This window comes from Eschscholzia californica, unplaced genomic scaffold (genome assembly GCF_041429995.1).
Source record: "Eschscholzia californica isolate CP2 unplaced genomic scaffold, dmEscCali1.0.p SCAF_5, whole genome shotgun sequence".
Taxonomy (NCBI): Eukaryota; Viridiplantae; Streptophyta; class Magnoliopsida; order Ranunculales; family Papaveraceae; genus Eschscholzia; species Eschscholzia californica.
Window position 1 is genome coordinate 13388621 of NW_028238472.1, and position 70381 is coordinate 13459001.

Here is a 70381-nt window from a genome sequence, read left to right on the forward strand (position 1 = left end):
TGGAGGTGATGATCAAAATGGAAAACTTAACAGAAAAAGGAAGGAACAAAATGAGGAAGATGATGATGATGATTGTGATGAGAATGACAACGACGATCCATCAGCCCAAAAGAAGCCTCGGGTTGTTTGGTCTGTGGAACTTCACAGGAAATTTGTTGCGGCCGTAAATCAATTGGGAATTGACAGTATGTTCTTTTCTCCTCATAATTAAGACCAGAAATTTAGTTTATGTAGCTATTCATGTGTTAATTTTGAACTCTTCTTGTTCTTGGTTTTTTTGTTACAGAGGCCGTACCTAAGAAGATACTAGATATAATGAATGTCGACAGGCTTACACGAGAAAATGTAGCAAGTCATCTTCAGGCATGAATATTTACCTTCTCTTTCTTGGCTTCCATCAATTGCATTTGCTTTGTGAACCAAATACTTTTCATTGTTTTCGAAAACAGGAAATCCAGATATCCAGGAAAAATGTGCTTGAATATTTGTTTTCCAGCAGATATAATCCAAAAAGCGGATCCATATCTGCAAACAAGAGCCGTTGTCTGTATCATTAACTGAATATTCCTGTCTTCTCTTGGTTGCAGAAATATAGGCTTTATTTGAAAAGGATTAGCTGTGTGGCAAGCCAACAAGCAAACATGGTTGCTGCCTTAGGGGCCAAAGACCCGGCCTATCTACGGATGGGCTCATTGGATGGATTTGGTGATTTCCATAGTTTTGCGGGCTCCGGACAGCTACCAAATGCTTCCCTTGGCTCATATTCCCCAGTTGGAATGCTCGGCAGATTAAACACTCCGGTTGGTTTGGGCATACGCGGGCCTTCATCTGGAATGATGCAACTAGGTCGAACCCAAAACTCGAGCAACTCCGTCCTTGATCTAGGAAAGCTCCAGCAAATTGTTTTACCCGGAAACCAAAATGGAAATTTTCTTCAAGGATTGCCAACTTCACTTGAGCTCGACCAATTACAACAAAATAAAAGTGTTTCCCGGATCGGAGAGTTCTCCACAGCTATAGATCCAACTGTTTTTCCTGGTCCGAGTAGTTATTCAGATAATGGAGTAACCCTATGTAATTCTAACAACTCGTTTCTTAATGTTCAAAACAATTCCTTGATGTTACAAGGAGTACCACAACAAACACAAAGTCGGGTAGGGTTTGGAAATCAACCTTCTGTTCAGTTACCCTCCTCAATCAACTCCGACTCGTTCCAGTTTGGATTTGGTGTTTCTTCTCATTTACCTGAGCAGAGTAGATGCAATGACAATTGGCCAACTGCCGTTCCATTAAGTGGGTTTCAGTCAAGTCCATTCCAATTGGATGATCATTCTTATACTCATCCGGATTTGTCTTCCGGTAATTCAAGAGATAACATTTCTCCAGTTTCTACCTCGATGGGGATGAATTCACTTAATGTTCCTCCTAGCAGTTTGGTATCGGCAAATCTTCAAGAAACAAGAAGAGATCTACAAGCGGGTTCAATTGGGGTTAATGTTCAGAACAATAACCAGAAGTTCTCCAACTATGGAATTATGGGTGATAGCGTTGGTCATAGTATGCAACTTCCAAAACCAAAATGGGATAATCAGAAACAAGAATATAACCAGAACTCGAATCTTTACTTCAGTTCGTTAAATTCATCAGTGCCGGTCCAGGGTGGGTTGAGTTCTTTAGGCCAGAACAACACAATGAGCACCAGAAAGATGGGTCTGACATCAATCTCTCAACCGAATTCTGGTTCTTCATATTTGTTGCAGCATAATGGGGTTGAGAAGTCTGCCATTGACATGAGAATGAAGCTAAATGAAGAGTTTCTATTGGATGAAAATAAGCTTCAAGGTGGGATCAACTCTAATAGTTGTGGCTCCTTAGAAGATCTAATGAGTGCAATGATTAAACGGGTAAACACTCTTTTCCTCCCTAATGTGGGTTTATGTATTGTTTATTTTCGGCAATTTCTCCAATGTTTTAAACTGATAAATTTAGAAGCTAGTTTACAAAAACTATGCGGTTTTTGGACTCCATTATTCCAAATCTAGAGCTAGAAATGATTCTTCAATTAGAGATGATGATATTATGTCGATAAAGGAAATGGCCGACCCCTAGGCTGTTTAGATGGCCCAAATTAGTCAAATATACCTTGTTTGTAAGAATTTTTGCATGTTTATCACCAAACCATAGTTAGATAAAAAAAAAGTGAACTTAGGTTGAAAATTTTGTTCTAAGATCTAATTAGACAAATAAAAGCATGCAAGAACTAACAGTAGTTTTCTAAGTTTAGGTCTTCAACATTTCATTGATGATGTTTAATTCACGAATTGGGTCGTCAACTTTATTACGTGCATCTTTTTAATTCTGAGTTGGGTGTTTTGCAGGAGCGAGATGAGCTTACGTTAAGAGATGGAGATATCGGATCTGATATTTACCCAGTCAGAACATGTATGTGAAACTTCAGTTTTAATTTAACGATATCATTCGACAAAAAAGAAAAAAAGGTTGTGACAGAAAAGTCATGAACTTGCTCATCATCCCAAAGAGCTTTGTACCATCATCATCTTCAAGTTCTTTCCTGGCTTTTATCTAATGTTTCATCTCTGTAATTTAATTTCAGCTTGCTATTATTGGCTTGTACTTTTTTGCTTTTGCCCATTATTTTTTTTTTGGGTGTTTATCAGGGCTTGTCCTTTTCATTATCCTCATCTTGAAAATATGGGGATGCATCATTTATAGCAGTAGTTCATGTATGAATTGGTTCAATTATTTTAGCACAATTAGTTGTAAATCATGGTATTTGTTTTTGTTTATTCAGATCTTACTTGTGTGACTAGAACGTACGGTGTTATTTTTGTCAAACTCGTCTGAATGGTTAGCTCGACCGGATTTTAATTTGTTGATAGAACCACAAGATTTAACTCTTCATTTTTTATTTATGAATATAACTTAATATCTATTACATATATCAGCATAAATCTTGAAGAGGAAACCCCAACCCAAAGATCAAATAACTTAAACATCAATAATAAGTTCGCTTATCGGTTCATCTACAAAACTATGGCAGAGGAAGAAGGAAAGGAAGGAAAATTAAAATATACTAGCTATTTTGGTCCTTGGAAGAACCCCAAGCAGATCTTTTGACTGCTCCTAATACCAATAATTTTGTTTCAAAAATTCAAAATTACATCTTGAATTGCTAGAAACAAATAAAGAAGTAGCAAGAATTGTATGATAAGAGTATGATCTATGCTCCTTCCCACCCTAATGTACGAGCGCGTTGTTCCCACAAGGAAGTTACCTTTCTCTCTTTTATAAGTAATGCTTCGGCACGTTCTCTGGCTCCCTCGCAAATTTCTGTGGCAGCATTACATTTCTCAGCTTCCTTTTGGTACTGAGAAGCAACCCTTTTTGCTTCTCCATATGTTATGTTCATGTGATGAATGTGTTCTTGAGCAACTGCTTCCTGTAACTTTAACTCTTCGGTTAACAGATCCACAAATTGCTTTTCCATTTCCTTGTTTAATTCTGGATCGTTTTTCCCACAATCTGCTTCATTGTCGATCATAAAAGTGGTTTATTATAACAATCGAACGTAAAAGAAGAAAATAAAAAAGATAAAGAACACGCAAGATTTATATCATATGGTATTTAAACTAACTACGAAGTCTGTGAGCGGCCTTGAAAGATGGCAAATGACAGACATCAAATAAAATATATCCAACACTTCAGAATGTTTTTAGCCTTTTAGGAACCACAGGCAAGATAAAATATATCCAACACTTCAGAATGTTTTTAGCCTTTTAGCAACTATTTACAATGTTACTTGTACAGTTACATTCATTCTAGTCAATCATCATGGTTGCTTTCTAGCTAGTAGCTAGTTATGGATTGCTTCTAATTTGAGGATTAGACGGTAAGATTTAGTAAGTTTACCTTTCTGGATACTCATCGTTAATTAGGATTTTAGTAAGCGAGTTATGTTCTTGGTGATACATACGCAATCGATGTACTACACGCTTGTATTAGAACTTCAACACTTGTCAATAACCGAAAACCAAGGCATTCGAAGTCTTAGAGGTGGTGGTTCATCCAAATTAATACTAATAGTCGAATATTATTCATCTTCTATATATATATATATATATATATATATATATATATATATATATATGATATTTACATGGAATCCGAATCAATTAGAGGACTATGTCTCTAAGAACACTAACCTGCAACAGAGAGATTGGCTAGTCCTACAAGAAGCAACAACAACAAAAAGAACGACAAATGTTAGTATAGAAGTTAAAATAAGAGACTCTTTTCACTAGACACTAAGATAAACATTTAACAAATGACCTTTTTCTCATGGCAATGATCGAAAACAGATGAAGAAACTTGAATATAAGAAGCTAGTAACCAATGAAATATTGAACAAGCTGACCTTTCTTTTCTAAACAAATATATATATCGGAACCTAATGAGTCACAAGTTCAACAAAAGAGGTTTCATCTGGTTGTTAACGTACCCAAGTCTTGGGTTTCAGATTTGCAAAAATAGCAACAGGCCGTCGTTCCCAAGTGTTTGGGTTTCGTCACTAGGGTTAGCAAAAGGCCAACAGGCGTCGTCCCAAGTGTTTGGGACCATAACCTGAGATAAACAAAAGGCCAACCTGCTGATATTAGGGTTCTGTTGCTGAGATATGGAAGAGGCCACAGGGCGTCAGTCGGACTGAATTCGAGCAAGTTTCACCCAGTACTCATTAGGTCTCAATAGCATTATTGTCCTTCTTCTTGGCACCAGTAATCACAAATAGCATACCTTGATGGCCAATAAACCTAAATCAGCTAGGTGGAAATCAGATCGAAGGACGTCTGAAGCAGCAATTATCTTCATAAACACAATGTTACTTAACACAAATGTCAAATTTCCCCTACAGATATACCAGAAAGAGTCTCAAACCCTAAATTTTGCTTCTATTCCTTGTAAATGAATATTAAGATCATAATCATAAACCTAGAAAGAAAAAAGAAGCTGAATTGGGTATTTCCCAAGTTCACTTATCTATCCTTACAATCATAGAAATCAATAAAAATTGTATCAAAAAATCAGAATTGTGAAAGAACCCAACAAGGAAAAACCAACTAGAAAGCTGATCACAGAGATCAATTTCAACATGAATTACAAAAAAAACAGATCAAAAATGAAAAATATAGAAAGAATGAAGAAAACCCATACCAGGAGCAATTTCCATTAGAGATAAAGGAGGAGGACAATCACAGATACAAGGTGAACAAGAAACTCCATTAGTATCATCACCCAACCTAAATCCGTTCTTAAACCTCCAATATAAAGCTGGCCCAGATACATAAAGTGCTGAAGCAACTGCTAATAATACCAAACAACATCTCAAACATGCTCCTGAACGTCGAGAACCGTTTGACATCTCTCTCTCTACTTTCTCTCACTAAAAACTCATTCACTATTTGTTGAATTCTCTTGAAGCTCAATACATTCTTCCTCAGATCCGAGACTTCAAAAAAGCAAATATTTATTTCGAACAACTATTACCCACTAAATTTTAACCCGTTTAAATTGTAAAGATGTAATTTTTCTTCTGGAGTTGTAAGAAGATGATACAGTTCTGACATATGAAAAATACCCAAATCTGGATCTACCTCTGTTTTTTTTTTTCAACTCTTCAATAATGGATCTGTAATTTTCATATTCAAGGGAAAATGTTGTTGATTTGTGGATACACCCCTAATTCAAACTCTATTTTTCATCCCTAATCCCAGACATTTCCTATTTGTCATTTTTAACTGTCAAATTCTTCCCCATAGGGTATTATGAAGTGGGGCCGCAATGTTCTATGATCAAAGACATAGTACACCATTTCGTAAGACAATCGTAGGGGCGGGCCAATAGTGCATCGCTTTAGGTATCGTTGGCTCAGGGGGGTGGAACTCGCCCCTTTCCAATGCTGCTATTGTAAACGCAAAGGAGTAGGGTAAAGGTTTTCTTGTTTTTGGGTTATTTTCTGAAGAGGGGTTGGGTCATTGGTCCAAAAAGGGGGTCAAAATGAAAATCCCACCCAAAATTGCCTAAAAATGTAAAGGAGGTCCAATGTGTCAGTTTGGGGGGTCAAAATTACGTAAAGGGCCCTTAGAAAATAAAGTATTTACCGTTCATGCCATCGAAAATTACAAAATTGCCATAAAAAATTCTCGGGAAACGATTTTTTTTTCTGAAAAATAATCTGACAACCCGTCCATCAGAATGTGTACTGTTCAGAAAATTACGGAACAGCCACCGAAAAATTCCCGGGAAACGCAATTTTTTTTGGTAAATTATTTTATTTACTGGAATTTTTTTTCTGTACTAGACATTTTTGCTGGGCGGGAATTTGAAATTTCGTAAAAAATTTTGAAAATTTGGGCGGGAATTTGAAATTTCGTTTGAAAATTTCAAAACTTCGAAAAAGAAAATTTGTGACCGGGAAATTATTTTATTTACTGGAAATTTTTTTCTATACTAGACACTTTTGCTGGGCGGAAATTTTAAATTTTCAAAAAAATTTCAAAATTTGCCCGGGAATTTTCAAAAAAATTTGAAATTTTGGCCGGGAATTTGAAATTTCGTTTGAAAATTTCGAAAATTTTAAAATTTCAAAAATTTCGAAAAAAAGATTTCGTTTGAAAATTTCAAAAAAATTTGAAAATTGAAATTTTTTGTGTACAGGAAATTATTTTATTTACCGAGAAGAGATGGTTTGCTGGGCGGGAATTTGAAATTTCGTTTGAAAATTTTGAAACTTTGAATTTTTCGTGTACTGGTAAATTATTTTATTTACCAGACATTTTTTTTTTTCAGGAAAACGTCAGCATGTCCCCTCCAAGGCAAGAGGGGAATAAAAAAAAAACTGACATTTGGACCTGCAACTAATTTTTGGGCAAGAGTGGATTTTTTTTGGGTTTACCCCCCAGATTTTGGACTGTTGACTCAAAAATCCATTTTCTGAAAGCCCCCTTATTTTATAATTTTTGAGTCTATAGACCAAAAATAGGGTCCTAATAGGAGATTTAATCCTCTATAATCCTAAAAAGGATTTAAAAACCAAATTAATCATCATAAAAGAGATCTAGTCCATTTGTATTCATCTCGAGAGAAATATCAAATCTCTATAATATTTAATCCTAATTAATACCTATTATAACCTTTCCATATATTTTGTAACCGTTTTTGCCAAAATAATCATGTATATATCATTTCCTTAATTGTCTCCATCTTTCTCTCTCCAATCAGAATTATAATGAAAGAAATATTAACAAATCTAATATGTAACCGTAATATAGTATATCTCATTTTCAAGAACATTAACCTAGTTGTTTAACCACTATTAACATCAGAACTCTACATTCATCTCCATTAAACTTATCGAAGATCAATTCTTGAAGGTAATTATTTTTGCTAAAATCATAATGAGAACATTCATTTGTAAGATTTCGTTTTGTTTTCATGTATTTGATATTACTGTTTTGTATTTAGATTCATTTTTAAGATCTAATAATTAATTTTTTAAACTGTATCAAATTGTTATGTATTATTTCTGAAAAAACGATTCAATTGTAGATCTTTCTCATAATATATATTTCCATCTTTGATAGATCTGAAATTGAAGTCTAAACTTCTCTCTCTCTCTCTAAAATTTTAATATCAATAATGAAATCTTTGATCTTTATATCATATTTAATGTTTTATTGAATCTAGGTATGTTCTATATCTTTCAATTTTCGTGGTATGTATCTTAAGATTTTCGTTTAATCATTACTGAAGTTTTTTTCAGATCAGATTCATCTTCACTGACGGACTCAAACATACCTATATTCAGATTCATTGTTTTCTCTGGATATAAAGTACATGTACTTTACGCGTACTTTTTTCACAAAACAGTTGCCGTTTATAGTACAATAAATGTTCCAAAAATTATATGTAATTTATTGCACATTATACATATTTTTTCACATAACAGTGACCTTGTGATTCGAACTAACGTTATGTTTGTCTTCTAACACATTATGAAGTTTAACAAACAGTATGCATAATTTATTCCATTATACATGTCGTTTCTAGTAAATTGTTTGTTTTGTTAACAAATGTATATGTTTTCTTTTTGCAGTTTTGTTGTTACTTATGGAATTTGCTACTGAAGTTGGTCATTTGTTTCCTGGTGGAATGTAAATCATTTGGATATGCTCTTCGACAATATAGTGTAAATGTTGTTTGTCCTGCTCAAGACTACATATGCTCTTCGACAATATAGTGTAAACGATTTTTTGGTAACAGAATGTAAACGATGTGTAATGTAGAAGAAATTATGTGTTATGTAATAGAAAGTATGTGTAATTTACTGAACAAGACCCAAATACATTTGATAAATTACGTTGTATACTTGACTAATGATGGTTTATTCGTCATAAATAATACATAATTTACGTATTTGTTTCATAATTTGTATTCGATTTGTATTTATGTATGAGTAAAAACGAAAACAAATGCTGCTTTAATGTTCCCAGAGAAATATACTATTTCCAAAACTGAAAGTTAAGTGAGAGAAAGTGATATATATGTTTTGTATATTAACCCCCAAATCACGCTAAATTGATCATAGATTGATTCAGATAATAGGAAAGAGAAAATTTGATTTCCAAATCTGTTTAGAGGAGAGAGAAATTATGATTTGTTTCTATCTTTTTTTTTCTAATAAATCTCCATATTTTTGGCTAATAAATCTCCATATTAAATCTGTAAAGAAGAGAGAGAAAATTGATTTGGGAAAGTTTAGATTTTGTTTCTAAACAGATTATAGAAGAGAGAGAAATTTTCGTGAGAATCTAACCGTTTTTTCCTAAATTTATCCTAAAATCAAGGTACATTAAACCGATTGAAATCCCAAATGAAGTAGGTTTAGAGAGAGAAAGTGTCTTTATGAAGATTGGTATCCAATCTGTTTCGGCTGAATAAAGATCCCCCACAAATCACGCCCTCGGGTTTTGGGAAAGTTTCCTAAAACCCTCGTAAATTCAAAAAACCCGGGGTTTTTTTATTTGGGATACATTTGGTATTACCCAATAAATTAGCCATACTTTATACCCTTCTTGTAAAAGGACCAAAAATCCATAATCTAAGAAGAATGGTCTATAGACCTATTATCAAATTAATTTTGGTCTATATACCCATGGACTCTATTTATGAATAGCTTCCCGCGTAGCCCCTTATTTTATCAAAAATATCCAGAAGGTCTCTTTTTTCAGTTACCGTTAAATGTCCGTTAACTAGTCATCACCTCTCACTGCCACCTCATCCTCTTCACCGACAAATGTCGCCGGCCGGCGACCTTCAAACACAAAAAAGATATTCCCTCTCTCCTCGTCCTCCTCTCTCTCCTGTTCTCTCTCTCTCTCTAACTAATCTCTATCCAATCACTCTCTCTAACTAATCTCTCTCTATCTCTACAATCTCTTTCTCTCTCTCTCTCGCAATCTACCTTGAAGGTCTGGTTTGATACCAAACTCGGTCTGGTTTGAAACTAGGCCAGGATCTGGTTTCAACCAACCAGACCGAGTCTGGTATCAAACCAGACCTTGAAGGTAGATGTGAGAGATAGAGATATACATAAAAAGATTCAAAACATAACTATTGTAATTGTACTCTAATTTATATTGACTAATTTGCTAGTCCGTCCCATTTTACTGTAATAAATATAACAGGAAATTAGGTCGAAGACCCAATTTAAAAAAAAAATTGTTGAAAAGACAAGTTTTATTTTTCGTTAAAAATTTAAATTTTGTATTTTTTTTGTTAAAAACTAATGCATTTATTTTTTATTTGGTTAAAAACCTAATATTTTTTGTAAAAGTGTTGCAAGGTGTTGCAAAACTGTCGCACGGTGCTGCAAATTAAAAAGTACTCAAAATTCTCTAAATATAATACGAAATGGGCACATAAACCAAACAAATGACTAGATCACAAAATAACTAAATAATAAAAGTTGTGTTTTTACGTCACGAATATGGTGAATTTGTAACAACTTTATAAGTTAGAGCACCAATATTCTCAACAAAAAAAGTAAGAGCACTAATACGGCTACCAAGTCGAATTTAATAGGAGTATATTGGGTTCAGACTTATTATATAGATTTTGGTAAAAACAAATATATTGGGTCGTCATTATTTTTCCTTCACATACACAAAAAAACAAAAAAAAAAAAAAAAAAAAAAAAGGGACTATTTTTCCTTAAGAAACGGAATAATTCCTTAGACCAATTAAAACTACTCTTTAATTTGTTGCATGTGAGAGATGAATTTCATTGGTTGTTATTACAACTCCTATTTCTATGGTAGAAAGTTTTTAATTTTTTTTATAAAACTTCCTCCTTCTCTTCATCTATCTTTTCACCTCATTCATTCTCTTAAGGAGGTTTCTTCTTTTCTTTGAAAGAGACTAAAAAAGAGAATGTTTTGAGGGAATTTTAATGTAGTCTTCTTCTTCTCTTTTTCTGATTCATTTTAACCTCGAAATTCAACTAGTAAGCTTTTCTTGATTTGATTTATTTTGTTATGTTAATGTCTTCTTGTTAAATCAATTAAAATGATTTCTTTTGTTCGTTTGTTTGTAGGATTATGTTGGAATTGGCGAATATGAATCGATTTTTGTTCATTTTTCTTTTGTTTGTACAATCCACGCTAGCCAAAAAGCCCATCCCTCCTGTCGTTCCGGGGCAGCAATGGATGACACTTTCGGGTAATTTTTTGTATTCTATGGACCAAAGGGTTGATCTACATAAGTTTTGATTGTAGAAGTCATTTTAGAGCCAAAAGAATTCCGAACATTATTACATTTGTGTTGATTTTGATCTATATTTTTCGGTTTTGTAATATATTATACGTGTTCTGTTGTAGGCGAACGTCCGATTGTTATTGCAAGGGGTGGATACACGGGGATTTTTCCCGATTCTTGCAATTACGGGTACGAAATTGCAACATCGACAAGCTTGGATAATGTAGCTTTGTTATGTGATTTACAAGTAACAAAAGATGGTGTTGGTATATGCCAAACAGAATTAAGGCTTGATAATTCTACAAATATAGCAGAGGTTTTTCCTAAAGGTGAAAAAACTTACAATGTTAATGGCCAAAATCTTCGTGGTTGGTTCGCTCTAGACTTCACGGCCGACGATTTACTCAACAATGTCAGCTGTGAGCCTCTCTCCTTCTCACTCTCTCTGACAATTCAATATGTTTGTGTTTGATTCCTACTCCTAGACCATGTCAAACAACTGCTTGACGTAAAAAACGATAACGATTATGAATCTAGAAATTTTAGTTTATGAATTTGTCTGCTTATATACTTTATGTTCTTTGTTTGCTTACATTGTTTTTTTATGTAGCGATCCAAAGCATCTTCTCTAGACCAAGTTTATTCGATAACTCATTGCCATTGATGACATTTGATGATTTAAGAGGAATTAAGCCTCCCCAACTTTGGTTGAATGTGCAGGTAACTAAGTAGATGGTACTATTCAAATTCTCTGCTCTCAGTCGCGTAGTTATTCAATTGTCTCGTTCGTTCAGTAAAACATCAAGGAATGTAATGGGCTTGGGGTCACGAGTAGCCCGAGAATAACCCAAGTTTGCTTGCTTTATAAGTGATTAATTGTTTTTCCTCTATGTTTTGCAGTATGACATGTTCTACAAGCAACATAAAATAGACATGGGACTGTACATTCAAGAGGCAAGCAAATCTGCCCGTATAAACTTCATTTCATCTCCTGAAATCGATTTCTTGAAGAGTCTACGTCTAGTAGCACCTAAGGGAGCTAAGTTGATCTTCCGTTTCCTAGCGGAGGATGCCACCGAGCCCACAACTAAGCAAACTTATGGAACTATCTTGAAGAACTTGGCATCAATCAAGAACTTTGCTTCAGGGATCCTAGTACCCAAGACCTACATTTGGCCCGTGAACGAAAATCGGTACTTGGAACCTCACACTACTCTTGTAGCTGATGCTCATTCACAAGGATTACTAGTTTACGCTTACGATTTCGCGAATGACATGCCCGGAAGCTTCAACTATAGCTATGACCCAACAGCTGAATACTTACAGTTCATCGATAATGCAGAATTCTCAGTTGACGGCTTCCTTACAGACTTTCCTTCCACTGCATCCGAATCTATCGGTGAGTATATTTTAGCCCTCAACTATGAATTTCTATTACCTAAACTACGTTTTCGAAACTACATTTACGGGTCTTTTTTTATGCAGCTTGCTTGGCACAAAACAACAAAACAAACCCTCGAAATGGTGAGTTTAGAAATCTTAGAGATGCTATCGAGTTCTGTAACGAGCGTTTCACAAGATAGTCCCACACGGACTATTCCTTCAAAAACTCGAACGTACTCAAGAACTAAAAGCTTATTTCTTATGCAGGGAAAACTTTGGTTATATCTCATAATGGAGCAAGTGGAGATTTTCCTCCTTGTACTGATCTTGCTTATCAAAAAGCAGTAGATGATGGTGCAGACATTATTGATTGTTCTGTTCAAATGAGTAAAGATGGAATTGCATTTTGCGCCGATTCGCCTGACCTAGCAGGAAGTACAACTGCAATGACTACATTCATGACAAAAGCTACTAGTATCCCTGAAATTCAAGTGGAGAACGGAATATTTTCGTTCGATCTCACATGGAGTGAGATTCAAACCGTAAAACGTAAATTTTCTTGCAGAATATCATTCAGTTTAGTCCACATTGTTGGTTTTTGAGTAAAGACTAGTAGCAACTAACTAAACCTCGCTGTTTCTTGATATTATAATCCTTCAGCACAACTAGCTAGTCAGACAGGGGATAATGGCTTACCGAGAAATCCAGCAAACAAGAACGCAGGTAAACTAATTTTGCTCTCTGAATTCCTCGACTTCGCGAAGGCAAAGGCGGTTTCTGGAGTAATGATCACTATAAAGGTTAGTTCATTTACAACTACTAGATAAAAGTTTTAACAACTAGATTAACAAGGAGAGAATAAGCTTGACCTAAAATGTACTGAAATGTGATAGTTCCCGAGCTATAATTTCGAGCTCAACCTTAGCAAGGGGCCTTTTAAGTGGATTTGAGGAGCCTTAGCCAGGAACAAAACCCTATAACCTTTGGACTGGGCCAGGTATTGGTAATTATTGGGCCTTGGATCGGCACATAAATAAGTCCCTAGACTCCCTGTCTCTCTCTCTCTCACACACACACGCGCGCACACGCACACACACACACACACACATCTCTACATTACCCAGAAAGTGGGCAAGAATGATATAACAAGTTTCATGTTCTTTTACCTTCACAGAATGCAGCTTATCTTGCATCAAAGAAAGGTCTTGACATAACAGAAGCTGTGACTAGTGCCTTAGTGAACTCAACTCTTGACAAACAATCTACACAGCAAGTTCTAATTCAGTCGGATGATACTTCGGTTCTTGCCAAGTTCAAAAGTGTACCTACTTACAAGAGAGTTCTCATCATTGATGAGACCATAAGTGATGCAGCGAAACCAAGTTTAGATGAAATCAAGAAGTTCGCGGATGCTGTTAATGTTCATAGACCTTCACTTGTTGTAACTACAGCTTCATTCACCTCGGTTTATACCGATCTTGTTAAGATGATGCATTCTTCTAACATCTCTGTCTACGTATCAACGCTCATGAATGAGTATACCTCCATTGCTTTCGACTTTTTCTCTGACCCTATCAACGAAATAGCTACATATGTCTTGGCATTTGAAGTCGATGGGCTCATAACAGACTATCCTGCAACTGCCAACGCCTACTTAAGTAAGTTTCACTACCTTAACTAAATATCTCTTCGGTGGTGTAGCTTTTCTTGAATAAACATATGATATACCTGTGCCTGAGGCAATGCTATCGACTGCGTTATACAGTAGAAAATTATTTGATTATCAGATTTTATTGGTTATCCTAATTATTTCATGGTGATTTCCTAAAAGTATATGGTTTTATCGTACAAGTGTCTCATCGGCTTTTCTTGGAATGTGAATGCAGGAAGTCCATGTTCAAATTCCCAACTTGAACTTCCCTATAACATATTACCACCTCAGCCTGGTTCCCTACTTCAACTAGCTGCACCGGAAGCACTACCACCTGCTGAAGCTCCAGCGCCAGCCCTTACTGCAGCAGATGTGGTTGACCCACCATTGCCACCAGTAGTAGCCGATGCAGGAGAAAACACAACAGCTGCTGGACCGGGCGGTGCACCTGGTAAAAGTGGTCAACCAGCAATTATTGCCAATTTCGGGCTGTGTTTAGCGTCGATTCTAGTGATCATGGTGCTCAATTTTAATTGATTGGGAGGCATTTGTTAGCTGATGCTTCTCTCTACGTGTGATCTAACATGGTTTCTATTTCATGAGGATACTCTCTTTTTTCTTTTTGTATAAACTACAATGTAATGTTGCATTGACCTTTTACAATTAGTCTTTCTGGATCATCCAACTGTTCCTTGCCAACATCTTATAAAATTATGCATCTTAAAATTTCGACAACGGTAAAAACAACATAAAAATCATTCATATAATGATTTTTCGTGAAAGGTGAGAAAAAAATGAAGTAAAAGCAATCAGTCTGAATTGAAACAACCGCATTTTACGACAGAAAAGTATAAGACCATTCAATTATAAAATAATGCGCAAAACGTTCTGTTAAGAGTAGTTGGTAAACTACAAACAATTTCTGCAGGCTCGGGCTAGTAATGGACTTAAGGATATGCGCGGCCCCTTGTAGCCCAACGGCCTTATGCCCATTCCCACTTCTATGCTAGGAAGGGAGCACAAAAGTCCCACTCAGACAGTACGAACTAACCTCACCTGAATTGAGGATATGTGTTGGGGGTGGAATCAGGCCAGGACTGGCATTCATGGGCAGCTCTTCTCAGGCATCTGAAGACACTATTGACCCTAAGAGTCAAGAGTGGTGTTCATATTTCATCTATTAACTCAACTGATATGTTTCATAGAGCCACTGCACCACCGGCCAAACCATGACTGAGAGGCACAAATAGGACTAAGAGGCACACATATGTCGAGGGCTACTATCAACAAAATTCATCAAAATATTCCTATATGAATGAATGCCCTAAAGTGACATTCTCTAATCAACAATACTGTCAATAACAAATAGCTAATGATCGCCACGAAACCATTACATGAGATGAGAGAGAGATCGATATATACTTCAAGAAACTTTTCATAGAAATGTACCATTATGTTTTCCTATACAAGAAGAAACTAAACACAAAGACTACTATAAAATCATCACATAACAAGTTCAAGTAAGGGTTTTCATCTTCATATAGAGGATCTTAAGATGAAAGACCTACTAATTTCAACTAAAGAAGATAAGATTTAAACCTTCAAAACAACTTGATCTTGCCATGAAATCTTTCTCTTTCCCGATCTATTAGACCCATTGACAATCTCTCTACAAACTGATAGATTTACATCATTGAGTTGATGTTGTTGTTGTTGTTTAGCTCCTTGCCGATTCAAATCGTTCTTCGGTTTTTTCTCCATTTTCAAAGGTTCATCAACAACTTGAAATTGTGCAGCTTCGTCTTCTTCTTCTCCATTCTGCAACAAAATGGAAGAAAGATTAGAACATGACCAGTCATCACAAAGTAAGAGACTAAAACGAGTATGGCTAATTTCGAATTGCATAGGATCGATTTATCTTAGGGAATTACCGAAATTTTATTCAAATCCAAAACTAGATTTGGATTTGGCAATCGATAAGCTTCTTTATGTATTTTTGGAGCTTGAGATCGAGCAAGATCTCGCTCCACTGATGGAGTTACAGGACATTTGTTTCTCATTAGAAATTGGTATCTTCGCCTCAAGAAGCTGAAATAAGAACAAAAAAAATAACCCTTGTTCTTCAGTATCTAAAACACAAAATTCCATCTCTTTTTTTCTCAAGAAACACAACAAAATCTCCAATTTTTTTCCCCAAAGACAAAAAATTATGATCAGGAAAAAGAAAAATTAGAACATACCGAACTTCAGCCAAGAGTGTTAGTTTCTTCTGTTTTGCCTTCTGTAATCTCTTCTTCTTTGTCTCTGTCTCCTGTTGAAGATCTTGTTATTAAAAAACAATCCTTGAAGATAGATCTAACAAACTCAAATTTCAAATAACATAGCTTGATCATAAAACCCTAATCAACAGAAATACCCAAAATATAGTTGTTCTGCGAGAAAAGGAATGAAATCAACAAAACCCAAACTAAATTATACAAATCCACAATACCCATGACCTAAAATCAGTAAGAAATCGTATAAAGAAGAGAACTTGGTAGATCTATTACCTTTTGCAATTCAAGGAAATCTTGCATCAGACTTTGATGTTTAACCCTAGCTTTGCTCTGCTCGGCAAACATATAAGAAGAAGTAGAATCAACAGGAACCCCTTTCTTCAACATCTTTGATTAAAGAAGAAAGATCGGAAGAGAAAAAAAAAAGAGAGAAGATACAGCAAGAAAAACAGAGATCTCAAGAAAACGAAAAATAAGAGAGAGGGAGAAACAAGAAAGAAGAGGAAGAGATAGAGAGAGAGAGAGAGAGAGAAAAAAGAAAAGGAGGGGAGAGGCAGATAAGAAAGAGCAGAGTTTAATCACTGCAAAATCTGACCAAAACAACCCCTAAAAGAGCAAATAAATTGGGGAAAAAGATTAAAAAAATTTAAGGGGGTAGAAAACTGAAGAGAAGAAAGAGGAATTTTGAGGAAATTGCAGGAGGGTAGTAATGGAATCTTAATATACTTTTAAGAGGGTTTGGTTGGAAGATAATGGAAGACATCTTTCCTTCTTTCTCCCGTCTCCTATCTTTCCTGATTTCTTTTTTGTTTTTCCCCTTCTTGCATAAATTTTGGTCCAGCTGGGCCATTACCCAAAACATTTCTAGAGAGAGAAAGTGTTTATTGTAGAGAGAGATAGAGAGATGAATGATGGGTTTGTGTGGACTGTGATGGAGTCTGTGAAGTTTTTATGGCTTGATGGTTTCCTTGTCGATTCATCTTTCTTTCTCATTTTCTCTCTCCTCATTTTCTTCCTATTTTATCTCTCAACCTTTTTTTTTGTCTTTGGGTTGAATTTGGGAGGGTGTTGAAAAGAGGGGTTTCAGTGCTGAGAAAAGAAAGTGCAGGAACTCTATGATGTCTTCTTGCTCAGCACCTTCTTAAAATTTGTGTTGGTCATGACTCATGAGTAACACTATCATCAAAATTACTAGTTTACCCTTCGATTTTAGTTTCCTAATATGTCCCATTAATGCCTAGAGATCCTTAAAAAGATTACAAAGATCAAGTTTGACTTACTCAGATTTAGTTTCAATAGCCTTTGTTTTATGTGTTTGATCTGTTTCATCATATTTGTTTTTTTCTCCAGTGATATGTCACCACATCGGCGGAGGGTTGGAGGAGGAACCAAAAGGGAGGGATGAATAGAGTTTTTGTTCTATCTAATCCTTATTTCCTTGACCAGAAATACAAAATTAATGGGAAAAGAAAAAAGAAAGTAATTCCACATGAGTTTAGGTTTTGAGAGTAAAACACGTATGACATATGTACGAGTCATGGACGAGACGCTTAAATTTTAAGAGGTTAAACGACCCATGGTCATGGACTCCTAAAAGAAAATTATACCAGTCATGACTTTGAAATTTGCATTAAATTAAGGTATCCAAACTAAAGTGTTGAGGGCTTATTAGTAATAGATAAATAATTAGGCAGAATTCAGGGAGAGAAGAAAATTCAAATTTGGTAAAGGCCAAAGTGTGTAAGATTTTTCCATTTTTTATAATTCTTCTGTAAATTTTGTTGCTTTGATGACCCAGTCTCATCTCTGAGAGAATGAAGAGAGAGAGAGAGGGTTGTCTCCGTCTTTAATGCCTTTTCTCTCTCTGTCATCTGTATTTCATATTTGGTTCTTGATTTTAACGTTTTAACACTATAGTAGTTAGACATGGAGAAAGAAAAACAAAGAACAAACGTGCAAAAATAGTAACTAAGAGTCTTAAGAGAGAAGAAGACAATGACAAAGAAGTAGCATCTTATATGTGGTTAGTTCTATACTAAATTGAGATAAGATTTAAATAGTGGTTTGAGTGGGGTCTTTTTGGAGGTAAATCCTTATAGTTCTATCAAAAGAGCACCCAAAATGGTTAAAAATCATTGTATAAGTTAGGGCCCGAAAAAGCCCACTTACCCACCCCAGGTGGGTACTCGCGACCCAAAGGGTTAAACGGCCTTGTACGGATAGAAACCGCCCGCCCCGGGTAGGGTGGGATTTTGGCACGTGGTCCGCTACCCGGCCGACCGATAGATGTTTAGTGGACGGATGCGGGCAAGGGGCCAAATCGGTGTAAAGCCCGAGTCCGCCCGTTTGGATTGTTCGTTTACCCGTCCGTAACACCCGCGCATAATAAATATGAACCATTACATATTTACGGTAAGATGGTGGTGTTAGATCAGAAGAAGTCGAATCCTTTTCTTTCCTCTTTTCTTCGACTCTCCTAACCCATAATCATCATCGATGCTTCCTTCTCTCTTTTGATTTTTCTCTGAGAAGCTTTTTTTTAATTGACGATATTTTATCTCGGTATTTTTAATTTGAGAAATTATATTCATCCCTCCATTTTGGTCTCTCCCCCAGCCCTCCGCCGATGTAGCAACATATCACTTGAGAGTGGAGCAATTGGAGAAAGAATTGTGAGAAAATATACTCCAATGATATGTTGCCACATCCCTCCGCCGATGTAGCAACATATCACTTGAGAGTGGAGCAATTGGAGAGAGAATTGTGAGAAAATATACTCCAATGATATGTTGCCACATTGGCGGAGGGCTGGGGGAGGACCAAAATGGAGGGATAAATAGAATTTTTGTTTTAATTTTTGTTATTGTTCATTACGTTAATGAACTTGATGACTTTTATTTTTACAAGTTATGATGTATACTCGGTGCCCGTCCGACCGATGTCCGGCTAAAAAAATGGACACGGGACGGTTATTTTTACAGAGAAAAACCGAAATGCTTGTCCGTTTTGTCTGGTTGTCCGAACGGACAAGTTTGAGTAGCGTCTGTTCCGTCAGGGGAAGTTGCAACCGGAGCCCGCTGTCACAGCCCACACATTTTGAGCACCCAAACAGCAGCTAAGAGGGCCGGACAACAGCTTCCAGAGAGCTCAAAAGCAGCCCAAACAGCACCTATACACTAGGCTGCATTATGCATAGTTGGAGCAACCATTTTGGCCCAGCCCAATGGAGTTCTCTAGAGTATTTTGGGAGATATTTTGATGGAAGCCTCTAGAGTTTCTTGGAGCTCAAGTCTTCTAGAGAAATCCCAAGAAAGTTCCAAGCCATTAGATGTAAACCATATGGCATAATCCTAGCCATCCATTTTGGTAGCTTACTAGTATAAATAGGGGATCATCCCTCATTTGTAAGGCATCCAAGCAAGGATTCAAGAAGTGTTAGAGAGAGATTGAGTGACTTGGGAGTTGTGCCCAAGAGCTTTCTTGTAATCTTCAAGTTTCATCAACAAAGATCATTTTCTCTCAAGTGTGTGCATACCTTGATAGCTTCCTTTTCTTGGAGTTATAGTGTTGGAGCGTGCCTAATAAGTCAAGGTTACTTAGGCATTTTAGTAGAGAAGGCTTAGACTTGTGCTAAGACAAGTGCTAAGACAAGTGCCGCACGGTGTTAAAGTATAGGCCGAAACTTTACTCCGTGACACCGCGCACTTTCTCCACCCGGGACTAGGGATGGGAAACGTTTAGCCCGAGCCTGTACTGTTTCAGCCCGATCCCGTACTGTTTCAGAAAATAAATACCCGACTGTTACCAACCACTAATACTCTCGACCCAACCTAGACAATCTCATATGTCTGTTATGCTCATAAACACACTCATCATCCCAACTTCAACCTATCTCTCTAATTTGAACATTTGCTTTGTTTGATTTATTTAGGGCTTAGGAATCATTTTAAGATCAGTTTGATTTGTTTCACGTTACAAATTCAAATTCAAGTGTTCAATGAAATTCTAGGGCTTAGGACCATTTTAAGACAATCTCATATGTCAGATCACTCACATAGCTCTCTGTAAGTGGAGAAGAAGAAGATGAGAAAGTAATGAAACTTTTCAATGCCATTTATTGGAAGATTGGAGATTTCATCTTCTCATCTTCCTGTTGTTGTTAAATTGCAAGTGTTGTCGACTAGTCTAGCAAAAGCGCTTTTCTAGATCTTTGCCTCTTGGTCTAAATTTATAATTAGATATTCATCAAATAAGAAATAAGAGCTACTAAAATAATAAATTCATTAATAAATTAAATTTTAATCAGTAAACAAACACCCAAAAAAAGACCATAACAATAACATGGAAAATCAAGATTTCCCCTTGCAAATGAATTTGAATTTCTAACCCTAATTACTATCCAAGTTCATTATATAATATATGAAGATCCATCCCCAAATTCTTCTTTCTTAGACTACTAAACTCATTGCCACAACTGACATTATCATCACCAAAAACCCAAGTCTTGAACTACCACCACCATTAACACCACTTGTGGGAGCTACAGCTGGACCATCCAACCCGGCCGCTGGAGAAGGTGCAGGAGAGGCCGCACCACCACTTCTTGGAGCCATAACCACCACTATCACCTTCTGCCCTTTCTCACAATGACCCTTAGCTCCACTAATGAAATAATAAGGACCTGATTTCTCAAGTACAATTTTTGTATTCCCATCTTTGTATTCAGCAATTGGGTTTGTTAAATTACAGTTCAAATAGCTTTCTCTTGTCACTTGTAGTACTGAGTCTTTTCCTGCTTCATACTTCCATACTGTTTTTAGAGAGAGAAAGTGACTAATTTCAGAAACAGAGGATATAGAAAAAAAACAGAGTAACTTAAGAACAAAATAATTAAATAAGTATTAAAGGAGAGAGTCTTACCCAGAGAATCCCCAATTTTAAACCGAGACGATTGAGCCCATTGATTTAAAAGTTGAGATTGAGAAGATGGTGGAATCTGCCATGAATCTGTCTTTCCTCCAACTACAAAATCTTTAGCTTCTGATAAGCTAATAATAAGTATGAGACTCATTAGCACTAATGAAGCAGCTGAAAGAACTTTCCTGGATGCCATTGATACTGATTATCAGGATTTTTTTAGAGAGGGAAAGATAGATAGAGAGATAAAGTTGATTTGAGATAGTGTATGAGTTATGTTTCTTGGGTGGTTTTTATTTCTTATTTAAAGGAGAAGAAAGATAAAACTAGCCGTTGGGTCAGAGACGTTAGGCTCCATTATCAACGTTAAAAATTAGAAAACGCTAAAAGGGGTCTTGAAATGCTTGAATACTAGCCGTTAGGTCAAGGTTGTCGGGTACTTTTGCCAACGGTCAGAAGCTACAAGAAAAAACTCGTGATAAGCCGGCCCATTATGTTCCTTGGCCCACTCAGGTCAAGATTTAAGGGAAACGCTTCACCATTTTTGTTACTAGGTTTCCGCTCGCCTCTTGGCTTCGCCCGTAAATTACATTTCATGTGAAGGAAGAATATAAAATTTCTTTGTATTTGAGAGAGAGAAAGGATCGTGTAGAGAAGGAAGTGAGAGAATTTTAAATCAAATAGGTAGGCGGTTGAGAAAGATTTTAGGAAGATATGGGAGAGTGAGTTATTCGATTTCTCCCACGATTGATACTGTCAAGTTGGTAGTTTCTAAGATGTAATCTGAGAGAAAAAAATAGGGAGAAAAAAATAGGGAGAGAAATATGTGGATAGTTATTCTAACCAATTTTGACTGATTTACATAGATACCCTTCTTTTTATATAATCCGTCGGATGTGTTCCCAATCAAATCTCTAAAATAAAATAGACGGTCAGACTTATCCCCTGGATAACCGACTGACCTGTTTTAATATAATAGATTTTATATAATCCGTCGGATGTGTTCCCAATCAAATCTCTAAAATGAAATAGACGGCCAGACTTATAACCGACTGACCTGTTTTAATATAATAGATTGTACGAATGGGTAAGTCTATATAAAATGGGTTATTTAGACATTTGACCTCCAACTATTTAGCGATATTAGGATTACAACCCCAAAATAAAAATATGTACAACGTTGACCTTCATTTTCGATTTCCCCGCGTTAAATATCAGTTAAGTGGTTTGCGTGCCAACCACATGAGTGTCTTATGACAAAAATACCATTCATGAAATATTTAGGTTTATTTAGACATTGACCCCCAGTCACTTAGCAATTTTAGGATTATACCCCCAAAGAAGAATACGTATAGGGTTGACTCACATTCTTGATTTTTCGTCAAACATCAGTAAAGTGGGTCGCATTCCAAGCACATGCATGAGTTTTTTGTTCTAAAACTAACTAAGATCTAGACTTTGTGTCTAACGATTATATATTTGATCCCTTCTCTAATCTCTCTAATCAACCAGACTTATTGGACGACCAGATACTAGCGTAAGCCCTTTTTATATGTTTCTCATCGGTAGCCTATCTAATATATCTAGCCAGATTGGTCGAACCCGTCTCGGACTCCGACTAACTTATTTTCTTTAATATTTCTGGCTTACTTGGATCGGGTTCTTGGACTAACTTCGAGTTCATGGACCAACCACTTTCTTTAGCAATTTAAGGTCTTAGATTCTTATGTTGTTACACTAGGATGAATTTTCCCTCATATAAACTATCCCTGGTAACCTATAAAAATAAGAGGAATACGAAACCGCACGCAAAGTACCTAATTGGTATTTGACGAAAAACCGAGAATGAGAGTCAACTCTAAACATATTTTTGTTTAGGAGATGTAGTCTTATATCAGTAAACAGTTGAGTGTCAATGTCTAAATAACCTAAATATTTCATGAAGGGTATTTTGTCACAAGTCACATATATGGTTTGCACGTGAACCACTTAACTGATATTTAACAGAAAAATCGAGAATGAGGGTCAACGCCATGTACATTTTCACTTTGGCGGTGTAGTCCTAATATAACTAAATAGCTGGGGTTCCATGTCAAAATAACTCATATAAAATTGGGTTAATTCTGTGCCGTTTCGAGTTTATGACCAACCGGTCTGGCCGTCGTATGTGTTGGGCAGTTTGATTGGTCTCCAGACATACAGAAATTTAGATTTTTCTAAAAATACTTCAGGGGAAGGTTTGATGATAGGGAGGAGAGAAAACACGGTGAGGTGGATTTATTTTAAAAACACTAAAATTACAGTGATACACTGATACCATGAGGATATTTTTGGAAAAATAACGGAAAGTTTTATAGGGCCACCCATAAGTGTTACAGGCGCCTCCTTCCTTTACAAACTCCCTCTCAAAATTGCCTTGAGAGAGGCGCCTAAACACTACCAAAAAAAATAAATGTATGATTTCTGGATTCAAAATAAATTGTTGAATACTTATGAGTCAAAACCGCCAATTGGTCACATATTGGGGCCCAAAACGGATCAACTCTTACAGTTTCCAAAGGTTGGGGATTCTCTAGGTAAGATTCTTCCATTTGAAATGGAAAAAGATGAAGATCAATCTTACCTTGATTTAAATGTTGTGATTGAGAAAGAATCTTACCAAGACGATTGAGCCCATCTAATGAGCTTTCATCACATTTATGTTTCATCTTAATATCTTTGTTAATCAATATAATTTTTAATTAAGTCATCCATTTGAAATCATGAAATTGAAGACTCTTCAACCTATTAAAATTGTTAACCTAGTTTTTCTTTCTTGAAATTATGTTATATGTTTGATTAAGAACATTAATCCTTCGTTTTTATCTTCTTCTTTTTTTATGCAATCTATAAGATCCATTCTTACATTAATCCATTCTTACATTAATGAAATCGTTTGTTTCCGGTGTTTTTCAATAAACTTTCGCTCTAATTACAGTGTACACTTCTTCAACCAGGTAATGTTCATAAAAGTATGTGAATGTTTCATAATTTTCTATAAAATCTTATAAAAGTTTCATAAAGTTTATGAAAACTTCGTAAGATAGTGTGACTCGTTATAAGACAATGTGAAACCTCATATCACCGTATGAAGTTTCTTATTGTTATGAAACATCATGAAAAAGTATAGAGCTTCGTAAAAAAATGAGTTATTTCTTTTTTGGTTCCCTACTTTGTGACCAGCTTCCTTTTTAGTTCCATATTTTTCATGAATTAAAATCTAGGGCCCCCATATTTTAATGTAAATGTCATAACTACCCTTCCTATAAATATATTTTCAAAATAAAATTAATTAGGAAATTTTCTGGTCGGAGACCTTCAAACATAAAAATAAAATAAAAAATTCTCTCCTCTCTCTCTGAACACTCTGGCGAAGGAGTTTCCCTTCGCCGGAGGTCTGGTTCAACAGACTTAGGGTGAAGGGAAAGAGAGACAGGTGAGGGGTTTCCCTTCAACGGAGAAGAGACAAGTGAGGTGGAAAGAAAAAGGGAGGTGGAAAGAGATGTGAGGCTGAGAGAGACGCTTTAATTAATTTTATTTTGAAAATATATTTACAGGAAGGGTAGTTATGACATTTATATTAAAATTTGAATTTATGAAAAATAAGAGACCAAAAAAGAAGTTGGTTACAAAGTAGGGAGCCAAAAAAGAAACAGCTAAAACAAAATATGAAACTTCATACCATAATAAATTAGATAATAAATAGTTGCACCAAGTTGCATGAAACTATATAAAGTGGTACCAAGCTCGGTAACATTTTTAAAGTTTATGTTCTCATTTATATTTTGTGTGAGATTTGATATATAAGATTTTACCTTGTAGGTTTACCACTTCTTCATCATGAAAGCAGGAGAGATGTAACAATCTTATACCATATTAATAGAATAATTTTGATTTTTTTTTTTTTACAAATGTTATGCCACTTACGGTGGGTTATGAAGGTTATGTATTATTAATGTAACATTTGTAGTATGTTATGAAATTATATATATTTTATAAAGCATTCGTCATCTGTTATGAAAATTTGCACCTGGATTTAAAAATGTCCGAAACCGATTAAGGGAAACTAGTCATAAAACAATGGTTTTATGTACACAATGGTTTTTTTTCCCTCATTTTCGTTAATCATTTTATCAATTCTGAAAATTGTTACTTGTTACAAATACGAAAAATAGAATTTATTTGTATATGTAAGTTTGTTGTATTAGTAAAAATACCCATTTCGATTCTGTTAAAATTTATTAGAAAATACTAGAAAATAATCAATTTAATCAATACATATATGTTATAGATATCCTAATATAATGAACTTCAAAGTTCAAACATGATAGTAGCATACTCAAAAGTTTTAGAAAAAAAAAATTAGGTTTTTATCAATATCAACGTCTCAGCGAGTTTATGATGGCGGCCATCTTCTATTGGGCCTCTCGGCCAGATCATTAGTTGTCCTAACGGTCAGGTTACTACATTAGTATAGTTACCAGGTTTATATGTTTTAGTATTTTAGTATCTTAGAATCAAGGAAGGTATCCCTTAATAGTTATCTTCTTTCTTTAGTTGAGTCTATCTAGGAAAGTACAATCTTTACATAAGAGAGGTCCAGTCTGTCTTGTTAAGCATCGAATTGAATCATCAAATACAAATCAACCTTGATTGCATCTTCTTCTTTTTTCAGTTGTTCTTCGTTTATTTATCGTTTAATCGTTATTTCATCAGCTTTATTTCATTAGTTTAGTTTAGTAACAATGGTGGATTCCATTACTTTTACGCTTCCGCAACAATCCACATCAGTTTAACTTCCAAATATATTAAAAAGAGGAACCGTGTTAGCCCAATAATTAGGGCTCAACGTCTGGCTTCGTTATACCAAATACTAAAAGCCTATAAACAAGTGAATTGATGTACTAGGTTTCGAACTAACGAGTTCTCTAGTTTCTTAAGAGAGCAAACCCAATAGTTGGTGGTTGGGCTTTCGCATTTTAGCCCAACCCCTAGTCGAGTTTGCCCAATAAGGGAGTTTTTTGAAGAAGCTCTCAACCTCTCCAACCTAGCATGTGGGTTTGGGGTGGATATCCTAAAAAGTGATCCACCTCACTATGTTTTTAAATTTGCCAGCGTTTTGGGGAAAGCTAAATAGTTTCTAGGGTGTGAAATTTTAAAGGGAATATGCAAAATTTTGAAAAGTTTCCGGGGAAATATATTTTATGGTGGAGGTTTTTTATTTTTCCCTCTAACAACTTACAAAACAAAATTGTCAAACAAAAGCGCTGGCCTTTAAATTTTGAAGCTTTTGTCCAGTTTTTTTACCGTGTTAGCTTTTTGTATTCATTTTTTAAATCATTTTAAAATCTCATTTTGAATTGGATCAAATTTAAAATTTGGAATCAACAATTAATAGTTTAATAATAGAATTAAAATCACACATACATCACACCAGTGCAATATAAATTAAATTTATGTTGAGATTCCTCCTTTGGAGTCTCTCTTGGAATTGAAAACCTAAAATAATCCTAAAATAAATAAGATGGTCCCAAAACGAGATTGAAACCTTGGTTGGATTGACTTAGACAATTTATACTCTGATGATATATTTTTACCATCTCAATTCTCCAACATAGAATCTTCTTAAAGAGATTATGAGGAGCAAGACAACACTAGTAAATCCGCCACCCAATAATGATTTTCGTTTGCAACAAAAAAAAAACAAATGATTTGTTGGCCGTTGTATTGAAAGTAATCATATTTGAAACAACTTTACTCTTTCAAAAAACAAGAATCACTCTAAAACCCATAAAACAGAATCAATCAATTAACAAAAACCACCCAAAATTACAACCAAAGAACACAAGATTCAGTACAATTAGAACCAAATTAAAGCAAAAGAAACAACCAATAGAGCTCCAAATGAACCTATAACAGAAAAAATCAGTCTTTGAGCAGAAGATTTCTGTGGTAAATGATGAGTAACAGATGAATCTGATTTTGGAGGTGAAGGAAGTGAATGAACAATAATGGATACTTTCATTCCATTAAAACAACCCCCAGTTCCACAAATGAAGTAATATTTCTTTGCTTCATTTAATGGAATGAAATCTTTTCCACTACTCCAATTTCCAACTGCTCCTTCAATTGTGCAATTATCATAACCTGTTTGGTTTACTTCAAACACATTGTACTGATTTTTCTGGTACCTGAAAGCTGTGGAAAAAAAAAGTTGAGAGAGAAAGAAATGTATATGATTAGAATTTAGATCTAGAGAGAGAGAAAGTGAAAGAGGGTTTTTTGGGATTTATGAAATACTTACAGATAAGGTCACCCACAAAGAAGGTTTGATTGTTAGACCAGAGAGTGTAGTTAAAGCCTGGATTCCAACCTTTGTTTGCTCCTACAATGTGGTCGGTGGCACCAACAAGGGTGGTAGTGGTGAAGATGATGAAGAATAATCCCAGGAGGAGAAGAGAAAGACGAGTCTCCATAAGTTTTGCTTTATCTTTGCAGATACAGCCGCTCTTTCTCTCTCTGTGAATGCCCCCTTCTCTTATCACACCATCAGTATACCTGGTCTCACTTTCCACATTAAGGTGTCCATTATCTCTTTCCTTAACTAGGGAGCAGCTATAGGCGCCCCAAAAGTTTGTTATTTGCACGCCCTATAGAAAGGATTGACATTAGGGGGTGGTAGTGGATAGCAATTTAGACGGATATTCATGGATAAAATATCTCGTAGACATTTCAAGATATTTTAAGACGTTTCAAGACATTTATCCACTGTCTTTTTAGACATTTGAAGACATTGAGTTTTTAGACGGGAGATTTGCTGTTTGGAACCCCTTTCATATAACCCACTTGTTGTTTGGACTCCCTTTTTCCAGAGTTGTATTTTGGACTCCCTTCTGACAGAATCATGAGGGTATATTCCGTCTAAGAAGTTAGACTTTCGATAATTCCAAAATTAACCTTGTATAATTGATATTGCACTTAGGACCCCCTAATTTATTTAACTAGACAACCCGATGTTTGCCACGTGTACATAAAATCGACGGTCCAAAATCACTACAAACAAACCCGTTGGGCCAACCCTTCTCTGTTTAATAAGTTGCTCGTCTCTATGAAAGGGAAAGGGTAAAATCTCTGAAACCATCGTGTTCTTCCCCATTTTCACGAGGTACACGGATTGGTGAAGAAATCATGGCTGGAGATGGTAGATCAATGAAGCATCATCAAGTAATTTTCTTTCTAATGCACTCTCTCTCTCTCTCTAAATTTCGGTTTTCTTCTTTGCCCTAAGAAATCAGTGAAAAATCTTTCTCTCTCTATATGTAAATTTCGTTTTTTCTTAAATCAAGTTTTTAATCTATTATATTAAAACAGCTCAGTCGGTTATCCAGAGGATAAGTCTGACCGTCCCTTTTATTTTAGAGATTTGGTTGGAAACACATCCGACGGATGACATAAAATCTCTTTATGTAAATAGACTCAAAAGTGAAGGGTATTGATGTCAATAAATAAATAAATAACTTGAACAAAACTACTTCCTTTATTTTCTCACGATTAATTTTTCTTTCTTCCGCGGTTATCTTATTTCAGACCTCAAGATTCTTCTCTCTCCACTTTATCTCTCACGATTTGTGTATTTTTTTTGAGAATATCTCATTTTTCTCCCACTTTTTTTTATAACCGCCCACATAAAAGTAAAACCCCTGCATCCGAAAAGAGTACCCACTATTTTCTCCCACTTTTTTCTCATCAAATCAAAACTAATTTAAGTAGTTACACTTCCCTCTCTCTCAACGTGGACATTCAGTTTTAATCTTACTTTCCACCATCTTTCACTCCTTAAATTCAAAATTTGAATTCTACAATTAGTAGCAAATCGTGTGAGAGACCAATCGAGCATAAAATATCCATTAGTTTCCTTAATTTCTTTCTCGGTTTAATCGTCTTTCTAATTTTCGTTGTCTTAACTTCTTATTCTTCCATTTTCGTTGTCTTTTTCACTGTATATAATTGACAAAAATACTCATATATGTTCTAATTTTCATTGTCTTTTTTTTTTGTAGGCAGTGTTTTCTCTGTACAATGAAGAAGAACAACAAACCCACCTACATTCATAAACCCTATTAAATCCTATTATCAAGGTTGAAGGACATAAAGGGCGTGCACATTAATAATTTTTGGACGTTTTTTTTCTTCCATTGATTCTCTTTTTTGAGGGTGCTCTCTATATTTGATATGACTGTGTCATTTAAGAATTTGTAAAAAATGCAAGTTTGTATAACTTTCATTCTTTTTGTTCTCTCTGATTCCATAATTGATTCCATAATGTACTTCATTTTGGACATTCTAATTTCTTGCTCATAGTCTATAATGTATACTCTTTTTTTTGTTAAGCATAGTCTATAATGTATACTCATTAGTTGTAAATGAATATCTACATCCTAAAATAATTATTGACTTTGTCACATATCACAATAGCTTTTTGAATTTTTAAAGTTGTTCGACAATCCAAGTTCTTCACCTCTTTCAAGTATTTTATTTTATTTCTTCAATAATTTTTTTCATAAAATATTTTAGTAAGTCTTTTTTTCTTTGGAAAATGTACACGTAGATGTATGTTCGCTACGAAAATGTACACGTAGATGTATGTATGAACCACAACGGCGTTAGCCAAGAGGGAACTACCGCGCCCGTAGGGCGGGGTGGGAACCTAGTGTTTGTTAATGGGTGAAGAATCTCTCTATCTAATTTTTTTGATATGTTTATTGAAGTGGGTACGATACAAAGGGGATTATAATTTCTATAATATAATATAGTACTAACTAGTAAAGATTTCAATTCCTAAGATACCTAGCAAATTATTGATCATTTCGATTAGGTTAGATTTTTGTTTGATCAAGAAGATGAGTGAGAAAGTTTATCTGTGATAACTTGAAGGGTTATGATGACTATCAGCCAACATGAAAAGGACCCATATCACCAGTGATAGGCCTAAAATTAGGTCTTTCCCCAAGTGTAGGGGTCAAGTTATAGTATTTATAATAAGATCGAGTATCGTTCCAAAGGAAAAGCTATTTTACCTAAATCTCGAATTAAAACCCCCTTTCAAATTTTTGATTTGATTTGGAAACTACTTAAAGAAAGAAAACAATACTAATAGACTAATAAGAATGAAATCAAGGTTAGAAAAAGGATCTAGGGATTTCGATTTCACCACATAAATGAACTACTTAAGACAAGCATTCAATCAACAAATCACTTTTTGTTTATAACTCAAAACCTAGCTTAATGAACTAATTAGGTTTCGGATAATATTCTTTAATAACACAATTCAAAATCAAGAATATTTGATTGACTATCATATAAAACTAAATTCCTACACTATCATTCATTATCTAAAAGGCATATCTCATCTAATAATTCAATAAAAGCATGAAATATCTAATTATATTGTATGGATGATAATAAGGTTATAGAATCAACATGAAATGACAATCAATAGGCATTGAAGCTCAATATAAGGATTCATTGATTTATAACATATCTCAAAATAAGCCCAAATATGGGCTTTCTCTACACCCTAGATACAAATTTAGCTACTCATGGAATCTAAAGTAATATTCATTGAATTTATAAAGTAAATGGAATTACAAAAGATTAATGGAAAGAAATCACCAAGAATGTCCAAAATCCATATTCCCATGTATCTCCATTTTGATGTCCATTATTAGCTCCAAATGTCTCAAGAATATTACCCAAAACTCCAAATAATAGCTTATTAGAAGATAAAAGAAGAGAAATTTAGAAGAGAGATAGAAGAAGAAGAGATTTTAGAGAAGAAGGTATGGAGAAATTAGAAGGTTAGAAGAAGAAATTAGAAGTAGGAAGAAAATGTAGAGAAGAGATGAAGGTGGTAGAGAAAGTAGAAGAAAAGAATGGGGGGCTAGGGTTTTTAGTTTAGAAGAGGCAGAGAGAAAATGAGGCTAAAAGAGGAGAGAGAGGCTAAGAGGGAGGAGGTTGGTTGGTCTTCTAAAAGTGTTTATATAGAGTTAGGGTTTGGTTGGGGTTAAAGTGGTAAAAAGTGGGAAGTTTGAGGGCTAAAAGGGTAATATGAGGGTTTAAAAGGGTAAAACCCTAGTTGGACTGACGGCTAGGGTTTTAACTTGGGAATTCGGGTGATTTCGTGTAACCGGGTATCTATATCTATATAATAAGGGAGGAGGGTATCTTTCCCCCTCCTCCCAACGGTTCAGATTTGTCCTCACAATATATAAAAGACGGATGAGATTTAATCTCTTAAATATTGAGGGTTTAGATCTAATTGCATTTCGTGCAAGGGGTGAGATTATAACAAAGAGCATCTATTCAAAGATGCTACTTCCTTTGGTTTCTAAAACCCATCCAAACAGCTCCTTCACTCATCTTCCAACCCAGTTTTCCTTTTCACGACATTTTCTGGCTCCCTCCCTCATCTTCCACTTCTATCGAAAATCCCTAGATCTTTTCCGCTCATGTCCTCTCGCAGGTAAGTCGCTCATCTCCTCTCGCGGTTAAGTTTCTCTCTCTCATAACCAGGTCTCTCTCCATCTTTTTATCTGAGTTAGGGTTTGCTGCTATGTCCCTCTCACACTCTCTTTCACAGACACATAACTCTCTCTCTCTCTCTCGGGATTGTGATTTAGGGCTTTGATTCAGTTTTGCTGCTTCATTAGGGTTTATATCATTTGGAAATTTTTTGAATTATGATTTCTAAGATTTAGAGATTTTTTAAATTAGGGTTTCTGGATTTAGGGCTTTGATTAAGTTTTGCTACTTCATTTAGGGTTTATATCATTTGGAAATTTGTAAAAATTTTGATTTCTAAGATTTTGAAATTTCTTAAATTAGGGTTCTAGAAAAGAGAAATCTGAAATTGAGAATTTCTGAAATTAGGGTTTCTAGAATTAACATATATATTATTTTTTCAGAGGGCTTCTCAAGTTAGAATTACTAAAGTGCTAAACCCTAAGGAGAGTGCTACCGGAGCAGCAGCAGCGAAAAATGGATACATCTCTCTTCTCTTCGTTTCTACGTAAGTGTTTATTCGTTCAAATATGTATTGTTAGTTTAATGAGCTCATTCTTATTTATATAGATTAGATTCGTTCAAATATGTTTGTTCGAAGTCGATTCAAGTTGAGAGTCCTCATACTGTTCAAATATGTTTGCTATTAGTTAGGAAATTTTTGAAGTTTAATAACAATTGACTCACCAATTTAAAAACATTTTGCTCAGTTGCTCGAATTTAATTTGTAGATTAGACACAAGCCATTTTATAGTTTTCTTTTCTCTCTTCAGTCTTTATCATCGCCATGTAAATTTTTAGATCTTTTATTTCTCTGCAAAAAAGTATAGTGTGTTTGCGGTTTATGGGTGGTTTTCTTTTGTATCTAGGTAGTTTTCTTTTCGTGTATGGTAAGAGTGAAGGAATGGTATTTACTTAGTGAATGGAAGGAAATTTCCTGTTTTTTTATTTTGTATTTTCTATCTTTCTCACAGACACACATGTAGTTTTTCTTCGTGTTCTCTTATCGGCCGTGTTGTATGATTCCATTGAATTGTGCCAGTGGACTTAGTTGTTTTGTCACAAATACTTTATCATGTCTGATTTGTATTCATTCTCATTCTCCTTGAAAATAGCCCACAGTTCGTCAAAACCAAATGGAATGCAATACCATTAAATGGGTACAGTCAACCAAACGTATACAAAGTAAAATATTTTAAACTTAGTCAACGACTACTTTCTTTTGGTGTCGTGAAATCTGACTTGAGCCAGAAATGTTGGTTTCATGTTTGTCTTAATGACTCATTCCTCTTCGTCGGTCATTGTTATAAGGTTATTGGCCTCTAACTGTTTTCCTTTGTAGAAGTGGTGTACTTTTCATTGTTATGTGTTTGTTAATTTTTGTCAGTAATTTTGTCTAATTGGTACTGCTCAATGATGTTTTTTTCATTAAGCTTTTTTTTTATTTAGGTACTGTAAATGCAATACTTGGATGACAATATGAGATATTATGTTGAAGAAGAGCGAGACGACTTTTTCTCAGGTATTGCACAAGGAAGACTTCTATATATGTAAGTGCTTCTTATTGGGGGTTTGAGCGCATGTTTAGTGTTATTTGCTTCATGTTTCAAGTTTACTTTTTTTTTTTGTTGAAGATGAAGAGTTATAACTTGCCGATTTTATTTGTCTTGCATTTGTTAAGATAGTAGATATGGTATAGGCCCGCTTCAATATCTTTTTTGTTGTGGGTAATTTTCTTATTAGTATTACTAAGATCTTTCATGATGCTTTCATAAAAAAAAAGATCTTTCATGATGATGGTTTTACATTGACAATGTATGATGTTATGTGTTACTAATTTCTGTAACGTTATTCAGGTATCGTTACCCGGTGACATCTGGAGGAGAATATGAAATTTCTTTCAGAAGAAGACCTATATGATTTATTTTTATTTGTAAATGATTCTTATTAGAATTATGTCGTTGAAGTAGGTAAACAGTGAACAACATGACAAATAAATACAAGAAAGAAAAAAGTATTTTGATAGTAATTTGTCTTCATTCAAGTAGTGTGTTTGATTTGTAATACATTCGGAAGAACTGTCCGTGCCCCATGGGCACGGGTTACACCCTCGTAAGATAATAAGGTGGGACGTCTCAGAAACCGTTAGATCTTGAAGCGCGCGGGTCTGGAGAGACAGGAAAGGGCCACGCATCCAGGAGCACGGGAGCTAAACTGTTTCTGGTGCACGGGATAAGTGATTAAGGGGCTGATGCACAGGAGCCGTCGGATTTCAAAAACACGGAAGGAAGCGGCTGAGATTAAAACGTGGGATCGGGACCACCGAGTTAAGTTGCTGCGCGCTCCACCGGATCAGGCCTATAGGGTCCACTTCGCTGCTTAGCGGAAACACGGGACTTGGATGGAACAGCCTCTAGGATGCGACATGTGTCTGTTGGGATACCGCGCGCCAGAACCGTACCCGACATTGTCCCGCTAGTCAACATCTTTTGACTGAACTTTGACCTTGGTTTATTCCTTCGTCCGGACTCCGATTTGACTTCCGTTTTCTCCTACGGACTCGTCTCGACCTCTACTTTTCACCCATGCACTGAACTTGGCCAAATTACTGAAACATCCTCGACTCTAACTGACCAAAATACCCTTTGTATCATTTTCTAACCGGTTTCACACCTAACTCTGCAAAAGACACTTAATCAAGAAAATCAACCATTTTATTATAATAAAGACTCGAAACGAACTAACTCGACTAATTTAAACGACTCCGATGGGACATTTTCATGACCCATCAACCAGCTCTAATAGAATGAGCAATTTCATTTGCTACTATGAGACATGAACTAATCCATCCACATAAACCCATCCATACTATTTTTGCTATCAAAATTGTTCTTCCTCAATTGAATATTGGCATATCTTCTTTTGTAATAATGTAATTCAATCAATCATCAAAACGCTAGAAACACTCTGTAGACTCCAAATTCTACAAGTTGAAAGGGGAATACTGATAGGATTATGGGGGAAGAACAATTTGATTCATTTGTAAGTACTTTATTTTATTCGTTTGACTTGATTTGTTTCTATCGAAGTATGAAAAATTAGGATTCTTTTACCTCATCTTTATAATTACTAACTTGATTAATATCATTGTCTCTAAGAGGATTTGTAACTTGATTTTGTTTATTTTACAAGGGTAATTGTTTAATATGTGATCAATTTGGTCATGAATCATTCCATTGCCCATGGATGTACTCGAGATGCATTAACGGCAATTGCAATTGAATAAGAAAATTGGGGATGTCGGCTAGACCTCATTCATTTGGAAGGAAGTTCTTTTCGTGTCAATGAAGAACAAATAGAAAGTAGAAGTCAATGTTGAAGATATATGCGAGGAAGTCGTTAAAAAATTGAAATTGCGCTCTCAATGTTCTTAGTAATGCCCGTTGTGAACCTTAGTTATGTAAGGATTAATTGTTGATGTTAGTTATGTATGTGTAGACGTTAAGTGTGGATGTTATATGTAAAATTAAAAGTTATGTAATAGATATATTTCTTCTGGCATATATTCTTTTTATCTTTCATTGTTTTGTATAGTTTTTTGGTGAGTGGAACTTGATTCCATGCTGCCGTTTTCAGTGAGATGCTTCATTGGTCTTTGCAGTAGAGAGTCAATGACCTGAAGTTGAAAACATGTCACTATCGTCGGTTTTCAGTGAGATGCTTCATTGGTCTTTGCAGTACAGAGACCAACAACGACTTCGAGTTTGGCCAGGCCATTAAGAAGGGTACGTTAGGTTCACAATGGAACTTGATTCCATGCTGCTGTTAATTCATGAAATTCATGTTCCATGTTGCGTTAACACCAAAAGTAACAATGCTGCTGTAAACTAATTCATTATGTTCATATTCATACTGCTGTTGTTAACACCAAAAGTAACAACAGTAAACTAATTTGTTAGGTTCATATTCACTTGCCAGCTTATCCCGGTATCCCCAAAAGTAACAAAAGTAACAAAAGTAAACTAATTCATTAGGTTCACATTAGGTTCATTCATGTTCGATTGGGATAACAGTAAACTAATAAAAGTTCATGAATGGATGAAGTAACACCAAAAAAGTATTGGTTCCTGTAACACCATTGTTTTTCCTGTAACACCAAAAGTAACACTAAAAACAATTGAGATCCTCCTGTAACACCAAAAGTATTTGGTTCCTGTAACACCAAAAACACCAAAAGTAACACCAAACACTCTGTTCAATCAAAATACTATCCTCAATCAACTGTTCACGGTAACATTGATTGTTACGTTACTATTACGTTGATTTCTTCCAACTTCTCCTCAAATCGTTTGCGATATGTTGATGTCGCCATTCGTTGACTTTCCTCTTGGCTTACCGGTCGAAGAACCACCTGATTTCTTTCGTTTCTTGGTAGCATTAGCAGCACCTAGAGTAGCATTAGCTGCAATCTTTTCAGTGGCATTAGCAGTCTCTATGTTAGTAGCAGTTATTGCACTAGTCTCGGTTGTGCTCACTTCACCAATACTTGAAGAATTCTTCCATTTCTTTGTTGATTTTTTGTGACAACCAGCAGCAACATCGTACTTCTGAGGGCATGTCCTCGCATTGTGGTTACAAGCTTTGCATATTGAACACCTTCTCATCTTTCTTTGCACAGGGGGTTCAGTATGAGCTCGATGCCTGTTTCTTTTAGGCCTTCCCGGACCTCTATTTAATGGTGGTGAAGTGACAATTTCAGGAGCCTGCAATAAGAAAGTACAAATATTTAGAAATATGAAACAAGTAATTCCGGGATAAGCTGGCAAGTTAAAGGAGGGTAATTCTGCGTCTCCGCCTAGAAAAATATTTAGAAATATGAAACAAGTAATAATTCATCAAACAAATTAAAAAATAACTTACTGTATACTTAACATACTCACATGAACTTTGAGTAGACATTGGTGGTGTACTAGTCTCCATAGGTGGTAGTTGTATAGAACCTTGAGTATACACCATATTTGTAAGTCCCTCTTTTAGTGTCGACATTTTCCTTCGTAGAATAAGAAAGATGATACAATATATATTCAGTGTGAAAAAAATCTAATTACCAAGATTATGTAAAACTAGTTTTAAATCCAATAGTGAAAATAACTCAACTTGTAAACCAACCATCATAGGAAGTCGAAATTCAAACTAGAACATGAAAAGACTATCAAGTTATAGTTAAAACCCACTTAGACCTCAAATTTAAGTTAAATTAGGACATGAAAAAGAAACCAAAAATCAAATATCACAGCTAATAACTGAACAAACAATCAAAATCAAGTTCAAATTAAACCTAATAAAAAACCAACCTAGATCTTCTTCTACTCTAGTATAAGAAAGATGAAATCAATATATTATTCTATCATGACATTCTATACAACAAAATCAAACCCTCAATTGAAGGTTTCTCCCAATTTTAAGAACCCTAATATTAGAACATACCTAATTCTAAAAAAAATTCCAATTTCAGAAAACCTAAATATTTGAACCTAAAATTGTATGAAGATCATAACTTGTAGAAAGGTAAAGCAAAAAAATCTTACAGTTTAGTAAAACTTGTTATATATATATCCCAATCGATTACTGCAAAAAATAACTCAAACTTTGGAGCCCAAATCGATGTCGACAAGAAAAACCCTAAAATTTTAGAATGGAAAAGATGAAGGTAGATGGCGAAGATGAAGAACATTGGTAACCACTTACTCGACTGGTTTCCTTCTCCCACTCGTTTTTGTTAACAGCTACAAAGAGAGAATCGAAGAAGATGGAGGAAACTCGGTTTTGGACTCCCTTCATTCCAAATCGATTTTTAGTGTTTAGATTGGAATCGGGTTGAATCACCTAGGGTTAGACTCGCGGGTCATAATTTAGGGTTAGTTAACATTAAGGTTAAAAAATGGGATGGGTTAGGTTAGTTTGAGGGTAAAATCGTATTTTTCACTTACTTAGGGTAAAATAGTATTTTCATTTCAAGATTTTTATTGTGTTGTTATATTTAACTATTTTTTTGAAAAATGGAGTTCAAAATGCAACTCTGGAAAAAGGGAGTCCAAACAGCAAGTGGATTATATGAAAGGGGGTCCAAACAGCAAATCTCCCGTTTTTAGACAAAATGTCTTGTAGACATTTCAAGATATTTCGTTCATAGACATAATATTTTGTAGGTATTTCGAGATATTTGCTCCATAGACGAAATGTTCTGGGGGGACATTTGAAGATATTGAGTGATTGAGTCCATATACCAAACGCATAGTGAATATTATTATTGTTGTCTTATCATATTTAATAATATATTTCTACAAATATTTCAAAAATATATTTTTCGAGTTTCGTAGACATCCCTGGACATCTGTGGACATAGATTGACATTTAGTGGATATTTACTAATATTATTATGGGTTAATTCCGTTTTTGGCCCACAATTTGAGATCAACTCGTCGTTTTGACTCCTTAAGTGTCCGGGCGTTCGATTTTGGCCCAACAGGGTAGTTCCGGAAAAAGTTGAAATTTTTTTTAGCCCTTAGGAGCCAAATCGAACTGCTGAGCACTTATGGGACCAAAACGGTTAGTTAGTCACAAATTGGGGGTCAAAACATAATTATTATTATTGTGAAATCAATCTGTGTACTAATATTTTTAAAAAAACCTCGGCTTTGGGGAATAAAGAAAAATCTCTAGGATATAAAAAATTAGTCAATGAACATCGATTTGGAGGGCATATTCTTCTTTCAATCCAACAATTGACTTGATCAAACATTACCCCCATAATCTTCATCTTCTATCTCCTTCCTCTCTCTTCATATTCTTCTTTCAACCCAAATCAGTCGTTCACAAGCAAGATCACTCATTCAAGTCAAGTTCAGTCGTTCAAGGCAAATTCTGAAATAGGTTATCAGAGATTTTTCAGGTTCAAACAAGCACGATTCAATAGTCAGGTTGGTCGTGGAACATATGATTCCTAAGTAGACATAGAAACCAAAAGAGAAGTCCATGGATGTCATCGGAAAGATCTTTTGTTTAAAGAGACTAGTCAATCTGATGAGTAGAAGAAGAGTCATAAACCCTTGAAGGTGCGAGTTCCATGTATTGTCCGTTCGTCTGTTGATGAGCAAACTCAAGCTCGTCAGGAAACTGATGACAGTTGCTTGAAGTAACTTCTTCTAATCCGAAATTGTGGCACAAGTTGTTTCTGTTTTCATCATTCTTGAAATTCCATGTGTTACCTGTGAAACCATTCATCACAGTACCATGAAGTGTTGTAGATTAAGCCATGTTTCATTTTCTTCTTACCAGAACTTTTATTGTGTTGTTCATTTTCTTTGACTAATTTCTTTTTGCGTTGATGCATCATCAGTCGCGATTAACACTTTTAGCTTCTGAGAGAGTTGATTTTGGTTCCTCCACTTCGTCATTCTTTTTCTCGATTTTGGAGCGTCTTTTTTTTCTTTTGTGCTTCTGGTGATGGTAATTATGGTGGAGGAAGAGGACAAAAATAATGAGAGAGGGAGAGAGGGTAACAGTGAGTGAGAGAGAATAAGACAAGAGAAAAGAGAAGAGATGAGATATAAGAGGTGGGAATGGTGGTGATGGAAAGTTGTGGTGGTGAAGGTGATAGAGAAGATGAAGACTAAGAGGCAATGTTTGATCAAGTGAGTTTTTGGACTAAAATAAACCCGGAGAATGTATAAAAAATAGGGATTCCTTAGAGAAGATATTCCCTGGAGATTATTCTTTATGCCCCAAAGTCGCGGCCTTTAAAAATTGATTTTCGTTGACATCCGTAGATATCTGTGGACATTGATGAACATTTGGTGGATATTTATTATTATAATAATATTATTATTGTCTTATCATACGAAGTAACGACATATTTTTATTAATATTTTTTTTACTTTCGTGGGCTTCTATTGACAACAATATGTGGATTTTTAGCCTACTACCCATTGGTGTAGCGGTTGACACCCCTCTTAAGCCCATGAAGTTGTGAGATCGAGTCCCGGTGGAAGCAGCTTGCCATCAACATTTATGATTTATCCCATGTAATTTAGGCAATCTATAAAGTCAATAATATAACAAATTTGTCGGGCTTTAGGTCTCTTTCATTATATCGGGCTTTAGGCCTCTTTCATTATGTCGGGCTTTAGGCCTCTTTCATTATGTCGGGTTTCAGGCCTCTTTCATTATAGTTTAAATTAGGTGGTTATCGTGCTCATCACATCTTCATGATGTATTAATGCCTTGTAACGACTAACGAAGATCATAGTCGTTTTCTCAAAAAAAAATATGTGGATATTTATTATTTTAATATAATATAATATAGTATAATAATTATAATAATATAGTAATACAATAATATAGTAGTACAATAATATAATAATAACAATAAAATCATTATTAATCTAATTACAATGATGATAACAATTATTATTACTTTTATTATCTTCCTTGTCGAAATGTGCCCCGACTGTCTTCTATATTTTTAAAGCCATTCTCTCTCCAAAAACTCTCCAAATTTGCCTACAAATGTCTTGAAACTAACTTGTCTTGAAATGTCTTTAATTTTGGGTGTCAAACCAATAACAAGACATCGAGAGACACTTTAAATATCTCAAACGAATAACACAGACATTGGAAGACATTTGAAATGTCTCAAACGAATAACATAGATATTTTCTAACATTTGAAATGTCCTGAACGAATAACACAAATATTAAGGGACATTTCATATCCAACCAATAACACATACCACCCCCAATGTCCCCCAATGTCCCCCAATGTCCTAAACCACTACTTGCCCCTTAGTCAATCTCGTTTGACCTCCATATGGCGTTTTTTTATTGGTGAGTCCAATAAGAAAGAATAATCTCGAACTGGTTCGAGTCCAAGACCACTCGAATATTTTAGATTTGAGAGAACCGATTTCTACTTTACAAGTCACTCAAAACAACTTAAAATCACTGATATACACTTTTCAATTGTTTACCCACTTCAAAAACTTTTCAAACACTAGATCAAAATTAAGATAACATCATAAAAAAATGTAGGATTTTAGAAACGGTGTCTATTAAGAAATGGAGATCTATAGAAGCCTATCTTTAATCTCTTTCTGCAGTAACGAATTATAGACGATATCCATCAAAGGAACACGAAGAAAAGTAAGGGTTTTCGTTGAAGATTTGGAAATAAAATCAAAATGAAAAAAGAAGAAGAAATGGTTTGGGGATGTATCATTCGTTAGAGAGAGTCAAAGGGTGTGAGGCGCTTGGGGTGAGATTTACAAATGGCCAGCGCTTTGAGGAAACAAGAAAATTTTCTGGAGTATAAATTTTTTAAGGGAAGTTGTGAATTTTGTCAAATGGGTACAAAATTTAAGGGAAACAAAATATCTTCTTCTTCCTCATATCCGACCACCAACTCCAACTACCACCTCCGACCACCACCACCGCCATTAATTTTTTTTTTTACCCTCTACCGAAACCAAACCTCGAAAATTTCGAAAAACCCTTGTTTCAGTTTGGATTTTACTTGAAATACTTAATTTGATCTACTGAACCAACAAAATCATGCACTACAAAATAGACAGTCTTTAGCTACGCCCTTCTTGTTACGGACTACTTACATCATAGCTAATAATCATCATTTGCTATGGATATTGACCAGTCGTAGCAAATGTCGAACAATAGTAACAAACTTTGTGTGCACTTGCTACACATAAGTCTGTGTGAAATGCATCACGCGCACAAATTTTCCAAAAATTAAAAAGTGTTTTTTCGCTTCGACTTGTTAGGCACAACAATTGGTCGCCATTTGCTACAAACAATCCGTATTTAATGGGTCAAATATACTAACAAATCCTTATAAAATTAGGGCGAAAAAATTGAGCCAAAAATTTTAGGTGGCGGCCAAAGGAACCCAATTTATTCGGTTCCCGCTATAAAGTGAGTCGTGATTTGGAAGGAAAAGAAGAAGATGAAGAAGGATTGTGTTTTAATTAAGGTCGTCGGCTGGCCATTTTGGTTGGCCCCTTTTTGTCAGATAAGTGGGCTTAACCCTTAAAGGTAGCATCACCTTTAACAAAACTTGGTCATGATGAATTGACCAAGCAAGCTTGCAAAAATACATTGTCTTCAACAATAAAGGACATTGCAAATTTCCAGGGCGCAATTTTGGAGCGTTTGAAAAGTCTCTGGGGAATTAAGCCTTGGACCAATTAGATTTGACCTAGGGGCATCTTCATTTTAGAGTTCATAAAGACTTCTTTAATTTTCCCTAATCTTCAGATCCTTCTCTCTCCTACTTATCCCCACCCCTTTATGTTGATTCACTTTCTTTTTCTTTTTCACTCTCTAGCCATCTCTCCTAATCATCCTCTCTTCTTATGATGATTCCCTTTCTTTGTCTCTTCCACTCTCTACTCCTCCCTTCTACTCGTACCTTCTCTCTTATGCTGATTAACTTTCTTTATCTTTTTCCCTCTCTTACTAATTCCCTATCTCTATCTTTTATCTCTTTACCTTTCTCCCTCGTACTCCATATATCTCCGTCTCTATCTTTCCTGCTCATTCCCTCTCTATCTTTCCTGCTCATTCCCTCTTTATCCTTCCTGCTCATTCCCTCTCTATTCCCCTATCGCTGCTTGTGTCTCACTGTTCCTGTCTCACTCGGTCTCACTCTCTCTCTTACTGTTTTAAAAAAGGAAAATGTTCCCTTTGCTGTAACCCTTGAGGATTTCGGGGTTGGTCAGTCACGAAATATTTTGGAATCGACCACCCACGAGATGCATAGTGGACATTTTGTGGTTGGTCGACCACGAAATGTTTCATAATTGGCGGACCACGAATTTAAAACCCTCGAGAAAGGTTTGGCTACCCTCTTCGTCCCGGACTAACATGATTTCAGTGAAAGAAACACTTCCCCTTCGAGAGAAAATGAGAGAGAGAGAGACAAAAAGAACAGGAGAGGCAAAAAGAATGTGCAGAAGAGATAAAAAGAAAATGAACAAAAAAACGCGAAAGATGAGCGAAGACAGAAAGAAGGAAAAGTATAAGAAAGAGAAAGAAAGATAGAAAGAGAGAAAAATGAAGTGGTCTATGGTTGGTGATCCGTAATCGGAAGTAATAGTGGTGGTGAAGGTCAGAAGTTGTGGTGGTGGAGGAAAGGTGAAGATAAATATGAAGGGCCAAATACAATAAAATAAATTCGAGGACGGTTCTTAAAACTTGTAGAAAAAACTGCTCTGCATAACCGTTTAACCTAGAGAGAGAAAGAGAAATTGAGATCTAGTTTTCCGGCGAAGGTATCTCTTCGTCGGATTTTTCTCTTTTATGCATTCTTTTTTCTAGTTTTTCAGATTTCTATTTCTTCTCTCCCATTTCAATTTGTGGATTTGTTCTCTTCATATGATCCAACAAAGTTCGAATTCATGTTAACTAAATTTGTATCTATAATTTAATTACCTCATACTTAATTTTGACCCAAAATTCCTTCATTTGCTTTGAACGAAGATGCTGAATTCTCAATTAATTTGGACGTCAATTTGGAGGTAAGTTTTTTATTCGATTTGGTACTCATTGACCTATATACTTTCTTCTTTGAAGTTTACATTGGACGTCACTTTAGGGTTATGTTCGATTTCAAGGAAAACAATAATGGTGTGTTTGGTTGCAGGATTCCTAAGTAGGATTCCTATCAAAAGTGGAATTTGGTAGGAATCATGAATCCTTGGTTTGTTTGGCTACCAAGAATCCTAGGACTCTTGAATCCTAAGGATTCCTAATTCCAAAATTTGTATTGGACCAAAATCCCACCCTAGGATTTGCTAGGATTTTGGACTAATGAACCTAAATTTCAAACTTAAAATCAACAAAAAAATATTTTCTTCTACAAAATCATTATTTTTTTTCAAAATCATTATTTTTTTCAAAAGTCATATTTTTTCTAAAGACTTTTAAAAATACTCAAATAATAATAAATCATAGGATTTTTAGTTGCCAAACAAACCAAAAAATATTACTTGGATTCATGAATCCGTGGAATCATGAATCCCAAGGACTCATGAATCCGCGGATTCATGATTCCGCCATCCAAACACACCATAAGTTTCCAAATCTGGGATTTCTATAATTTTTGATGTTGGTTAAACATTAATGATGTTGCGAAGTTCTAGACATTAACAACAGATACATAGTTCGAGGGACTGTAGATTCTATTTTGGGTAAAAAACAAAGATTTGTTTCTCAAATGGAAGATTTGGTGTAGCAAATTTGAATGTTAGTGATAAATGGGAAGAATTTGAAGAGGAGAGACGGAAGAGAAATAAAGTGGATGGCTTTATCGTTTCTAAATAAAGGTTTTTTTCTTTGTTGGTCTTTAGGATCTGTTTTTGTTGATCTTTAGGGTCCTTTTATTGGTTTCGTGTTTAGTCAGGATCGAGTGTTTGATCATGGACAACCAATGGGAATTTCTTCAACAACTTACAACTCTCTCCACCGATGTACTGGAATCAGTCACATCATAACAATTTATAGTTTAAGACTCAAGTTGAATCCGACTGAAGAAGAAGAAGAGGAGCAAATGGAGATCTACACGTCAACGGTTGACGGCGAGAAGAGAAAAAGGTGGAAGAAGCAACAATTATAAAATTTCCCACTATGGTTAGTGGTGACTGCACCAGAAAAGTAGCCACCAGTTAGATCAAGCAGCTCTAGAGGCAACCCAAGTGGGCAAAACTTGTCTTGTTTGTTTGTTTGTTTTAGTTGTGTCGTTTGACTTTCAACTTCATGATATAATTTTCATTAGCCTTTTGACCTACTAATGAAGTTTGATTCAAAAAAAAATAATAATAAAAAAAAATTCATAAATGTTTTAGAAAAAGAGGGTAGATAGCTTTCATACTGCCACGACATGGGTCTATTTGTTCATGGCCACGGGCAAATCGGACTTCAAACGAAATGTTGAACCAAAATTTATAAGATGGACAGAATCCGCGCATTAATCTCTGATTTGATTGTTAAAGGCCCTTCGTTCCCTTTGAGCGACTTCTTTAGAGAGAGAGAGCCGGTTTTCTTTTTCTAGATAGAGAAACCAAAACACTGAAAAAACACCGTAGGAATCCAAAGACGAAGAGAAGAACGCCAAAGAACAAATTCTTTTGTCGAGAAGCAGGTTAGTAATTGGTTATTTTACAAAACCCTAGACTTCGTTGTCCGTTAATTTCTTTCTTATGATCTATACTACTTTTTGTTTTTTAGGGTTTTGATTCTGGTATGGTAACTATTGTATGAGTTTGTAGTGAGATTTGAAGATATTGAGGATCTAGCGCGAGGAGAAAATGGCGGCATCTACGACTAAAGAACTTGAAACCCAGATTGCAGAAGTTGGGAAAAAACTCCTCAAGCCTCCTTCAACCGTGGAAGGTCTCTTAAATCTTCTGGACGTAAGGCCCCTCTTTGTTGTCTATACTTTATTTTTGTGTTTGAATACTTGAAAGGGACGAGCTTTGATGACTCGTTTTAGGTTTCAAATGACCCATAAATCACTATAGTAGTGCAATTTTTTGCTAGCAATTGACATGCATCTTTGAATTTGACATTTTTTTCTTTTAAAAATTTGAGTATTTGAATTTTATGATATAACGATGAGGTGTTAGTTGTTCTATTCTCGGATTTAATTGAGTAGATATACCTCAATCCTACAAGCACGATTAAGATCGTCTGTATCGGTTTGGAGTGTTTCAAATTCAAATTGTGTGTTTCAAATTCAAATTGTTTCGGTATTTTTACATGAGAGGTGTAAAATGTTGTAACCGAAATGTCTTTGCTTTTCAACTAAAAAAAGTATTCAATTAGAGCAACAACTTAAACATTGCATTCAAATGTTAAGCCGTCAACCTAATCTCTGTCAATTGGTTCCTAGTTCAGAGGTGGAGGTTTTGCAGTCTACCTTTTCCTTTGGGGTTTGATGATCATGATAACCTACTTCAGGAAACTACTTCTGCTATCACTTCCCAACCTTATTTCTGCATTTTCCATACCCTCATAAATCGTAATATGGAGCTTTCCAGGATCACATGCTTGTTGGGTGGTTGATCTGAAGTTTATTTGTAACTGGGTTCTTGTTTGTTTTTTACCTATCTAACATACCTGCTATAGTATGTAGAGTACTTTTTAATTTTATCTGTTGCGTGTGTTACTCTACTTTCATTTTGCTGGTTGCACGAGTTGCTGATTTATCCGTTCTTCTTGTTCCTTTAATTGCCTCATTGGTCTCTCTAGAAAATTGATAGTTGTCTATCACGGGTGGAGCAATCACCGAGTGTTTCGATGCAAAATGCACTATGTGACTCAATGAAGGCATTGGTTGCTGATAAACTACTGAGACACTCGGACATAGATGTGAAAGTTGCAGTGGCATCTTGTGTAAGTGAAATCACAAGGATAACAGCACCAGAGGCTCCTTATAATGATGATCAGATGAAGGTAAGCAAAGAATATTATGTATAGTTTCAGTCAGTCTCTCTTGGCTTCTAGAGTTCAAGGGTTTCAACTGAAGCTGTTAAGCTTCCAAGCCTTCGAATAATCTGTGTATTATACAAACTTCAACTTCCTTCACTTTTTATCGTTGCAGGAGATCTTTCAGCTGATTGTTGTTTCTTTTGAGAAACTTTTTGATACATCAAGTCGTTCATATGATAAGAGGGTTTCTATACTTGAAACTGTGGCGAAGGTTCGGTCTTGCGTCGTCATGCTGGACTTGGAATGTGATGCCTTGATTCTTGAGATGTTTCAGTATTTTTTGAAGTCCATTAGGTATTAGCCCCACAATGTTTCTCTACTAGTTCATCTATTACTTGTACTTCATCTTGCAGTGGGAACTCTTTTTGTTATAGTTCCATATTCATCGATTTGGTGAGCGATTTGCTTTGTAAATGTTCATCCCATTGAGTAATTTTTTGGGTTTCTTTGTCCTTACTCAAATGCGGCTGATCTGCTAGATATTGACGTGCCTAGGCATCGATTATCGAACATGGCCTAGATCTGTTAGTTCTCGTTGATATCTTGCCTCATGTTTGTGATAATATGGCCAGTCGATACACCCTTCATTGTAACTTTCAGTATATAAACTCCTCACAACATAGTATATGTATATAGTTTTGGAAGTCTATATTTGTGGTATTTAGATAGATGATCATTCTACATGCTGATATTTTTATATATTAGTAGCTTATTCCTATCCAGAGGAAAAAAAAATTCCCTTTGGAATTTTCTTGTTCTTTCCTTTTGAGAAAACATTGGGATCCCTTTTCAAAGATTTATAGTACATACTGTTTGGTTTCTTATGTCTTTCTACTGTTGGCTTTGTGATCTGAGATGTTTTTTATGACCTTTCCTTTTTAATAAATAGAATTTGTTTTCATATTGCAATCGAGTTATGTTCTACTAAGTTCAGATGAAGCACTTACTTCTCTTCATCTTTAATTTGCTTTTGTAATCTGAGGTTCTGTTTATCACCTTTCCTTTTTGTATACTTAGATCATCTTTTACATTAATTGCCAGGGAGTATCACATTTCCTTTTGGCTCACTTAGATCGTCTTTTACATGTCTTGCCAGGGCGTATCACCCAGAGAATGTATTTTCATCCATGGAGATAATTATGACTTTAGTGCTAGATGAAAGTGAAGAAATTCCAGCGGAGCTTCTTTATCCTCTCCTAACTGCTGTTAAGACAGACAATCAGGTACGTTATCTATGGAGACAGTGATTTCAGAGTGGTAAGCTAAGCTAGGTTGGTTTCTTCCATGAGTTTTTTGGCTGTCCTCTTACTCGTGTATCCTAAAACAACCGACTATCACGAATAATTTTACTTCACATATTCTAAAGGCATATTGTTGATGCATCCTTGTCCAGGTCCTGTTGTCTGACTGTCTGTAAGCAGACATGATTTATTATCATTTCCTCTCTTTTCTAGTAGTTCTTGTCCACTTTTGAAGTTCTGAGTGTAGAAAGAGTCCTTGTTTTTCCAAACAGAATATTCTTGCGAGTCGCCTGGACATCAACAACTTTACTTCATTGTGGGTCTTGTGTCACCATTTATATTCTTCTACTTGTTTTTCTTTTTGCAATGCTTATGGCCTAATAATCAACTTCTGGTCGTTTGTCAGGATGTTTTGCCTATTGCAAAACGGTTGGCAGAAAAAGTTCTTGAAAACTCTGTTGATAAACTCAAACCTTATCTACCAAAAGCCATGGAATCTATTGGCACATCTTTGCGAGATTACAGTGAAGTGGTGGCCTCAATATGCCCGGAGACTAGTGATAAAGTCCAGCCGAATGATGTGAGTGTATATGTTCAACATTTAGTGTGTCCTTCATTCTTTATGTAGTTCAATTTTGAAATTAATTCATGTTAATGCATGATGATTGCAGTTACCCTTTATCGAATGTGGTCCATGTGGATAGTGCTTTATTTTAGTGTTTATGAGTTATATTTGTACGCTCCCTTCTTATGGATGACATGCTACCTGGTTAGAAGCTCTTTCGTGTTCTAGGCTTTGCTGTCAGCTATAATATGTTATGTATTGAGGTGTCATTGCCTTATATTCATGCTTTTTCCGTGTTATTGTTACTATTACATTGGGCACTAGGGATCACAAGACATAGGCTTTTAAACTAATGATCCTCAAGTTAGTGTTTTGTCACGTATGTTCTGGTCATAAACTTGTAAGTTTCTAATGATTCTTATCTTGTTTAAGTCAATGAAAAGTGCATAAATGATGGTGTATTAGTATTTTTCTCTCGAGGGTATAGCATAATTTAGTTCTTTTTGGAGATATTAGTCGACTTCCGCACATCTTCAGATTATGTTCCTGCTTTCTCTCTGTTACTCCAAATGCATCTTTTCATTTCTTAGTATTTTCTTTCCGGAGAAGTATTTCAAATGATCTGGTAACTCTCTCCCTTTTCATGATGCCAAGTGTTAAAACAATCATTTTCTATCTTACCATTTACTTTTCTAATTGTTGAATTGGCATTCCAGCAAGACCAACAGAAAATGCCGGAGAAGGCTGACACTGATGAAACATCACAGGCATGTATACTTTTTGAGTTTGTTTTCTTCCTAGTAATGTTCAACTGGAGTTTTTGACTCACTATTACATTTCGGAAGAATTATGTCCAACTAGAGTTTTTTGACTTACTATTAGTTTTTGGCTTTCCAGCAAGACCAGCAGAAAATGCCGGAGAAGGTTGACACTGATGACACAGCACAGGCATGTTTACTTTTTTGAGTTCATTTTCTTCCTTGTAACGTTCAACTAGAGTTTTTGACTTACTATTACTTTGTGAAAGACTTATGTCCAACAATCTGATCTTGTTGGTGAGGCATAGTTATCTGTTGAATGCATCGTGATTCCAACATTTTTCTGAATAATTGAAATGGCGTATTCTAGGAAGATACGAAAGAAGTTCCAGAAAGGGCTGACTTTGATGAGGCAACTGTCTCTGATGACGCACCTCCGGTATATTTATATATTGGACTCCCTCTGCCATTAGAATATTAATTTCTCCTTTTTATCTTTCTTTTAGTAATAATTATTTAGGAACCAGAATAACTGTATATTTTCAAATTGATATCAGGTGGCTGATGAGCTAAACCCAGAAATGGATTCTGTTCCAGAAAAATCTCAAAAGGCAACCACGAACGATGTTAATGCTCAGACTGGGGCATGTTCGGGTTCCACTGAAAAGAAAGAATTCTCTGATTCTGTTACCAAAGATAAAGCTGATAAAAACTCCGTGACTGTTGATCCGGAGATTAAGGAAGCTGGTGAAATTGGTACAAAAAGTGGGGAGCAGAAATCTACTCCTTCAGTGCGTTCAGCAGAAGTGTCTGAGAACTCTCGAATAGGCACTGATGAAGAAGCTGGAGAACGTGCGGAAGAAAAGAAGGGCCCAGATGAAGAACCTAATAATTCACCTTCTCATGATCTAGCTGCAGATGAGGCAGCTGTGCCTTCAGAAAATGGAAAGAGAACTCAAACTCAGCTGAGCTCGCCAGCAGAGTCTCACAGTGAAACTGTAAAAGCTGCTCCATCATCTCTTTCCAAGAAGAAGAGCCAACCGCCAAAAAAGAAGCGAAAGTCTAGTAAAGGTAGTACATCTTCAGTGAAGAAGGGAGCTTTATCAGATCACCAGGCACAGACAGAGGATGAACAACCTCCATCTGACGACGCCATCCCAAAAACAGAAATTGAAAAAGAGAAGAATCCAGAAGAAAACATCCATGAACATTCAGGTAAAAAGGTGAAAGCTGACAAAGATAAAGTTCTACATGCGGATGATATCTCGATGAGGGGATCTGAAGAAAAGCAGCAGGCGGATACAAGTAGGAGAGCGAAAGCCAACGAGGATGAAGCTCCAGAACCTGTGGATGATATTTCGATGAAGGAGTCTGATCCTGCAAGTGAGACTGAAGTCGAGCCACTAAGACGATCTGGTAAGAAGGAAGGGGATAATAGCTTGAAGGATGACAAACTACCTTTAGATAAAGAAGTTAAAACAAAGAAAGGAAGGGGGAAAAATAAATCAGAGAAGGATTTGACCGGAGAGCCTAGTAGCAAGGTATATGTGGCGTGGGTTGATATATTTGGGCATATTAATTTCAACATGATACTGAACCACATTTTCTTATTATTGTACAGGAAAAAGTAGCTGCAGCAAAGACCACCAAGTCATCAAATAAAGAGCAAAGCCACTCGGAGGAAACTCCTAGTACAAAACCTAAGAGAAAGCGTACTCCTGTGAAGGAAGTGGTATGTGTTCTTGCAGTTGTAATATTTTCAAATGGTTATGATGTTCACTTGTTTTGTTTGGCATGTCTCTTGTGCTGCTGATTAATAGAGATGTTGATATGCAATTGATTACAGATATTCCGTTCAAGATGCTCACAGAAAGTTGTGTTTCATAATTTTTTTGATGTCATGTTCACTGCGTTCGGTCTTTCATATTTGGGTTATAAACCACACAAAAGCCGATGCCGTTTTTGCAGATATCTAGTTCTGTTTTTTCATAATTACTTAGAACTCCATGTTTCAAAGTTCTATCCTGCAGATCATGCCCCATCCATCGGTTTAGCAGTATCCGAGTTCATCCATATCTATGTTACAGTATTATTTTTTTACATTGTCATTTGACCATTTGCTTGTTCATGGCATGCTTAGGTAGTCTATGTTAACTCCTTCACGCCTTCAGTTTTCCAGGAACATATCTATCTTAAAATTCAGTCGTTGGATATACTTAAAAACTCATATTCAGCTTGTTTAGTATACTTCGGCATCTCCTCCGCTTGTTAACTCCTTCACGCCTTTAGTTTTCCAGGAACATATCCCTCTTATGAATCACTTTGTCATTGGTTATACTTGAAAAAATCATCTTCAGCTTCTTCAGTAATCAGTATATTGCGGCATCTCCTCTCATTTCATTACTTTTTATCCAAGTTAAAACTTGCACTTTTTGTTACTTATCATTTGTGCTGATTTTGATTGGTTGCTTGCTCTTGCTATGTCAGGCTCCCATAACACCAAATTCTAGTGAAGGTCCAGGCGAGGATCTGGTAGGTGCGAAGATTGAAGTTTGGTGGCCACATGACAAGAAGTAATGGCTACTACCATGTTTATTCTAATGTGATGATTTTCATGAGCTAATATGTTGCTAATTTTTTTAAAGTTCTCTAATTCTGGTAGATCCACATATTTCCAAATATTGAACTGCATATTACTTATACGATATATGTTATTCTGCAGGTTTTATGAAGGCACTGTTGGATCTTTTGATTCTGTTAAAAAGAAGCATACGGTATCTGCTCTGATTGAGAAAATCAACTATTTGCTTTGTACTAATACGCCAGTGGTTATTTGATCTTCTTTTTCATACATTATTTGATAAATGCAGGTTTTGTATGTCGATGGTGAAATAGAATTCTTAAACCTCCAGAGGCAACGATGGCAGCGTGTGGAGGATAATACTTCAGAAAAGGTAAGGGCGAAAATTCATTTTTGTTGTTTGTAAGTCTGATTTACTTCACACTCATGCTGCATATTCCATTTTTCTAGCAAGAGGAAGCGACTGAACTTTCAGATCCCGATTCTTCTGAGTTGTAAGTGAAACCAATCTCCGATGTTGAATTTCTGAGTTATTGTGAGTTGGGTATAATTTGTGTTCGTAGTTTTTCTTAATTCTTTTCTCTTTCGAACATTTGTCTTGGTTTGATATTTCTACTAGGCCACAGGAGAAGAAAGCTAGAACAGATTTGGTGTCCTCAACCCCTAAAACAAAGAGAAATAGTTCAGTAAAAAGGTAAGTTGATTGATGTTCATGACTTCACTTGATGTTGGTTTGATGATTATTCTTGTTTCCTGACTGACTAGACTTGGGGTTTGTTTTAGGCGGAAAAGGAGTTCAACAAGCAAATCTAGAACAAAAAGTGACAGTAGATCGAAAATCACTGCAGAATCTATTGATAAATCTGATGATGAAAACAGTGATAAATCTATTGACGAACTTATTAAGAGCACAGGTAAACGAAAGAAAGGAGTCCAAACTCCTATCAACAAGGCCAATGATGATGAGACTTCTTCTGAACCCGAGGAAAAGGATGATAAAAGCAAGGCCGGAAAGGACAATAATTCCAAGGCCGAAAACGACGATAACTCTGAGGATGAAGCTCCTAAATCTAGCAGTAAACTGAAAGACTTTGCAGAAAAACGCAGCGGCAAGGCAATGGTTAAGGGTGGCGTTAATAAGAAGACGAGCACCACCAAGGCCAAGGGTGAAGAAACTCCAAATAGCAACAAGTCCCCGGTTAACACTGAATCTTCTGGTGCTAAGAAAGGAAAATCTGGTTCTTCATCAAAGGTACATGAAAGTAGAGGCTCTTCCTCAAGAGGTAAACCAGTGAAGGCAGAAGAAAGTGAGACAAAGAAAACTGAAAAGGCCAAAGAAGGCGAAACAATATCAGGGAGGAAGAGGCCGAGAAAGGCCAGGAGATGAACGCCTTGAGCTCTTTTGCTAGCTCAAGCAAGATATCACATTTCTAGTTTTATGGGTGGAAACCTCCATCCGTCTTTTTAGAAAGTAGTTTGTGGTTAAATAGTGTTTATTTTCTTTTTATTTTGTGGCAAGTCATCAAATTTTGGAAGTTGGTATTTGATGGTGGATGTGTTCATAGGTATTGGGTTTCCAGGACTGAACAAAAACCACAATTTTTGTTTCTTCGGGGAGGTAGATTGGTTGAAGACCTTTTATGTTTTATGAATAGTGAAAAATTTGTGTAAACTCTTGAATCTTAGATACGATCTAACTTTTCCATCCATATTACTAGTGCACTCTAGGTGTATTACAATATTATTTTGTTGTATTATGTTTAACATAATTGGACAGGCGCCTCTCTTGTACAAATATGGGAACGATAGAATTAGCCTGCTATTGGTAAAATTATCTTAAACTCGATATTAATATATCATTATGTCTGTATTCATCTATCATTATATCTTTATTATTCATCTATCTGCCTCTATAGGCTTCTAGTTGTAGTTAGCTAAATGTAAAGCAAAGAAACGAGGGCAGAAAAACTAATGGTTGTTTCTCTTTTTTCGATGCAAGAACAAGAACACAACACAGGTTGTTAACATAAATACCGTGTCAACGGGAACGTTTCGAAGTTTGGAAACCCTGATTTTGTGGGATTCCATGGGAAACATAAGAAAATGAGTTGTTAAAATAATTTTGAAGTTATTATGTAGAAGTTAGTTGCCAGAAGATTCAATACTGAAATGTAAACAAGTCTACGATCTGGTGGTTAGCATATGCCCCTAGGCGGAGCTACATGGAGACTAACCCTGACTCTAGCCAGGGTAAAGCCATGGTGAGATTTTGGAACATGTAAAAGAGGAGCTAATAACATTTAATGAGATCGGAGTTGCTTCGTTCGTCCAATTTTCGGTTGTTCGCATAGTAGATCGATCACCAGTTTCAGTCCCCGCACTAGTTCTTTTTCTTTTCTTTTGCTCACGCTCACCTTACAAGCCAGCTAGACCTAGGTAAGGATCCTAGCTTCGCCCTTGTGGGTTGGAGTTGCTCTGACACAAATGACCACTCCAGGATTTAAAAGAATCATTTGATCTTTTGTGAGCCTTTTCCCCTCCAAAAAGAAAAGGTTGGTGATGTGCCTCTTTATCTGCTAGAGGTTATTGATTTGGGTCTGGACGGAAGTAGTTCATCCTTAAGGGAATAGTGGCTAAAGGTATTAGTGGGGCCATAAACAAAATGTCTTGTAGACGTTTAGTCCATAGATAAATTGTCATATAGATATTTTAAAACATCTGAGTCCACAGATATTACTTCAACAAAAAAAAAAAAAAAGAGTCCACAGATATTGTCTTGCGGATGTTGTTCAAGACAGTTCAAGATATTGAGTCTATACTTAAAATGCGTAGTTGACATTTATTGTTCCCTCCGTCCCAAATTAAACGTCTCATTTGAAAGACTAATTTCACAATTTTTGTTTTTTCATGTCTGTCTACATTAATCTTTTAGCACCATCTTTGCAACTCAAAGAGTTACAGTAATATTTCTCAACAATTTCATCCCCAAAGGAAACAAATTGTTTTTTTTTAGAAAATGTGTTGGATTTTAATGTTTTCTTACAATACATGCTCTAATTAAATAACACACACACACACACACATATATATTCTATCTGTAGGGATACGGTGTCCCCTAATGCTCTAATCGGAATCTCAGATGTCTAAATTACTAAATATAAAACATTAGGTTGTTCGGATCTCATGCCAAAAATAAAGATGAACTAGAAGTTAGAGATTTACCTTAAATCGCTTTCCATCTGACTAAACTGATTGCTTTCTCCTGAAGATCTAGCTAGAGCTCCACTTGTGTAGCTCTTCTACTTGAGATACCCGAGCAATAAGCTTGATCTTCTGTCTTTTCGGTCAGCTAAAACTTACTTGAGCAGTGAAGACGAAAATTTGTTCTTGTTAGACTAGATAGGCAGTTTGAAAATTTCTCCTTTCTAACTTTTGCATTTGCAACAAAAAAAAATCTTTTGTTTGATGTAGCGAGAGAGATATAAAACTTCTTACACTTAGTTCCGTTACAATGAAGTCATTTTGTAAAGACTTCTGAAGTTAGACTCCTAATCAAATTAGGCTTCCACAAGAACCACATAATAGAAAGACTCAAAATCCCATTTTGAAAAGGATTCCTGGGAATTTGTCTCATCTGAGACTCCTTTGTTGTGGTCGGGCAAGAGTCCCATTCCCATCAGACTGTCCTGGCTCTTAGCTGAACCCTTTTTGATGCTTTAAAGCAGATCTAATCCACGTCGTTTTATCACATTCTCTCTAGTTAGACCTTTTGATCGAGCCGACACTATTTTGCGTTATTCGCTGTAGGATCCAGTCGTTTAGTTGCGATCCATCCGAGCGATCCGCAAACCGTAGTTGGTTTCTAGCTAAACATTACAATCCCTATACGACCGGACTTAATGGTCTTCATCATTTGTCTTGTCCGATAAATTGAACGCATTGCCATCTTGATTGTATGACATCTCCTTCATCATTTGTCTGTGAAAAACAAAAATTTAATATGATAAAAAGAAATGAAACTTTTAATTTGGAACAGACCAAAAAGAACTTTCACCTCTTAAGTGGACGACGAAGTTTTATTATAGATAGTGTTTTTTGAAAATTATTATTATCTTATTGTATGAAATTACATATATATGTACGGATAAACAATTGATGGATATTATTATTATTATTATCTTATCATAGAAAATAACATGTATTTTTTTATATTTCATATATATATATATATATATATATATATATATATATATATATATATTACCGTGGACATATGGATAAATATGGACATTGATGAATATTAACTATTAAAATAATATAAAAAACAATATTAACTATTATAATATTAATATTATGTAATCATATAAAATGACATATTTTACAAATATTTCACATATGTTTTCTCGAATAATTGACACAACCGGGTACTTGATATTTACATAAATAACATATGAAATAAGATATTTACTGAAATTACAACGATATTTCATATTTCACTTAAACACACGTTTTGTATTTTTACTAAAATAACATATGTATTTGTATTAATATTTTGTGGACATTTGGATAACTATGGAAATGGATAGATATTAATTATTATAATAATAATAACATTATTATTGTTATTATTATTATTACTATTATTATTAATAATATTATTATTTTATCATCTCGATAGTCTGGATATATGTGGACATTGATGAAAAACAGGTTGATAGACAGAGGGTTATATCATTACTAGCAGATGTGATCGGTTTAAAGAATGTCAGGGCCATTTAACATAGGTTCGTCAACAAAAATTTTCAAGACTAAATCAGAAGAATGTGGAATGTTCAAAATGATTGTTAAAAACACGGTTCGAGATGAAAAACTAAGCTTCTACCAAATCCGAGGACAATGTTCCATAAACTCCAAGCGTAGTACATGAAATTGAACAGGGAAAATGAACTTTCAGAGCGACGTATGGTAAATTATTGAGTTTCATGGTTACTCACATAGGCATCGAGGTCAACCCAACGAATACCACAACCTTGTTCAAGATGGAGAGTCCAACCAAATAAGTGAGGTGCAAAGACTCACCAGTTGACTAGCTGTAGCGCCCCAAATCTCAAATCTCAAGCTAACCGCCTTAAATCGAAGATTTGAGACCTTCAAACTGGATCCACGAGCAACGCCTACCAGGAGTGCACAATCAATACCTGGAAAACAAAATAGTTGGGTTAAAATCCAACTGTAAGTCTCGGGTAGGCAAGCTCAATCCCAAATCAAGGAAACATTGCATTCATATTCATTATTGGCGTTATCTGAAATTTAACGTGACAACTATCATAATACAACGAGATTTAACTCATACATGTAGAAACTAATAATTTATGTTCTTGATTATTAGACTTTCAACGTCCTCGCATTCTAATTCAATACAAACTCTCATAATACAACAATCTTTTTTTTTTCAATAGATATAAATATCACACTTTTAACCAAGATACACCTTTATAGAACCCAAACTTGACAATTTAGTCGACAAAACATTATGCCAAAAGACACACATCAAACCCTCGTCGAATGATATGACAAGTTGGTGTCCACGTTGTATAAGAGTGTGGTCAACAAGGTTACCCTTGTGTTAGCGCCGACCCCATACGCTCTATACCTAGATCGCATCCGGTAGAGATGGTCGGACCAACCACAAAACTCCCACAATCCTCCACCAACCCCATCACATACAACAACCAAATGTGATATGACAAGTTGGTGTCCACAGTGTATAAGAGTGTGGTCCACAATGCTACCCTTGTGTTAGCGCCGATCGCATACGCTCTATACCTCGATCGCATCCGGTAGAGAGGGTCGAACCAACCACAAAACTCCCACAATCCTCCACCAACCCCATCACATACAAAATCAAAAAGTGATATGACAAGCTAGTTTCCACGTTGTAAAAGAGTGTGGTCCACGAAGGCGTCCCTTGTGTTACCGCCGACTCCATACGCTCCATACCTCGATCGCATCCGGTAGAGTGGGTCGAACCAACCACCAAAACTCATACAACCCTCCACCAACACCATCACATCACACACACATAATAGAATCACACCACAAACATTGGATCTTATAAATTATTACAAACAAGTTCACCAAACCATTCAAGCTAACAACACATGACAAGTCAAAAGGGATGATGCTCATAATAGATCCTCACGTGGATCACAACCTCAAACAAACAAGTAACAATAATAGTTAACAAATATAGACTCACCAATACAAGGTATGATCTACCTAGGAAATACATTTCTTAAAGAATGGAAATCATGTGAATTATCTCAATAAATTCGTTCATTGGAGATTGTCTCGACACCTTACACAAAAGAAACTATCAAAGCTCCCCTCACTCGGAACTCCGATCGATACACCGTTTTGAAGCATTAGAAAATATATGAACACTCATTTACAAACATATAGGAAACACACCCAAATTCATTACCTATTATTACCAGATTTAGTTGTAATATAGATCGAAATACAACAAGGACTGTTCTGACACCTCGTACGAAAACTATTATAACTCCTCACTCGGAACTCCAATTAATGAACCGTTTGAACCAATAGAAAGTAGACAAATAGACATTTCCATCCAAATAAGATACACACCGATATTCATCATCAATCAATACTAGATTCAATTTTAATCTAGACCAAAATACAGTAGGGACTATTCTGAGACCTAGCACGAAAACTATTATAACTCCTCACTCGGGACTTCAATTAATTCACCGTTTGAACCACTAGAAAATAGACAAACGTACCTTTCCAACCTTATAAGATACACACCGAGATTCATCATCAATCAATACCAGATTCAATTTAATTTAGACCAAAATATTACCCTCTATAGATGTTTTATGGAATTCAAGATAGAACTAATATCTAAATCATTCAATCATTCTTTATAGAACTTATTTGATTAAGGATTTTTGTGTTTAAGATCCAAAAATAGGGGGGGGTAATGAGTCATATATCCACCCCTAAATTAATAAATAAAATAAAACCAAAATAAATCGAAAATGTAAAATAAGTCCAAAAATTAATTATTTGGTGGGCCCCATGCATCAATCCCTTAATTATCTCTCTTTTTTGCCCTTTCATAAATATTTTTTAACCATTGGTAAACCAAAGGTTTATACTGGTTAAGTTAATAACTCTTTCCATATATTTTATGAAAGAATATTTATGTTGGATATTTAATACCAATCTTTATTTCCATAAACTCCATAAATATTTAACCAAATCAGTAGATATTTAACAAAAATGAGTTACACTCTCAAAAAAACCAGTTTCTATCTATGTAACTCTATATTCTTTGAATTCAGGAAAGTATATTATTTCTAAATCCGTTGTATTTGATTAAAGTAACCTACCAAATCAATAGATATTTACCTAAAACGAGATGCTCAATCCCAAAAATGAATTTCTCTCTCTGTAACTCTTTGTTCTTCGAACTTCAAGAAAGTATGAAATTGTGATTTGCGTTTTATCTCTACCTCGATCCAATTAGACATCTACAAATTCGTTTGTGAGGTATGTCCAACTTAAATTGATCGTCAGAATCTATAAATCTCTATTACTACAATCTTCTTAAAAAAATTATGTATTCTAACAAAAAACTTATATGTAACATTTTTTATCACTTTTTGGTAAAAAGTGAATGTTGAAATCTCTATTAATTCAATATTTTTTCCATAAATTTTTTTTATAAAGTTAAATTGTGTTTGCTACATTTTCGGTATTCTACTAGAATTTTCTACATTCTATTAGCATCTGTTATGAATTTGTTACAACAGGTTAAAAAGCAAATACTATTTTGTTAGCATCTTATTGATTCTAATAACATTTTTTACATTCCATTAGCATCTGTTGAATGTATTTATTGCTGTAGGTTAAAATGAAAATACTATTTTTCTAGCATCCTATTGATTCTACTAGCATATTCTACATTTTATCAGTATCTGTTGAATGAATTTGTTACAATAGGTTAACAAATACTTTTTAGTAATTAAAATGTATAAGGTGAAATTGTTTTTGTTACATTTTCCGTATTCTACTAGCATTTTATCGATTCTAGTGACATCTACTAGCATTTTCTACATTCGTATTCTAGTCTGTCAATCTCATTGATCTCACATGTAGTTGAGGTAGGTGGTCGATAGATGGTATCCCTTGTCAACATGCCATGTTGTGCATCAAGAATTATGATGGTGATACGACAAGTTTTTTTTTGATCATTTTCACCAAACAAGCGTTCTCCAACACTTATCAATGTTATGTCTATCCAATACCAAGTTATGATGAGCCAATGGAGTACATCGAAGAAACAAGAACACTACCTACGTTAACAAAGAGAAAACCGGGAAGTTCAAGGACAGTAAGAAGAGAGAGCTCAGGAAACATACCCAAAAAAATGAGGGTTTGCGGTTGGTGTAAAAAACCGGCTTATCACAATAGTGCCTCATGCACGGCAGCTATATAATAACTAACTTAAATTTTGATTATGTAGGTTTACTTATTCTGCTAGAAACATAAATATTCTACTTATGTCTTTTATATGTTTAGAGAATTTGATCAATGTTACCAGATTATCGTATTTAAACAAGAGGATTTTCCTATTTCCTATTAAATTTTATCAATGGTTACGATATTATCGTAGTTATACTCATATGTATTTGGCTAGAGTAAGTTATAAAATGTCGAAAAACTGAAAAATGCTGGTAGTGTTGGAGAAATTTTGTCAACATCTTACTGGTATCTTTATACCCATTGGACCATGCTAGAAAAATTTGTTTGATGTTTCTAGCAATTTAGCAATTTTCAATACAATCAAAGCAGGTTGGTTTTAGCCTTTGTTATATTTTAATCAAAATGTCCAGATTTTTGATATATTTTTGTACGAACTATTTATTTCCTTAGTTATATATGTTATCAATGGATTCAGCATTAAGTGTTTGAGTTCATCATGCCTTTGCCCTACCACGTATTATAATTGTATAGTTTCAGTAGTGTCCAAGAAATTTGAGTAACATCTTTATCGTATCTATAAATCTGTTGAACGACATCTAAAATATAATATAATTATGATATTATACGACATTGATAAATAATCCCATAACTGCTCAAGATGTTATTCAAACTTAAAACATAAACATGTTTGCTACGTTTTATCACATAGTCCGTTACAAAATACAAGTTAAAGTACTTAAAAAAAAATCTCCATATATCCTTCGGTTCATTCAGCAACAACCAAGTTAGTTCACCCCTCTTCCTTTGCGCTAGTTTTGTCCAATCATGTTTTGGCATCTCGTTAGGAAAATGTTTATAGTTCGATTCGATATAAAATTCTTCCATGTGCAAAATCACATACAACCTACAATCAGGCCTGTCAAACTTCAAACAACAAACCAATTCAACATCTTTGGGTTGTAACCATTTATGCGTTTCTATAAGAAACTAAAAAATGCTAGTCAAACAAGTCATTTTTCTTATGAAACCAGTTTTGAACAGTAACCATTTCAAGGTTATATGATAAACTTCAAAAATGCTAGACAAAAAATGACATTGTTTTTACAATCCAATTTACTCTCTCATTTTTTCCCCATATTACACCATGTAATGTTCTATGGTTGTCAAAAAATCAGGTTTGACAGATAACCATTGATAAAGTTTTATAAGAAACTTAATAATGCTAGACAAAATATTAAGTTTTTATTGAAAATAACTATATCCTGGATTTAACACTATGCTTGAAAGTCTACAATACAAAATCCTAAATTAGATAGAACCCTAAATCGTCGGTCTAAAATAAAAAATTTAAGCAGAAACCATTTCTTCAAAGAAATTACACAACAACAGAGACAAGGTAACAATACAAATTTTTTGTTGCATGCAAAAAAGAAACATATTCTTCACTTTGAACTGATTTAGGGTTTTGAAAATAACTTCCATTAAACCACTTCGAAACAACTAAACCTTAGAAATTTCTTATTAACTAATCAATTTCAGAAAAATAAATCATAGTTAAAGTTGTAAAAATCAAAACCTAATTCGTTTTGTGTTGTAGAAATCAATCTAAATCATAAACAAAGTTTAAGGAACAACAAAAATGATGAAAACCAAAATAACTTACTCTTTACTGTTGATGATGATGAACGAAATCAACAATGCATTCTCCCTCTCTCCTACTCGATGCTCTCTCTCTCTCTCTCTCTCTTTGGTTTGATATTGAAGAAAAGGCAACTTTTTTTTTTGGTTATTTTTTTGAAACAGAAAAGACTACTTTTTTTTGTTATGCTAAACGAAAAAGGCAAATTTTTTCGGGGAAAGAAAGTTTGTTCTTGAAGAAATAAATGTAATGAATCTCTATATATTATGGTATCTTTTATTTTGGGTTGTTTTTTTAAACTTAGGATAGGTTAGGCAGTAAAAGAGAATAAGAGGATAGACATGTAATTTACTTTGAGTGGATTTATTTTCTATTTCAGATTATCTTTGGTCTCTAGACTCGTTGATCATGCGATTTTGGACTTAAATCTCATCCCCCGTTTGATTAACAATACTAAACCTCTCATGGAATAAATTGAAAAAGCCCACAAAAGAATTAGGAGATAGGAAATCTACCTCTTTTTGTCTTAGATGACATCAAGACCAACAATCATGCCTCTTTCTCTCTCTAGAGAACTCCATCTCTACCTCTTTTCTTCTTTATTCATTCCTCCTTCACTAACGAGTGACTAGTTGAATATTAAGAAGATATACCCACTATAACATAAACAATACATAGATTTCTTCAATTTGTTCATCAAAAATCTTCTCCAAAGAATACCATTTCTCATTCTCTCTCTAAGTTTTGTTCTAGATCTACAAAAAAGCTCTACACCCCTTTTTATATAATCAACTCAAGCAACACTATTTTTCCTTCTAACCCACTTCTATTTTATGATACTCAAGCCTACACTAACTTACTCTTCATATTAGGCCCAAACCCAAATTAACCTAGAGTTTTGTTATTTCCACCTAGTTTGATATAAATAAGAAAATAGGGGTGTTACACTAGCTTTCTTTTCCCGAATTTTGTGGGAAATTGGAGATAAAACATCTCCATTCTTCTAGATATTAAAAAACTACCTAACTTTGAATGAATGGATGGAGCGGAACAAGCTTTCGTAGATTTGAAATGACATTTAATGGCTTTGCCTCTGCTAGTTAGTCCGTGTCAGGGAGATGCTCTGATTGTATATATGTTCGTCTCTAGTGAAGTTGTGTCTTCAAGTTTGATTAAGTCGATTACAGGGGTGATGTACTCGAGCTACTTTGAGAGAAAAATCCTTGTGATGTACTCGAGCTACTTTGAGAGAAAAATTCTTTTCAGTGGGAACTTAACTATCCCATTATAGAGAAGCTCGTCTATGCTAAAATAAAAATAATTATTATTCAGGTCAACCCTTAAGAATGCGTTGTACAAATCAGACATCACTGAAATAATAATTAAGTGGACAATAGAGCTTAGTCAATTTGATATTAAGTTGTCGAGAGCAGCCATCGAGAGGCAAACATCGACAGACTTCATCTCAGAATGCCGGTTAATATAACAGACTTGGGCCCCGAGGTGGTATATATGAAAACTATACGTGGATAGAGCTTTCAGCGAAGCCTTGGAAGCAACATGAGCCATGTTAATCTCTCTAAAAGGAAATCACACTTATCAAACTCTGCAATTGAGTTTCCGGTTTACAAACAAGGAATCCAATTATGAACCTCTATTGGCCAGAGTCTAGTTGGCGACGCGAATGAAAGTGACAAGCGTACAAGTCTTTAGTGATTCCTAACTTGTTTTGAATCATATTTTGGGGGAACATGAGGACATATGAGTCGACCTTGTAAAATACCTACAGTTGGTAAAAGCTTTGACCAAGTAGTTTGATAAAAAAAAATTATCACCTGAATACCTAGAGTAGAGAACATGGTGACAAACGTTGGTGTAAAATTGTAGATTTCCGAGCAATCTTGGCGGGGTTTTTACTCAAATCACTATTTCAGAAAGCATTGAGAAGACAAAAGAGGTGCTTTACACACACGTAAGGGTAAAAGACAGTTGGATAACCCCCACTCTCGGATATCTAAAATATGTCGAGACACCAGATGATGCGAATAAATCTCAAAGAGTTCGATAAAAGAGTGCCATGTGCCCTCTGATAGACGATTTACTGTATCGAAGAATCTATTTCGCAAACCTGTTGCAGAGAAAATGCCTGCCGTATGCTAAAATAATAGCCCTGCTGCCTCTTAGAGATTGCAGGAAACTTTAACACCAGATGAGATTGAAAATTATTTTACCTTATAGCTAAAGAACCAGAGCAACGTGTATCACACATGCCGCCAATAGTTGCGCCAGGCCCTGGTCTTAATTAAATTAAGAAAGATATAGATCATACACAGTTCAACAAGTTTACTGGGAGCAGTGCTGTGTCGCTAAAGCCTGTTAATTAGAGTCTGTTTAGGTTTAAGAAACTAGTATTTTATTTATTAGAAATTGTTAATTAGTCTGGTTAGGTTTAGGAAAACTCTAAAGCCTATATAAAGGGGATTCAGTAGTTGTTTTATTCATTCAATTTAATCAATAAATTTAATCTTATTAGTTTTGGTTCTACAAGTCTTAAGACGGAGATCTAAAGGTTTTTTCTAGGTTTTAAAAGTTTTAGACGTTAGACGAAGTTCTAATTCTTTTCGGAGTTTCCTCTGCGTCAGTTGGTATCGAAGCGAAGTTTTTCCTGGCTTAATGGCAGTAGACAAGGCTAGAAACACAACCCTCGATGGTGAACGAGGTAACAATGCTATATGGACAAAAATTGACGGTTTGAGTAATCAACTAGTCCAAGTGGCGGAGATGATTAACAACCTCAATGCCAACACAAACCCTAGCTAACCTATTAACAGAGAACGTGTTGAGGGATTCGCCCACAACCACGTTGTTAATGGAAACGAAGGCAGAACACAACCACTTCAACAATATGTTGTCAACTAAGAAAACGCAGGTAACTATTATCCTAATCACAAATACCGCCGTAAAGATTATGATGAATACAAAATCAAGAAAGAGATACCACGCTTCAATGGCTATTTGCCGATCGAAGAGTTTCTTGATTGGCTACATGAGGTCGAGCGGCAAGTCAATATGTCTACTACGATTCTCAATGAGAAGATAGTTAAAATTATTGCTTGTAGACTTAAAGGGAGTGCCGCAGATTGGTGGGATCAATTACAACATCTAAGCATGAGACAAGGAAAGATACCCATCCAGAGTTGGCCATCTATGAAAGAGAACCTGAGAGAGAGGTTCTTACTTCCTAACTATAAACAACACTTGTTCAAGATATACCAGAGCTGTAGACAAGGGTTGCGTTCAGTAGGTGAATACTATGAGGAGTTTTCAAGATTGGTTCAAAGAAACAATATGGAAAACATTACAGAATATGAAGATGTTGTAGCAAATCTATTTCTAAGCGGACTAAAATTTAGTCTGCGAAAAAAAGTGGGGACAGTTACAGTATGGACAATTCAAGACGCGTACAACTTGGCCTTAAAAATTGAAGCTCAGGAGCGGGAATATAGGAACTTTGAATTTCGAAGGAAAGAACAACCTCGCGTAAATACAACAAATGTAAAAACAAATCCTTTAGAGAATGTTGAACCACCAGAAATTGCGACCATGGACAATCCAGATAATGTTGAACCACCACAAATTGTGACCATGGACAATCCAGATAATATTATTCATGAAGCAAAATCCTACGTTATTGTATTCACAGAAAAATCTCATAATATAAATTTACACGTTGAGGGATTTGTTTCCCAAGAGGTTGTTCAAGAAATTGAAGTGGTTCAGAAAATTGAGTCAAATGAAGTTGAATCAAAAGATGAGAAACTTAGCAAGTTAGACTTTAGTCCAATTGAAGTTCCTTCATACGAAGATCCGTTTTTAGAATTTTGTGAATCTCAAATTGTTTCACATGGATTAATAAGTACTTTTATTGAAAAGTCTTCATCGAAGTTCATAGCTTTCAATCACTATACTCATGGTCTATATAAGTTTATTTTTGGGGTGTTTAGGGAGTTTGAGTCACATTACAATTATAGACAGAAAATTTTTTGTGACCTAATAAAATCTTCAGTCAAATCTGAAAGTTTGGTAATTCCTATGCATAATTCACGAGAAGGATATATCAAGGGAGTACCAATTAAGATAAAGTCAATCAGTAAACTCGAGGCGAGTTTTTTTGAATGGGAAGAGAGTGATGTAGGAAGATTTTATGAAAATCCTAGATATCATCAAATCAAGTTATTTTAGTAATTTTCTATTTTTTTAGTAGATAATTGTTAGTTTTAACAGTTTTATATTTTTAGGAAACCTTCTGGGTCTTAGATTCTAGTATTTTGTTTATTTAGAAGTTGTTATTAAAATTTGATTAGGTTTAAGAAACTAGTATTTTATTTATCAGAAATTGTTAATTAGAGTCTGTTTAGGTTTAGGAAAACTCTAATGCCTATGTAAAGAGGGATTCAGTAGTTGTTTTATTCATTCAGTGTAATCAATAAAGTTCAGTATTTTAGTTTAATCTTATTAGTTTTGGTTCTACAAGTCTTAAGACGGAGATCTAAAGGCTTTTTCTAGGTTTTAAAAGCTTTAGACGAAGTTCTAATTCTTTTCGGAGTTTCCCGTTACGTCAAATGGATCACAAATCTCAATTTGGTAACCACGCGGTACGAAATTTCCTAGCGAAATTCTAGGTAAAGACGATATATGCCAGAGTAGCTCACTTCATGTCCAATGAGCAAGTAGAAGTTACTAACCGAACCCTCATTCAGTACTTAAAGGCCAAGTTCAGAGAGAAGGGTAAAATTGACAGACGAGCTCCCTTGTGTCTTTTGAGCCTACAAAACCACTTCAAAAAGAGCGACAAAGGAGACTTCTTGTAATGTGGCCTATGACATGAAGTCTGTTATGCCCGTGGAGTTGGTAGATCTAGCTATCGAATCAAATACTTCTGTTCGGAGACAAGTGAGGAAGTAATGAAGAATATTTAGACCTAATAGAGGAAGTTAGAGATTAGACAGAGATAAGAAATTTCACATACTAAGACATGGTAGCTAGACAATACAAAATAACATGAAAGCAAGAACATTCATAGTGGGAGATATGGTATGGAGAAAGTCAAGGTTCGTGCAACGACCTTTAACAACCAAATAGATCCCCAAATGGAAAGGACCATGGAAAATAGCAGAGACCGTGTTCCCTGGAACACACACCTTGGAATATACGACCGGATATGCCTTACCTTGACCCTGGAACACAAATTATCTGAAGAAAGTCTTCACTAGGGACCCAAAGACGCCAATTGCCATCTAAGGAAGATATGACTTTAAGATTAGACGATACATTCTGAATTATGAAATCCTAACTCTATAATTTTTTTTTAAATAAATAAATGAAGAGTTTAAACTGCTTGATATATGTTTTGAGAAGTCAAAATCGAAGACAATTTCGATAGCTACTAATTCTGGAGGTGTTACAAATGGTACCGTAAATATTTCCTATGGAGGATGTCTCTTAAGAACACCCAACTTTGTATGTAAGTAGTATACTATGAAGTCCTTTCAACAACAAAAAATAAATAAAAGTAGTACTATACGAAGTCATAATTATTTTTTTAATTATGTAATCCACTTATCTCACAGATTTTATGGATCCTAATACGACTTTACTAATACATATAACCTCACAATTCTTTTAGACATTTTTCTATATTTGAAGACAATGATCGGTTAGATGATAATTTTTTTTTGTTGTTGAAAAGTTGCCATGATCATATATTTCTCTTTCTACTCTAATAAGCTTTTCAACCAGCTAGCTATATAGTAGGCATCTCATCAAGTTTATCTTCTCTCTCTCTCTCAATTAGGAATCTTTTTCTTTTTTTTTACAGAGAAGGGAAAGAAAACTCAAAATGAGAAATTGTTTGAACTCATCTTCTCAAATTTCTCTTCAAGAACTTGAAAACAATCAACAATCTCAACAAATCCAAAACCCTTCAATCCAACAAGTTCAACCTTCTCACTTTGATGATCATCATCATCCAACTCACGATGATTTCCTTGATCAAATGCTCTGTAATCTCCCTTCTTGGTCTGAACTTAAATCTCCTTGGGAGATTAACCCTCAAAACCCTAATGAAAATCTAACTTCTTCCATCCTTCTTCAACAACAACAACAACAACTCCTTTCTGGTTCCGCCGCTGCCGGAATCTCCCGATCACCTACATCTTCATCGGGAATCGGTGGAGATTCTGCTCTTTTTCCTTTACCTCTAACTCTTGGTAGTGGTGGTGATTCCTCTGATAATACCCCTTTTAATAAGTCTTCCAATCCTGTAAGTTTCTCTCTCTAAACTCTCTCTCTCTCTCTCTCTAAACTCTTTCTCTCTCTCCCTAAACTTTCTCACTCTAACTTAATTGAAATTTTTGATCTTTTAGAACGGAGAGGGTTCAGTTCAAGGATTATACAACGGAATACCAGGAACTCTTCCTCGACCAGGAAGTCAACAGCATTTTCACCATTCTCAGGTAATGATTTCCCACTTCTACTGATTCAATTTTAATGGTTGAATCACAAATTAAAAGAATTTTTTTACTTTTTTATTTGGATTTGTGATTAGGCTGGTTCAATGTCAACTCCAAGTTTCGGAGCACAACCGACCGGAGTGAATCAGATTCCGGCAGGTTCGTCTGCTGGTGGTGGTGGTGGAACTAGTACGACTAGGCAAAAAGTTAGGGCAAGAAGAGGACAAGCAACAGATCCACACAGTATTGCTGAAAGAGTAAGCTAAATCTAATCAATATCACTTTTATATTATTCTTCTGCTTTTTCTTCTAAATTGGTCTGATTATGGGGGATTGACAGTTGAGGAGAGAGAGAATTGCTGAAAGGATGAAATCTCTGCAAGAACTTGTACCCAATGCTAACAAGGTATAGTTTAGAGAGAGAAAGTTAGAGAGAGAGAGAGAGAGAGACAGAGGGATTTTATTTGTTGGTTTGTGATTTTGGATTTTGATGGGAATGACAGACAGACAAGGCTTCAATGCTAGATGAGATCATTGACTATGTGAAATTCTTGAGGCTTCAAGTCAAGGTAATTTTAAACATTCTCTCTATCTAAGATTTTGTTTTACTCTTTATGATCAAGAAAGACAAAATCTGAAATCTCTCTCTATACTTTCTCTCTCTAAAACTGAATTCTTGTGTTGCTCAGGTGTTGAGTGTGAGCAGATTGGGTGGTGCAGCAGCTGTGGCTCCCCTGGTAGCTGACATTTCTTCTGAGGTAAAATTCCCAAATTCTGAAATCACCCCATTAATCCAATTAACCCCAAATGTTAATTCAAGTTTCTTAATTTTGGTACTGAATTAGTTATTCCATTGAGTGATTCTTATGTTCAACTGACTAATTAAGGAATCTATCAGAATTAGACGGGATTAATTTTGATTTCCTAATAAGGGAATTAGTTGTTAAATCTAAACCTGAATTGAAATTAAACCCCAATTTGTTCATTAAATCTTCAAACTTTCCTTTCCAACTTTCTAGCATATATTCAAAATTTAGAGTCAGAAACTAATGACTCAAAGAAAATAAGTCATGAGAAATTCATCCGTCCATTTTGGTCCCTCCCCCAGCCCTCCGCTGATGTGGCGACATATCACTTGAGTGTGGAGCAATTGAAGAGAGAATGGTGAGAAAATATACTCCAGTGATGTGTCGCCACATCAGCGGAGGGATCAAAATGGGGGAAGAATAGAATTTTTGATAAGTCATTTAGACAAATCAGATATCACGAACCAGACAAAAACAAACATTATGAAATTTGACTCTGATCAAGTCAGACATTTAGGTTTCAAATCTAAGTAAGAGAAAAAACAATAGCACCTTCCGTCTAGGATCTCTAATTTCCTCGCTCGTTCTTACTTTATCTAGAAGTCATTTTCTGTTTTTGACACTTATAATTCTAACTTGTCCAGGGAGAGGGTGAATGTATACAAGCAAATGGAAGCGGAGGAATAGGAAAGAAGGGTAACGGGAATCTAATGGCGTCAACTAACGACAATTTAACAGTTACAGAACAGCAAGTTGCTAAACTAATGGAAGAAGATATGGGTTCAGCTATGCAATATCTTCAAGGGAAAGGTCTTTGCTTAATGCCAATCTCACTTGCAACTGCAATTTCATCATCAACATCTCACTCTAGAAACCCTAACCCACTTTTGGGTTCTAATGGAGACGGTCCTCCATCACCAAATATGTCTGTTTTGACACTATAATCTGTTGAAGTGGTGACGATCAACGTCAGTCAAGACTGAATGAACCAAGTTGTAAGGGAATTGTTTGGGTCAGGCTTGAGTTGTGTGGGCATTAAGTTGTTGTATTTTACATCCATTGAATGTTTAAGAGATGAACATTTTTATTATTAAAGTGTAATAATAAATCGACAAATCGTGACATCACTTACATCTTTTTGTTTTTGTCGGATTTTGAACTTGTACTTTTCTAGACAGTACTTCAAGAATTTGTGTAGTATTTTGCAACCCCTTAATTTCTTATTTACTTAATTATTAAGCCCTTACGAAAGCCTAGATTGCATCATCCTAGTTAAATGTATACCACTATGTGAACAAAAGTTTAAATGTGAAACACTCCCCAAAGTAGGAGATAAGAATTAAACCTAATCTCAATTAGAATCTACATTGTATAACTCATTTTAAAGTCAACCTCCTAGAAAAAGAATCTCAAATCCTGCACATAAATAGATTAACTCCAGTAAATTTTGTTAACATAAAATAAATAAGGTGACAGCTCACTCTAAATTTATCGAGCATAAAAAATTACATTATGATAATCTAAATATTTTAATTTTGTATGTCATAATCA

The 70381-nt window shown here is 35.2% G+C and overlaps 7 protein-coding genes and 2 long non-coding RNA genes across 10 annotated transcripts in view; 5 read left to right on the forward strand and 4 right to left on the reverse strand.

The window, feature by feature from the left end:
• Positions 1-2785, forward strand: part of LOC147537220 (two-component response regulator ORR22-like) — a 5141-nt gene extending 2356 nt beyond the window's left edge. The window contains exons 3-6 of the mRNA XM_086644661.1: positions 1-185; positions 287-363; positions 588-1904; positions 2379-2785. The exon at positions 1-185 is cut by the window's left edge and continues 208 nt beyond it. Coding sequence (XP_086500787.1) covers positions 1-185; positions 287-363; positions 588-1904; positions 2379-2450 — 1651 coding nt within the window. The 3' untranslated portion in view covers positions 2451-2785. The remainder of the gene's footprint in view (positions 186-286; positions 364-587; positions 1905-2378) is intronic.
• Positions 2786-2907: 122 nt separating this feature from the next.
• On the reverse strand, positions 2908-5858 carry LOC147537221 (uncharacterized). Its single transcript, XM_086644662.1, has 3 exons — positions 5230-5858; positions 4224-4247; positions 2908-3543 (listed from the first exon to the last, which is right to left on the reverse strand). The coding sequence occupies exons 1-3, from the start codon at positions 5435-5437 to the stop codon at positions 3242-3244; spliced, it is 534 nt and encodes a 177-aa protein (XP_086500788.1). The 5' UTR covers positions 5438-5858; the 3' UTR covers positions 2908-3241.
• Positions 5859-10182: 4324 nt separating this feature from the next.
• On the forward strand, positions 10183-14544 carry LOC147537222 (glycerophosphodiester phosphodiesterase GDPDL7-like). The gene is made up of 10 exons (XM_086639848.1): positions 10183-10579; positions 10670-10794; positions 10953-11249; positions 11441-11550; positions 11731-12229; positions 12316-12354; positions 12481-12762; positions 12874-13013; positions 13388-13871; positions 14100-14544. The coding sequence occupies exons 2-10, from the start codon at positions 10674-10676 to the stop codon at positions 14399-14401; spliced, it is 2274 nt and encodes a 757-aa protein (XP_086495974.1). The 5' UTR covers positions 10183-10579; positions 10670-10673; the 3' UTR covers positions 14402-14544.
• A 739-nt stretch (positions 14545-15283) lies between these two features.
• Positions 15284-17275, reverse strand: LOC147537223 (uncharacterized). The gene is made up of 4 exons (XM_086639849.1): positions 16414-17275; positions 16105-16175; positions 15796-15952; positions 15284-15682 (listed from the first exon to the last, which is right to left on the reverse strand). The coding sequence occupies exons 1-4, from the start codon at positions 16525-16527 to the stop codon at positions 15458-15460; spliced, it is 567 nt and encodes a 188-aa protein (XP_086495975.1). The 5' UTR covers positions 16528-17275; the 3' UTR covers positions 15284-15457.
• A 3129-nt stretch (positions 17276-20404) lies between these two features.
• Positions 20405-21338, reverse strand: LOC147537224 (early nodulin-like protein 14). Its single transcript, XM_086644663.1, has 2 exons — positions 21061-21338; positions 20405-20950 (listed from the first exon to the last, which is right to left on the reverse strand). Exons 1-2 carry the CDS (start codon positions 21251-21253, stop codon positions 20589-20591), a joined length of 555 nt encoding a protein of 184 aa, XP_086500789.1. The 5' UTR covers positions 21254-21338; the 3' UTR covers positions 20405-20588.
• A 10167-nt stretch (positions 21339-31505) lies between these two features.
• On the forward strand, positions 31506-33685 carry LOC147537225 (uncharacterized). The gene is made up of 4 exons (XR_015226371.1): positions 31506-31618; positions 32061-32164; positions 33106-33206; positions 33513-33685. It is a non-coding gene; the product is annotated as an uncharacterized LOC147537225 (long non-coding RNA).
• A 1966-nt stretch (positions 33686-35651) lies between these two features.
• On the reverse strand, positions 35652-37492 carry LOC147537226 (uncharacterized). The gene is made up of 4 exons (XR_015225755.1): positions 37405-37492; positions 37245-37284; positions 36597-36706; positions 35652-36419 (listed from the first exon to the last, which is right to left on the reverse strand). It is a non-coding gene; the product is annotated as an uncharacterized LOC147537226 (long non-coding RNA).
• A 7107-nt stretch (positions 37493-44599) lies between these two features.
• Positions 44600-53068, forward strand: LOC147537227 (sister chromatid cohesion protein PDS5 homolog E-like). Of its 2 annotated transcripts, none has more exons than XM_086642464.1 (17): positions 44600-44865; positions 44952-45136; positions 45975-46178; positions 46327-46508; positions 47311-47437; positions 47862-48035; positions 48737-48787; positions 48918-48968; positions 49149-49217; positions 49336-50319; positions 50400-50510; positions 51266-51351; positions 51501-51552; positions 51649-51732; positions 51810-51853; positions 51979-52053; positions 52143-53068. In XM_086642464.1, the coding sequence occupies exons 2-17, from the start codon at positions 45032-45034 to the stop codon at positions 52744-52746; spliced, it is 3003 nt and encodes a 1000-aa protein (XP_086498590.1). In that variant the 5' UTR covers positions 44600-44865; positions 44952-45031; the 3' UTR covers positions 52747-53068. The 2 variants fall into 2 exon arrangements, with proteins under 2 accessions (XP_086498590.1, XP_086498589.1); XM_086642463.1 differs by having other exon boundaries at positions 44617-44865; positions 44993-45136.
• A 14034-nt stretch (positions 53069-67102) lies between these two features.
• Positions 67103-69961, forward strand: LOC147537228 (bHLH transcription factor RHL1-like). Its single transcript, XM_086642465.1, has 7 exons — positions 67103-67834; positions 67938-68027; positions 68120-68281; positions 68365-68430; positions 68528-68593; positions 68714-68782; positions 69475-69961. The coding sequence occupies exons 1-7, from the start codon at positions 67412-67414 to the stop codon at positions 69772-69774; spliced, it is 1176 nt and encodes a 391-aa protein (XP_086498591.1). The 5' UTR covers positions 67103-67411; the 3' UTR covers positions 69775-69961.
• Positions 69962-70381: the final 420 nt, after the last annotated feature.

Bases quoted from the DNA above. Each gene is read 5' to 3' on its own strand.
- LOC147537227 (XM_086642464.1), top strand. From the start codon at position 45,032: ATGGCGGCATCTACGACTAAAGAACTTGAAACCCAGATTGCAGAAGTT. The intron at 46,179-46,326 runs GTAAGCAAAGAA...TTATCGTTGCAG, and splicing joins ATAATGATGATCAGATGAAG to GAGATCTTTCAGCTGATTGT. The intron at 51,352-51,500 runs GTAATGGCTACT...GTTATTCTGCAG, and splicing joins TGGTGGCCACATGACAAGAA to GTTTTATGAAGGCACTGTTG.
- LOC147537224 (XM_086644663.1), bottom strand. From the start codon at position 21,253: ATGGCATCCAGGAAAGTTCTTTCAGCTGCTTCATTAGTGCTAATGAGT. The intron at 20,951-21,060 runs GTAAGACTCTCT...CTCTAAAAACAG, and splicing joins TAAAATTGGGGATTCTCTGG to TATGGAAGTATGAAGCAGGA.
- LOC147537222 (XM_086639848.1), top strand. From the start codon at position 10,674: ATGTTGGAATTGGCGAATATGAATCGATTTTTGTTCATTTTTCTTTTG. The intron at 13,014-13,387 runs GTTAGTTCATTT...TTACCTTCACAG, and splicing joins GAGTAATGATCACTATAAAG to AATGCAGCTTATCTTGCATC. The intron at 13,872-14,099 runs GTAAGTTTCACT...ATGTGAATGCAG, and splicing joins AACTGCCAACGCCTACTTAA to GAAGTCCATGTTCAAATTCC.
- LOC147537228 (XM_086642465.1), top strand. From the start codon at position 67,412: ATGAGAAATTGTTTGAACTCATCTTCTCAAATTTCTCTTCAAGAACTT. The intron at 68,431-68,527 runs GTATAGTTTAGA...TGGGAATGACAG, and splicing joins TTGTACCCAATGCTAACAAG to ACAGACAAGGCTTCAATGCT. The intron at 68,594-68,713 runs GTAATTTTAAAC...TGTGTTGCTCAG, and splicing joins TCTTGAGGCTTCAAGTCAAG to GTGTTGAGTGTGAGCAGATT.
- LOC147537223 (XM_086639849.1), bottom strand. From the start codon at position 16,527: ATGTTGAAGAAAGGGGTTCCTGTTGATTCTACTTCTTCTTATATGTTT. The intron at 16,176-16,413 runs GTAATAGATCTA...GATCTTCAACAG, and splicing joins ATTTCCTTGAATTGCAAAAG to GAGACAGAGACAAAGAAGAA. The intron at 15,953-16,104 runs GTATGTTCTAAT...TTCTTATTTCAG, and splicing joins ACACTCTTGGCTGAAGTTCG to CTTCTTGAGGCGAAGATACC.
- LOC147537221 (XM_086644662.1), bottom strand. From the start codon at position 5,437: ATGTCAAACGGTTCTCGACGTTCAGGAGCATGTTTGAGATGTTGTTTG. The intron at 4,248-5,229 runs GTATGGGTTTTC...TGCTTCTTGTAG, and splicing joins TCTAATGGAAATTGCTCCTG to GACTAGCCAATCTCTCTGTT. The intron at 3,544-4,223 runs GTTAGTGTTCTT...ACAATGAAGCAG, and splicing joins AGCCAATCTCTCTGTTGCAG to ATTGTGGGAAAAACGATCCA.